This window comes from Elephas maximus, chromosome 11 (assembly GCF_024166365.1).
Source record: "Elephas maximus indicus isolate mEleMax1 chromosome 11, mEleMax1 primary haplotype, whole genome shotgun sequence".
Lineage (NCBI taxonomy): Eukaryota > Metazoa > Chordata > Mammalia > Proboscidea > Elephantidae > Elephas > Elephas maximus.
In genome coordinates this window covers 96571743-96639592 of record NC_064829.1, presented here as the reverse complement: position 1 = coordinate 96639592, position 67850 = coordinate 96571743, and the positions used below count along the sequence as shown (strand labels likewise).

General features: G+C 45.0%; 3 protein-coding genes across 6 annotated transcripts; all 3 read right to left on the bottom strand.

The window, feature by feature from the left end:
* Nucleotides 1–13581: 13581 nt before the first annotated feature.
* Nucleotides 13582–22454, bottom strand: LOC126086011 (sialic acid-binding Ig-like lectin 6). 3 transcript variants are annotated; one of them, XM_049901965.1, is made up of 8 exons: nucleotides 22356–22454; nucleotides 21908–22279; nucleotides 21474–21752; nucleotides 21230–21277; nucleotides 19854–20108; nucleotides 19103–19199; nucleotides 18696–18777; nucleotides 13582–14817 (listed from the first exon to the last, which is right to left on the bottom strand). In XM_049901965.1, the coding sequence occupies exons 1-8, from the start codon at nucleotides 22396–22398 to the stop codon at nucleotides 14638–14640; spliced, it is 1356 nt and encodes a 451-aa protein (XP_049757922.1). In that variant the 5' UTR covers nucleotides 22399–22454; the 3' UTR covers nucleotides 13582–14637. The 3 variants fall into 3 exon arrangements, 2 of the variants coding, with proteins under 2 accessions (XP_049757922.1, XP_049757923.1); XM_049901966.1 differs by lacking the exon at nucleotides 21230–21277; XR_007519385.1 differs by lacking the exons at nucleotides 13582–14817; nucleotides 18696–18777 and adding an exon at nucleotides 19301–19767 and having other exon boundaries at nucleotides 19116–19199.
* A 10878-nt stretch (nucleotides 22455–33332) lies between these two features.
* ZNF175 (zinc finger protein 175) lies at nucleotides 33333–46992 on the bottom strand. 2 transcript variants are annotated; one of them, XM_049901958.1, is made up of 5 exons: nucleotides 46815–46992; nucleotides 44247–44601; nucleotides 42699–42840; nucleotides 42358–42453; nucleotides 33333–39180 (listed from the first exon to the last, which is right to left on the bottom strand). In XM_049901958.1, the coding sequence occupies exons 2-5, from the start codon at nucleotides 44538–44540 to the stop codon at nucleotides 37574–37576; spliced, it is 2139 nt and encodes a 712-aa protein (XP_049757915.1). In that variant the 5' UTR covers nucleotides 44541–44601; nucleotides 46815–46992; the 3' UTR covers nucleotides 33333–37573. The 2 variants fall into 2 exon arrangements, with proteins under 2 accessions (XP_049757915.1, XP_049757916.1); XM_049901959.1 differs by having other exon boundaries at nucleotides 44247–44510.
* A 5307-nt stretch (nucleotides 46993–52299) lies between these two features.
* On the bottom strand, nucleotides 52300–57258 carry LOC126086016 (beta-1,4-galactosyltransferase 3-like). The gene is made up of 6 exons (XM_049901975.1): nucleotides 56948–57258; nucleotides 55549–55784; nucleotides 53620–53807; nucleotides 52964–53086; nucleotides 52696–52800; nucleotides 52300–52610 (listed from the first exon to the last, which is right to left on the bottom strand). Exons 1-6 carry the CDS (start codon nucleotides 57225–57227, stop codon nucleotides 52457–52459), a joined length of 1086 nt encoding a protein of 361 aa, XP_049757932.1. The 5' UTR covers nucleotides 57228–57258; the 3' UTR covers nucleotides 52300–52456.
* Between the last annotated feature and the right edge of the window lie 10592 nt (nucleotides 57259–67850).

Below are 67850 nucleotides of genomic sequence, written 5' to 3'. Positions count from 1 at the left end.
TTCTGCAAGAAACCAAGAGACCTGCATAAGTGGAAAAACATACCTTGCTCACGGATAGGAAGACTTAACATTGTAAAAATGTGTATTCTACCAAAAGTGATCTATAGATTTTATGCAATTCCAATCCAAAGTCCAACGACATTTTTTAATGAGTTGGAGAAACAAATCATCAACTTCACATGGAAGGGAAAGAGGCCCTGGATAAGTAAAGCACTACTGAAAAAGAAGAAGAAAGTGGGAGGCCTCACTATACCTGACTTTAGAACCTATTATCCTGCCACAGTAGTCAAAACAGCCTGGTACTGGTACAACAACAGATACATAGACCAATGGAACAGAATTGAGAATCCAGACATAAATTCATCCACATATGAGCAGTTGATATTTGACAAAGGCCCCAAATCAGTTAAGTGGGGAAAAGACAGTCTTTTTAACAAATGGCGCTGGCATAACTGGATATCCACCTGCATAAAAATGAAACAAGACCCATACCTCACACCATGCAAAAAATGAACTCGAAATGGATCAAAGATCTAAGTATAAAATCTAAAATGCAAAAGACTATGGAATAAAAAATAGTGACAATGTTAGGAGCCCTGATACATGGCATAAACAATATACAAAACATTACTAAAAATGTAGAACAAAAACTAGATAACCGGGAGCTCCTAAAAATCAAACACCTATGCTCATTCAAAGGCTTCACCAAAACAGTAGAAAGGTTACCTACAGATTGGGAAAAAGTTTTTAGCTACGACATTTCCGATCAGCATCTGATCTCTGAAATCTATATGACACTCCAAAAACTCAAATACAAAAAGACAAAAACCCAATTAAAAAATAGGCAAAAGATATGAACAGGCACTTCACTAAGGAAGACATTCAGGCTGCTAACACATGCATAAGAAAATGCCCATGATCATTAGCCATTAGACAAATGCAAATTAAAACTACAATGAGATTCCATCTCGCTCCAACAAGGCTGAAATTAATGCAAAAAACACAGAATAATAAATGCTGGAGAGGTTGTGGAGAGGCTGGAACACTTACACAATGCTGGTGGGAATATAAAATGGTACAATCACTTTGGAAATAGATTTGGCGCTTCCTTCAAAAGCTAGAAATAGAGCTACCATAGGATCCAGCAAACCCACTCCTTGGAATATATCCTAGAGAAATAAGAGCCATTACAGGAAGAGATATATGTACACCCATGTTCATTGCAGCACTGTTTAAAATAGCTAAAAGATGAAAGCAACCAATGCACCCAGCAACAGATGAATGGATAAATCAATTATAGCGTATTCACACAATGGAATACTATGCATCGATAAAGAACAGTGATGAATCTGTGAAACATTTCATAACATGGAGGAACCTGGAAGGTATTATGCTGAGTGAAATCAGTCAGCTGTATAGGACCACTATTATATCGAGATAGTTTAAACAGAGAAGAATATATTCTTTGATTGTTAGGAGAAAGGGGATGGAGGGAGGAAGGGACAGGGGTATTCACTAATTAGATAGTAGATAAGAAGTACTTCAGGTAAAGGGAAAGAAACACACAATACAAGAGAGGTCAGCACAACTGGACTAAACCAAAAGCAGAGAAGTTTCCTGAATAAACTGAGTGCTTCGAAGGCCAGCATAGCAGCGGTGGGGGTTTGGGGACCATGGTCTCAGGGGACATCTAACTTAATTGGCATAATAAAATCTATTAAGAAAACATTCTGCATCCCACTTTGGAGGGTGGCGTGTGTGGTCTTAAACACTAGCAAGTGGCCATCTAAGATACATAAATAGGTCTCAACCACCTGGACCAAAGGAGAAGGAAGAACACAAAAGACACAAGGTAATTATGAGCCCAAGAGACAGAAAGGGCCACATAAACCAGAGACTACATCGGCCTGAGACCAGAAGAACCAGATGGTACCTGGCTACAACCAATGACAGCCCTGACAGGGAACACAACAGAGAACCAGGAGGGAGCAGGAGAGCAGTGAGATAAAAAAATACAGACCCCAAATTCGCATAAAAAGACCAGGCTTAATGGTTTGACTGAGACTAGAAGGAACCTGGTGGTCATGGTCCCCAGACCTTCTGTTAGCCCAACACAGGAAACATTCCTAAAGCCATCTCTTCAGATGGGGGCTGGACTGGACAATGGAATAGAAAATGATGCTGGTGAAGAATGAGCTTCTTGGATCAAGTAGACACATGGAAGTATGTTGGCATCTCCTGTCTGGAGGGAGGCTGAGAGGGCAGAGGGGATCAGAAGCTGGTGGAATGGACACAAAAAGAGAGAGTGGAGGGAAGGAGTGTGCTGTCTCATTAGGAGTAGAACAACTAGGAGTATATAGCAAGATGTATACAAATTTTTGTATGAGAGGCTGACTTGATTTGTAAACTTTCACTTAAAGCAAAACAAAAATTTAAAAAAAAAATGTTCAGCTGCTAGCCAAAAGGTTGGCAGTTCAAATTCACCAGCCATCCTTGGAAACCCTATGGTGCAGTTCCACTCTGTCCTATAGGGTTCCTAGGAGTCAGAATCAACTCAATGGCAATGGGTGTTTCTTCACCTATGAGGAGCAACTCTAGTCGCAAAATGGTTAAGTACATAGCTGCTAACCAAAAGGCTGGAGATTCGAACCCATCCAGCAGCTCTGCAGGAGAAAGACCTGGCTCTCTGCTCCCATAAAGATTACACCATAGAAAACCCTATGGGGAAGTTCTACTCTGTCACATTGGATCTCTATGAGTTGAAATCGACTCAATGGCATCCTACAACAACACATATGAGAGGAGATGGAAACAGGGTGCATTGAGGGAGACCAACAGGAGCCTGTATCAGACCTGGCCCTTGCTCTTGGGGAGACTCTACGGTGGCAGGGGACAGACCTGTGTTTGCAAGTATGACATGGTGAGCCTCACAAAACAGGGATGTACCCTGGGATGTAGGGACGCAGAGGAGAGGGTAACAGCCTCTTGCTGGGAAGGGGTGGTCATGGTTTTCACAGGGAAAGCATAATATTTAATTTTCATGTGGAATAATGAGCATGATATTTGCCAAGAACTAGTGACCTAGTTAGTGACAAATCCAGAGGAGGGGACATTGTCACTGCAGAGCCAGGCCCATTTAGGAAAATGAAGAACAGTGAGGTGGAGCACAATGCAAAGGCATGGAGTGGAGGAAACAGATGGGAAAGGGCATGACACCATGCCAAAGCATTTGGTATCTTCTCCAAACATAAGAAGCTAGCAGAGACATCTAAACCATCCAAATGGTGAAAGGAATTAACAATAATTATTTCTGAAAGATTTTCCCAGTGGTCTGAGTTGAGAAGACATGGGGGCAAGAAAGTGAGGTGGGCTCAGGGATCCAGGAGAGAGTTGATGAAACTTCAGTGAGCAAATGAATAAGATAAGGTGAAGGAGAAAAGTCTGACTTCTATCCAGAAAGAATGATAGACAGAACTTGATAATTTATAGGCTCCAAGGAAGTACACTAAAATGAAAACAATTCCCTGGTCTCCAGATGTAGGACTCTTGGGTGGAGAACGCTAAGTGTTGAATGCTAGTAAGGAAGGGCTTAAGGGTGGTGACCCAAACGGGTAATGCTGAATGGGACGTGTCTCTGTCACTCACCTATGATTCTGAACCCAAGACCGGGTTCATTTCATTCATGCCTTCCACTGTCTTAGCTGCTTTCTTCCTCTGAGTCTTCACTCGGAGGGAAGATCCCAGGGTTTTTCAGCCTTGCTATTTGGGACCTGGAGTAGGTAGACCATCCCCCTACTCCTATGAAGAACATGGAAATGGTGACTGGGATAGATGGATGAGGGTCTAGTCTCCAGGTGCTCCTTCTAACCCAAGAGCTAGACTAGAACTTGGGAAGAGACCCCACATTGGTCCAACTGATTACAGGTGGAAGTTTCCTGGCCCTCCCAACCACTCCAGGGTCCTCCAGCACAGGTTGTCTGAGATTATACAACCGGTGTACCCTCTCCACCCCAGGTGTCTCCCTCCACCCCAGGAGCCCACTACCCTCACCTAAAGATGAGGAAAAGGCAGAGACAAAGCAGGGCCATGCCGCCAGCTCTTCCAGCAGCTCCCAGGACTTCTGAACCTGACCTGGGTTCTGGTTTCCCTACAGATAATTCGAGGTTCAATTAAATGCCAATCCCAATGCACATCATCCTCCCAACCACCCACTCCTCTTTGCCCTCAGTTAGTGTGCCTGATGCCCACCCAGGACTCAGTCACTTGGCATCCCTTTGCTCTGTAGACCCTGAGCAGCCTCCTCACAGCACACCACACATTCCCACCAGTCAAAGGACTGAGGGTCTTATCCCCAGCCACTCCTATCTTGGCCTTGGGTGCCTCTCCTCCATGCTCCATCTCTCTAGGGACGAGGCTCTTCTTCCCTTGAAGATCCTTGACCTGGCAGCAGCAGGACAGTGATGCTCTGGGCTCCATGGACATTCTGGGCCTCACAGCAGAGTCTGAGGCCAAGGCTTAGCCCAGCACTGAGGCTCAGGTGCTGTTGGCCCAGGGCCCAGAGGCGCTCGAGGTAACTGTGAAGGAGGTGTTGCTGCTATTTCCCTTCACCGTTCCGCCCCCAACCTTCCAGCACAAGGAGGGGGCCGCCTAGGCTCAGACAGAGCAGCTGCAGCACAGACCCTCAGCCTCCGAGGAGCAAAAAGGACTGAGAAGCTGTGGGGAATCTGTGGGGAGGAAGGAGAGGGCTCAGCAGGGGACTTCTTGCATCTCTAATACCACGGAGTCCTTCCCCAGGTACCCCCAAGCTCACAGTGAACAGAGACATTCAGAAGAAAATTCTGGGAGCCCAGCTGGTTTTGAACTCGGCAGGTGAACACTCCTTCTGCAGTCCATGCTTGAGGCAGCTCCGTGTATCCAGTGTTGGAGATAACAGGCATTCAGGCTTGGGGACTCCCAGAACCAGCTCAGCTCTGCAGTGGGATTGCTGTCGGCAACAGAGAGCAGATGCAGGAACTGGCCCTCCAGGATGGGAAGAGATGAGGCATTTCCCAGGATCTTGAGGGCTTTGGGAGAGACAGAAAAAAATGGAAAGGGAGAAATGAAATACGGAGAGAGAGGAATATGGAGAGAAAGATGAAGAAACAGAGAATTATGGAGAGAGAGAAGACAAAGAGTGATGATGAAAGAGAGGAATATGGAGAGAGAAAGGTAGAGAGAGATATGGGGAGAGAGAGAGAGAGAATTAGCACTATTGGACACTGACAGCCCTGTCCTCCTCTCTCTGCCAGGGTCAAGCCTAGTGTCCCTCTCTTTCTGTGGTATCCATACTAGCCTTGGGGAGGCGAGTAGAGTCCAGGCCTCAGGCCTTCAGAAGAGGCCCAGATCATTTTCCTAGAGTTTCCCTAGCTGTCTGACTGATGGAGCACAGAGGACCTCAAACAGGCGTACAGCAGACAAATGCGGTTAATGGGCCAAGGAAGAACTTAAGGAACATCAGGAGGAGGAAAACATCAGCGAAGAGGGTGACGTGAGACAGATAGGACTGCTTCCGTCGGAATTGGCAAAAGAGAATTGTGGGTGAGCAAAAGACTGACTTCCAGGAGTTGACAGGAATGGAGGCTTTCTCCCTCTGCTCTCCCTCATCAGCTGGTATTATGGATTGCATTGTGCCCCCAAAAAAGATGTCTTGTAAATCCTAACCTCTGCCTGTGTTTATAATCCCATTTGTGAGTGGCTATGTATGTTACATTAATGAAGCAGAATCAGATTATGTTAATGAGGATTAGGTTATTTTTTTACCTTAATGAGGCTAGATTAGCATGCATCTTGAGTCAATCTCTTTTAAGATATAAAACAAACTAAACAAGCAAGCTAAGCAGCTGAGATGGAGGAAGAGAGATGCCAAGTCACATGAAGATTGCCCAGGAGCAGAAGCTCAAAGATAAAGGGCATGAATAGAGCCAAGCCAAGAGAGACAGAAAGCCTTCCCCTACAGCCAAAGTCTGAATTTGGACTTCTAGCCTCCTAAACCATGACATACAAAGTTTTGTTTGTTAAACCCACCCACTTGTGCTATTTATAGAAGCACTAGATAACTAAGACAACTGGTTTCTCCTACTCCATGCAGTCCTTGGTTAGTTGGAGCTCTGAGACCTAAGGTCTGTCCTGAGCTGGCAGAGACTCTGCTTCTATCCCAGCCCTGCAGAGAAGTTCTTTCCTACCTGTGCTGTTTCCCTGGGAGGCTGTGATGACCATGTTCTGTGGAGCATCTGGGATAGAAGATGTGGCAGCCTCATCATCCATGGTGAGAAATGAGTGGGCATTGGGCCTTTCCCTCAGAAGCCATGGAAACAGGTAAGGAGGCTCCTTCCTGCTTGGCTACCAGGTCCCAATTGTCAAACCCTGACCGAGCCCAACCATGGCTCTACACTCTCAGCCACCCAGGTGACCCCACGCAGCACTCACAGGAGATATTGAGCTGGATGGTCCTCTTCACAGTCACACCAACTGCAGGGAAGGTCACCTGACAGGTGAGGCTGGTGCCATGGTCCTGGGGTCTTGGGGAGAGGGTGAGCACTGAGGAGAGGTGGGCCCGGGGACCCAAGGAGGTGAGGGCGGCTGAGTTCCAGGAGAAGATGGGGGGTATGCCCTGCTCACAGGCCCAGGGCACAGTGCAGGTCAGATTTCTGGGGTGGCCAGACTCCAGGATTCCTGGGATCTGGATGTTGGGTGATTGAGTCAGGGCTAGGGAAAAGAGAGAAATCAGAGCACCTCAGCATGTTGTCAGCCAGCCCCAGGGTCTTGTCATGACTGTCTCCACCCCCATAAGGAGCAGAACCATCTTTTTTCTACTTCTGGTGCACCACACCCTAGGGCCTTTTCCTGCGTCCCTACCATACCTGTCACCTTCAGAGAGAACATCTCATCTCCATATAACTATCCCTGAAAGGCCTTATCCATTTGGAAGAAGTACATCCCACTGTCTTCCATGTTGGCATCTCTGATGCTCAGGGAGCAGTTGTTGACCCAGGGATCCCCGAGCAAGAAGAATCGGCCCTGGGTCCTTTCCTGCACCTTCTGTTCTGGTTTGTTTGTGGCCACTGGAAGACACTGGTTTGTATTTGCCCCTCCCTGGAACCAAAACATGTGGCGGTATCCATAGGAACCCCTAAGGTAGGAAAATTTACAGGGCACAAGGACACACAGGCCCTCCTGCACTGTCACGGATTCCTTTAGTTCCAGCTTGATTCTCAAACTCTGAGTCCGGGACCCTGGGGAGGGAGAGACTCAGCTTCAAGCTCCAGAACCTCCCCTGAGCAGAACCCCTCACCCCCTCAGCCCACTCACCTCCCCACAGCAGGGGCAGAAGCACCAGCAGTGACAGCAGCATCTCTGGCCCATGCGTAAGACACCCTGCCTTCCAGAGCGCCTCTGAAAAGGAAGGGAAAGCTGCAGATGTAGGAGGGCAGAGGAAGCCTAGGCAGGAAGCCAGTGGTGATAAAGAAATGTAAAAAAAAAAAAAAAACCCTTAGAAGGGGAACTTTAGACTCAGCCAAGGATTGGTTGTTTGAGATTATCCAATTCCCTTTCTGCAGGTCACAGGTGACCTCTGAGGCTCAGAGGAGGCAAGAGGCTTGCTCTGTAAGGCAGCGAGGAAAGACAAGAGCCCTCAAGTCCTGCCTCCTGGTCTTGTGCACAGTGGTCTGTTCTGGGGAAGCAGGGACCACCTGGCCAGACCCCTGGGAGTCGTAGCCTCTGGAAGGTCAGCCTGCCAGGGGTGGGACTCAGGATGGCCTGTCTGAGTACCAGAGGTATATGAGAAAGATTTAGATGAGTTAAGGGAAGCAATGCTTCACTCATTTCATTAATTCATTCACAAACTATGGGCTTACTATCAACTGAATTATTTTCCCCAAAAAGATGTCCTGAACTCCTAACCCCTGTTCCCTGAGAATGTGAACTTGTTTGGAAATAGGGTCTTTGAAGTTGTTATCAGCTAAGTTCATGTGAGGTCATCCTGGAGTAGGGTGGGTCCTAATCCAGTTGGACTGGTGTCCATATAAAAAAGGAGAAGAGACACAGAGGGAAGACGACCATGTGAAGAAGGAGACAGAGATTGAAGTGATATATCTACGAGCCAAGAAACGCCAAAGATAGCCAGCCATCACCAGAATCCAGGAGACAGGCATGGAACAGATTCTCCCTCACAGCCTCAGAAGGAATCAAAATGGCTGACACCTTCATTTTGGACTCCCAGCATCCAGACCTGTGAGACAACACATTTTTGTTGTTTTAAGCCACTGTCTGTTAAGCTTTGATATGGCAGCCCTAGGAAATTAATACCTCCTCTCTCTAGGGCTTTTTCCTGGGGCACCACACTAATCATATTCAGCATATTCAGAGACATTGTCATATGTTTGAAACTATATTTCACATAATATCTTTCCATCCAAAAGGAGTATGCCTCACTTTCCCACATCATGGAATATCTGATGCTCAGAGAGGACAATTATGGGTCTTTGAGTTGCTAAGGAAACCCTGCTGGCATAGTGGTTAAGTGCTACGCCTGCTAACCAAAAGTTCGGCAGTTCAAATCTACCAGGCACTCCTTGGGAACTCTATGGGACGGGTCTACTCTGTCCTGTAGAGGCGCTATGAGTCGGAATCTACTCCATGGCAATAGGTTCTGTTTGAGTTTTGAGTTGCTAAGGGCACTGAACGGTCCCCAGGCTCTCTCTTCCAGGTCTGTTTAATTTTTAATCAAAAATGTGTTACAGTGACTTCATGAAGACAATAACTGAACACAATGGGTGGTGCTAGAGTCCTCACTGGTTTGGGCAAATGCTATAAAGGACTTTTGGAGGTCAACTGGAAAAATTTGAATATGTGGAATATGGACAGAGGACTAGATGAGAGGGACGTTTACTAGAATGGAAAGTTCAAGATCATTAACTAAAAAAAAGCAGGTTACAAAACCATATGTGCTAGATGATCACATTTTTTAAAAAATCTGCATGTTTCTGAAAAAATAAAAAGATCTAAATAGATATGCACTAGGGTACTAAGTAGTGATCTTTGAGTGGCGAGAATATGTTTTGTTGTTGCTGTCATACATTTTCTATTTTTATACAGTGCATGTCTCTGTAATAAAAATAACCCGTTACCATGACATCAGTTCTGACTCACAGTGGCCCCATGTGTTACAGAGTAGAACTACTGCTCCATAGTCTTTTCTTGGCTGTAATATTTTTGGAAGTAGATTGCCAGGCCTTTCCTCTGTGGTGCTGCTGGGGGGTTAATCCTCAAACCTCTAGGTTATTAGTCAAACGCAAACTGCTTGCACCACCCAGGGACTTTCTTAATAACTATTACCAATAAAATAACTGAAAGCCAATATGTACAATCAAGGACATTCCACTCTTCCAGGTTTTGACATAATCTGTTTGTGGTCACAGGGGATTATGGTGTCTCTTGGCCACGTCCAGGATCTGAAGGTATAGAGTGGATTAAAGTCAGTGTAGAAAATCCAGGGATCGGGCTGGAGAATGGGCAGGTTTAGGGCGCACAGACCCTCTTTTGCCATCACCGACTGAAGGAGGCACAGATTGTATCTGCACAGTCCTCCAGGGACCACTGAGGGAGACAGAAGTGCTTACTGCAGCACCACCAGTCCCCGCTTCCTTAGAACTCTGTCACCTTCACCGTGGGGCAACAGGCAGCAACAGCATCTCTGGGCTGAAATGAATAGTCTAGAGTCCCCTGGCACCATCTGATTACCCTATTCCTTCTTGGAAGTCGGGGACAACTCTGAAGTGCTAAGAGAGCTGGGGCCTTGTTCTAGATTATCATTTACGGCTTCTGTTGTGAATTTATCCTTCAACAGGAATGGTCACCTTAGTTTTCTAGAGCTGCCATAACAGAGTTCAACAAATGAGCCGCTAGGGGAAGAGATACAGAACCCCTGTGCATGCCCCTGGGAGCTACATCTTCTCCAGCTCTTGAAGTGGCTCCTCCCTTTGTTCTGAGGAGAATGCTTTATGTAATTCGAATATTACAGTATATACACTAGTATCTGGCTTCTGGTGATCAACATTTTATTTCTAAGATTCATCTACGCTCTTGTGTGTACCAGTAATTTGCTAATTCTTAATGCTGTGAAGTATTCCCAATAAGTATGTATGTATGTACATGATAAACAAGATAGATGATAAATGATAGGTAGATAGGTAGACAGACAGACAGATAGATGGATATGTTTGGGATCTTATAAAGAAATCTGGTATGAAGATTCTTGTACTTTATCTCTGACGCCCATATATATGCATTTCTGTTACGAAATATGTAGGAACAGAATCACTTAGTAAAGTTTTCAAAAAAACTTTCCAAAGTGCTTGTGAAAAGTTACATTCCTGTCATCAGGATGTGGTTGTTTTAGTCACCTATTGTTACATAACAAACCACTCCAAATTTAGAAGCTTAAGAGAAGAATATCCTGTCATCTTTCACAGTTCTTTGAATTGACTGGGCTTAGCTGGGTGGTTGTCACTCGGGGTCTTGAGATGGCTGGGTGAGACATTCAAGACCGCCTATTCAAGTAGCTAGCAGTTAATGCTCCTATCAGCTGGGAGCTCAGCTAGAATTGGACCAGAGAGACTACACATGGGCTCTTTGTGTATCTTGGACTCCTCTCAGCATGGTGGCTGGGCTGTGAGAGGGGGCATCAAGAGACTGAGCATTCCAAGACACCCTGGCAAAAGCTTCAAAGCTTCTTGTGACCTGTCCTTGGATGTTACAGTGTCACTGGTCCTCACTCTCTGGGTTTTTCTTCTCTGATGTCTAATTCGCATACAACATTCTTTTGTAGATTCTTCAGAATCTTCTACAACCGTAATCATGTCACCTGCAAAATAAAGGAAGTTTTAATTTTTTTTTCTAAACTGACTGCCTTTTATTTCTTTCTTTATGTATTTCACTGTAGATAAAACTGTTCAACGGAAGAAGTGAGAACTGATATTCTTGCCTTGATCCCATCCTTAAGGGGAGAGTTTTCAACATTTCACCAATAACTATGATGCTAGAAGCAGATTTTTCATAGATGCCCTTGATCAGATTGAAGAAGTTCTCCTCTGGTTCTAACTTGCTGAGTTTTTTTAAAAAATCATAAATGTCTACTAACTTTTTTTCAAATACTTTTTCTGCAGTAATTGACAGGCACATATGGCTTTTTTCTTTTATGATGTTAAGGTAGTGAATGATACTGATTTTCGAATGTTAAACCCCACTTGGTCATGATGTACCATATACATTATACATGTTAAATTAAATTTACTAATATTTAAGTAAGAATTTTTCTATGTTCATGAAGAGTATTGGTCTGCAATTTTCTTTTCTTGTAATGTCCTGGTCAGGTTTTGGTATCAGGCTTACACTTGGCTTCATGAAATGAAGCACCCTACTTCCTTTATTTACTAAGAAAGCTTGGGAAAGTTTGGCATTGTTTCTTCCTTAAGTGTTTCATACAATTCCACATGCAATGCCATCATGATTAATTCAATTATCACCTGTGGAGACTGTGATGAAGAGACTATGAAGCAAATACCTTGAAGGACGAAGTGACTACTGTTATTCATTGCTATGGTGGCAATAATGACTACAAAGACTAAGTGGTGGACTGTCTGATCCTAACTGTACTAGAAAAATAGACACAAAGCAAATTATAAGTTCACTTCTTATCTCTTACGTCACATCATAGTCCAAAAGTGCATAATTTGGATTTTTGAGGAAATATATTTCATCAGATGCTCTAAACTGTTTACCAAATACAATCTTAAGGCTTCAAGTTTTAAGTTAATTGCAGTGCAAGGAAAAGCTCTGAAACAGGTCACGGCTGTAGTATAAGAAACTTTACAGCCTAGGGTTTATATGTCAGAATATCAAACCATACTTGCAGTACCTGTGACAGTTAAGAATGCTATATGCAGTCTCTGGGATCTTTTTTAAAAGTTACGTTCTGTGTTGTTTGTTTTTAGAACACAGAGGTCCTTTTGATTGAAGCCCCTGACCCTGGTGGAGACTGAACTCCTGGCCATAGGATATCAAATGAATATATGATCTGAACTGCCCATCATAAACTAGGTGTTACATGACTCACTGAGCCAAAAGCTTGCGCATCTATAGCAGAAATCCATTACCAAGTGAAATGTGTGTATGACACTGGGCTTCAGCAGTTCCAAAAGCACAAATAAGTCACCCGAGTAGGTGGCACAGATTCCTACACCACCTGCTCCTGGTGTACTGTCCTATCTATGTGAAATAGCAACTCAAATCTCATGGGCAGTTCTTTATGACCACTGTCTGAGGAAGAAAACATTCCATCTTGGTTTGCAAATGGCTCCTCACAATATGCTGGCACAGCTGGAAGTGGACTGTTACAAACTCAAGCACAGTAAACCAGAAAGACAGTGCTGAAGGCAAGTTCTCCTAGTGGCAGAATTGCATTCGTACATTTGGTTGTTCTTTTCACCTGAACTCAAACTCAGAGATGGCCAGAAATACAGATCCACACTGAATTACGACTGAAGATTTGGGTAACATATTTTTCCATTTTGGAAAAACATCACATTTATGGAAGTGAATTGTAAAACTGGCGTGGCAGTAGCATCTGACTTCCTCTAACTTCACAAGGGGAAGGAGAATCAAGATTAACAACCCAAGGCCATTTCTATGAGGCAGAGGTCAGATATGCCTCCTCTCTCCATCTTTACCAATTCTGACACCAACCATCCCTCCCAGGGTGCTCTCTACTTCTCTACTGAATTCACTAGCTCATTGCAATGGCCACATAGAACTCACAGACAATACTAACGATTATGGGGTTTATTAGGGACAAGGATCCAGCTCTTCCATCAGGAGAGCCTCTTCTCAGCTGTGCCCACAGGCTTGCCTCTCTCTGGCCCCTTGAATTCTGCCCTCCTCAGACAAGTGTTACAAAGCTCTTTTAGCTCAGCTGATAGGTGCCCTGAGGTACGCCACTCCGCCAGTAAGCTTCGACCCAAAGGCACTCGCCTCAAGCTCCTTGGGTTAGCAAAACCTAGCTCCACAAATTGTCCAGAGGCACCCTACAACTTCAGCAAGCCTCTTCCCCAAAGGCACTCAGCTTTCTCGCCCTGTGGACCAGGAAGGCCTCCACGCCATCTCGTGCCAGTTTCCTGCCAGTCTCCTGGTTCTGCTGCCTCTGCTGCTGCCAGTTCTCTGCCATTGCTTTTCACCATCTTGCTGTCTTCAGTGTTACAGCTCTCTCTCTGTCTTCTGGTTCCACAAGCTTCACAGCACAGGGATCCAGGTCCAAAGGACACACTCCATTCCTGGCTGTTCTTCCTTGCTGGTGGTGAGATCCTATCTTTCCCACCTCTGAGATGGCTCATTTTAAGCCTAGCAAGATGGCAAAATGACCAACCTCTTTGTTAGGGTTCCATAGACCTTATTTGCATGATCCCTCCCAATCAGGTGGAAGTTACAAGACCATGGAGATAAAGGCCATACAAAAGCAACCATTGCACCACATGAATAGTTTTTGTTGTTTTAAAAATACCTTTATTTCACCTTGAGTCTTCAAACATTTTCATTGAGTACTACGTAAACTAACATTTATTTCTCTCAGGGTGTTGAAGACAATGTTCTATTGTATTCAGGCTTTCAATATTGCTACTGATAAACCAGCTGTCAGTCTAACTGTGGTCTTTTCAATATAATCAGTCCCTCCTCATCCCCTCCCACCCTCCAGCTAATCTTAATAATTTCACTTAGTCATTATTTTTCATTGGTGTTCTTCAGTTTTACTGAAGGAACAGAAGCTAGGAGATCTAAAAGGCAACTGCTGGAATTGACATGGAATATGGGTGACTGGTGAGAAATGAGGTTGGAGAAGTCTGCATGGACAAGGTCATGGAGTCTTGAATAGAAAGATGAAGGACAGGAACTTTATTTGGGTAAGTCATGGAAGAGCTTTGAGATGGGAGTGACACAGACAGCTAGTGCTATGGCCTCTGGGACTTACCCCTCCAAGACCTAGGAAAAATTGTCAGCATAAACTTTCTGTTCAGGGAAGAAATAACTAGCATTCACTGACCACATGCTTTGTGTCAAGACTATTCTGAGCTGTTTTATATGTACTCTTTCACAGTAACCTGGTTACCTGTTGCCATCAAGCCGATTCCAACTGATGCTGACACCATATGTGCAGAATAGAACTCCACTCCATAGGGTTTTCAAGGCTGTGAACTTTCGGAAGCGGATCACCAGGGCTCTCTTCAGAGCTGCCTCTGGGTGGGTTTGAATCACCAACCTTTTGGTTAGTACTCAAACACTTAATCATTTGTGTCATCCAGGGACTCCAAATAACCTTGTTACATAGAACTTATTTGCCTGCTTTACAGAGCTATAAAGAAGGCACAGGGATATAAAGTGACTTGCTCAATAAGTGACATAGGTGGATTTGAACTCAGGTCTTTTGGACAGAAATCCACATATGCCAGAACGTTCGTATAATCCATTACCAAAGTCCATTCAGTTTTAAAGAATCAAAACCTGAGAGAGATCATGTGCTTTCCACTCAAGGCTGTGACTTTGAGCACTTTCTCATTCGTGTGTCTTTATCTCTGTGTATTCAGTGTCAGTGTCCTCCTGTTCCTGCAGCCTCAGCTTCTTAAAGTTGAGGGATGCATAGTGGAGCTCTTGTTTCTCTCTTGAGATAGGGCCAGGCCCAGCAGGGCCTCGGTGGTCTGAAGGGATGCCTATCTGGAACTGGTGCTGCTGTCCCTGAGCGGAAGGAAGAAAATGGATTCAGATCAAGGCAGTGGGGTCTAGGATAAAGCAGCCAATGGTCAGAAAGAAATTGGGACTGATGAAATTTTTGTTATTTATCCATTCATTTATTCAAAAATACTTAATAATTCAGATTGGCCAGCCCTTAGCGAGTGCTTATACTAATCACATTGTTCTCAAAAAATACTGTGGAGAGGATAATCTTATCATAGACACCTTACAAATAAAAAAAACTGAGCTTAAGAGAGTTTATATACATTGCTTGAAGACACACACAAATATAAATGCACCCAGTCAAGAGTCAAAACCAGTTCTTTCCAACTACAGAGCCTGCCATCTTATTAATTGTCTGGTGGTGTGCTCAGTGTTGGATGTAGAGTGATGATGAAAGTAGACACAGTCCCTGATATTGTGCAGCTTATGGCTTTCTAGGAGAGGCGCTTATTAAATACGTAGAAAATCAGTGTGTTTCAAGTTGTAAGTTCATGATGGGAGATATTTTGAAACATAAATCAAGGGTAGGGGTGGCGTAACTGGTTCATGGACAGGTACTAGAAGACAGACAGAGACCAGACCCTGAAGTAAAGGCGATAACCAGACACTCTTTCCTATACTTGCCCATCCCTTGATACCTTATAGAAGAATGGATAGAAGCTCCAGAGAAAGAGCTTCAGAAAATCTGTATAGTGATTTCGTTAAGTCTTTGGCTGAATATTCAGCTGCATATGCATACTATGAGATGCCATAAATCTGATTAAAAAAACATGCTATTTGAGAAAGAACAATTATGGAGAAGATAGAGTAAAGGTTAATCTAAACTCACCCTAACAAAGCTTGTATTAAAAACTTTGAATGGGTCAAGATGATCCAGAAGTAAATTAACTGCCTGCCAGTAGAGAGCTCAACAATCGTTAAGGGAATTCTAGAATATCCAGATAATCACCTATATAACATAACGTCCAGCATAACTTCCCAAATTACTAAATATGAAAAGAAGCTACAAAATGTCAGCCATGACAAGGGGAAAAGCGGTCAATAGAAACAGGACCCAACATTTCAGCAATGATGCAATTTGAAGACAAAATTAAAAAAAAAACAGCTATTAATAAATACGTTCAAGGAATAAACAGAAGCAGAAGCTCCATATGGAAATCATGAAATCAGACACCCCCTTCATGCAATACAGACAACTCAACTCTAGAATAACTAAGACCTAAATTATCTGAACGTCAAAAGCAAGAAATTTTAGATTTCTATATAAAATATAGGTGAATATGTTTCTGATCTTACAGCAGGAAATTTTTTGTTTAAAAAGACACAAAAATCACTCAATATAAAAGGTTTAATATGACTATATCAAAATTAAAGCCTTAGGTGCAGCAAGTCGCCTTAGGAGAGCAAAATGACCAGATACACACTAGAAATAGTTGTTTATAATACACATAACTAACGTAAGCTGGTATTAAAGCTATATAATGACTTCCTACAGATTAGTAAGGAAAGGACAAACTACCAAGAGAAAAAATTGGCAACAGCGGTAAAGCGGCATTTCATAGAAGGGGTAGGCATTTATATATTCTTGACTCTGTAAAAGTACATAAATAAATACAAAGCATTTAGTAATCAGGAAAGTGTAAATGAAGACCACAATGTGCTATCCCAATTTTATTAGCAAAATTGAGAAGTCTAGGGAAATCAAGCATTGGAAAGGATGTGAATCAACGAAATTCCTTAAACGTAGATGGTGGGGATGTATATTGGTCTACCACTTTGGAAAATCATTGGTCATTACCTTGTTAAGATGGACATTTTTTATAGTGATCTAACAATTCAATTCTCACATATATGACCAAGAAACTCCTGCATATGAACACTGTGAGACATGAAATAAAAATGTTCAAAACACATACCTGGGAATAATCTAAATGATCATGAACATGAGACCAGATACATAAATTGTGCTATAAAAACATGACATATTTATTACATGGCAGTAAAAATTAATGAACTACATCTACATATTAACAATGTGGATGAATCTTAATAATGTAACCTGGTCCCAAAAGACTAGATCAAACATAATGCCCTTTTTACAAAGTCTGAAATAAGCAAATTTAACCAATACATTACAATACATGGAGTCGATTCTGACTCACAGCAAACCTATAGGACAGAGTAGAACTGCCCCATACAGTTTCCAAGGAGTGTCTGATGGATTCAAACTGCTGATCTTTTGGTTAGCAGCCGTAGCTCTTTACTACTACGCCACCAGGGTTTCCAATCAATATATTGCTTAGGTGTAACTCCATGAGTTGGGAGTGGCGGAGAGGGGAGGGTACGGGGGGAAATAACAGCAATGGAATCATAAACAGAATTCAGGATAGAGACTACTGAAGATGGGGGTAGCTAGAGGGTTGGGAAGAGAAGAAACACACAGGTAGATGTAATCTATTATCAGCATTCTCATTCTTGGATTGAGTAAGGGGTTAATGGCTTATATCATAAAGGAAAAAAGAGAGAAAAAAATAGAAGAGGTCCATGAGTAGATCAATCATAACAGAATATCATGAACCAAGCATCGCTGCTGATTTAATGACTGATGTAATTGACCTGAGATGAATTAAATATACACGTGTACCTATGAGAAGGGGCCCTAGCGGTGCAGTGGTTAAGAGTTTGGCTGCTAGCCAAAAGGTCAGCAGTTCAATATCACCAACCACTCATTGGAAACCCTAAGGGACTGTTCTACTGTGTTCTATATGGTTCTTATGAGTCAGAATCAACTCAATGGCAACTGGTGTTTTTTCAGCTATGAGGAGGAGCCCTGGTGGCAAAATGGTTAAGTACTCAGCTGCCAAAGGAAAGACTGGAGGTTCAAACCCACCCAGCAGCTCTGCAGGAGAAAGACCTGGCCCTCCGCTCCCATAAAGATTACGCCTAGAAAACCCTATGGAGAAGTTCTACTCTGAAACATTGGGTCGCTATGAGTTGAAATTAACTTGATGGCATCCTACAACAACAAAACATATGAGAGGTGATGGAAACAGGGTACATTGAGTGAGACCAACAGGACCCTGAATCAGACCAGGCCCTTGTTCTTGGAGAGACCCTACCATGGTGGGGGATGGGCCTGTGTTTGCAATTATAGCATGGTGAGCCTCACAAAACCGGGATGTACCCTGGGATGTAGGTACAGAGAGGAGAGGATAACAGCATCTTGCTCAGAAGGGGTTGGCCAAAGTTTCTACAGGGAAAGGATAATATTTCATTTGCATCTTGAATAATGAGCATGATTTTGCCAGTAGAACTAGTGGCCTAGGTAGTGGCAAATCTAGGGGAGGGGACATGGCCACTGCTGAGCCAGACCTGTTTAAGAAAATGAAGAACAGCTACATGGACCACAACACAATGGCATGGAGGGGAGGAAACTGATTGGAAATGGCGCAATACCACACCAAAGTGTTTGGCATCTTCTCCAACCATTAGGAAGCTAGCAGAGACATCTAAATCATCTAAACTATGGAGGAACTGGATGATAATTATTTCTGAAGGATTTTCCAGGTAGCCTGTGTTGAGAAGAGATGAGGGCAAGAACCTGAGGTGGACTCAGGGATCCAGGATAGACGAAAAAACCTCAGTGAGCATAGGAGTAAGATAAGGAGAAGGAGACCAGTCTTACTTCTATCCGGAAAGAAGGATAGAACTTGATAATTTGTAATCTCTAAGGAATGAGACAAAAATAAAAATAACTCCCTGATCTCCAGATGTGGGACTCTGGTGGAGAATGCTAAGTGTTGAATGTTAAAAGGTAAGTGCCTAAGGAGGGTGCCCAAAAGGGGTAATGCTGAATGGGAGGTGTCCTTATCACTCACCCATGATCCTGAACCCAAGACCGAGATTGTATCATTCACGCCTTCCATTGTACTAGCTGCTTTCTTCCTCTGAGTCTTCACTCTGAGGGAAGATCCCAGGGATTTTCAGACTTGTTATTTGGAACCTGGAGTAGGTAGCCCATCCCCCTACTCTCTATGAAGAACGTGGAAATGGTGAGTGGGATAGATGGATGAGGGTCTAGTCTCCAGGTGCTCCTCCTAACCCAAGAGCTGAACTAGAAGTTGGGAAGAGACCCCACGTTGGTCCAACTGATTACAGGTGGAAGTTTTCTGGCCTTCCCAAACACTCCAGGTTCTTCCAGCTCAGGTTTTCTGAGATTGTACAACCTGCATAACCTCTCCACCCCAGGTGTATCCCTCCACCCCAGGAACCCACTCACTCCCACCTGAAGATGAGGAAAAGGCAGAGACAAAGCAGGGCCATTCCGCTAGCTCCTCCAGCAGCTCCCAGGACTTCTGAACATGACCTGGGTTCTGGTTTCCCTACAGATAATTCAAGGTTCAATTAAATGCCAATCCCAACACATGGCATCCTCCCAACCATCCACTCCTCTCTGCCCTCAATTAATGTGTCTGATGCCCACCCAGGACTCAGTCACTTGGCATCCCTTTGCTCTGTAGATCCTGAGCCAGCCTCTGCACACCACATCACACATCCCCACCAGTCAAAGGACTGAGGGTCTTATCCCCAGCCACTCCTGTCTTGGCCTTGAGTGCCTCTCCTTCACGCTCCATCTCTCTAGGGATGAGGCTCTTCTTCCACTGAAGACCCTTGACCTGGCAGCAGCAGGACAGTGATGCTCCGGGCTCCACGGACATTCTGGGCCTTACAGCAGAGTCTGAGGCCAAGGCTTAGCCCAGCACTGAGGCTCAGGTGCTGTTGGCCCAGTGCCCAGTGGAGCTGAAGGTGAGGTGTTGCTACTATTCCCCTCCACCATCCCATCCCCAACCTTCCAGCACAGGGAGAAGGCCAGCTGGGCTTGGGCAGAGCAGTTGCAGCACAGACCCTCATCCTCCCAGGAGCAAAAGGGACTGAGAAGCTGTGGGGGATCTGTGGGGAGGAAGGAGATGGCTCAGCAGGGGATCTCTTGTGTCTCTAACACCATAGAGTCCGTCCCCAACTGCCTCCAAACTCACAGTGAACAAAGACATTCAGAAGAACATGCTGGGAACCCAGTTGGTTTTGAGCTTGGCAGGTGAACACTCCTTCTGCAGTCCCTGCTTGAGGCAGTTCCATGTATCCAGTGTTGGAGATGAGGGAGGTGTTCAGGCTTGGGGACTGCCAGAACCAGCTTAGCAATGCAGGGGGATTGCTGTCAGCAACACAGACCAGACGCAGGGATTGGCCCTCCAGGATGGGAAGGGATGAGGCATTTCCCAAGATCCTGAAGGCTTTGGGAGAGAGAGAAAAATATGGAAAGGGAGAAAAAGAAAAATGGAGGGAGAGGGAGGAATATGGAGAGAGAGATGAAGAAAGACAGAAATATGGACAGAGATAGAAGGAGATATGGGGGGAGAGAGAGAGAGAGTGAGCACTATGGGACACTGACAGCCCTGTTCTCCTCTCTCTGCCAGGGTCAAGCCTAGTGTCCCTCTCCTTCTGTGATAGCCACACTAGCCCTGGAGAGGCGGGTAGAGTCCAGGCCTCAGGCCTTCAGAAGAGGCCCAGATCATTTTCCTAGAGATTCCCTAGCTGTCTGACTGGTGGAGGACAGAGGACCTCAAACAGGCATGCAGTAAACAAATGCAGTTAATGGACCAAGGAAGAACTTAAGGAACATCAGGAGGAGGAAGCACATCAGAGAAAAGGGTGACGTGAGACGGATAGGACTGCTTCCGTCGGAATTGGCAAAAGAGAATTGTGGGTGAGCAAAAGACTGACTTCCAGGAGTTGACAGGAATGGAGGCTTTCTCCCTCTGCTCTCCCTCATCAGCTGGTGTTATGGATTGCATTGTGCCCCCAAAAAAGATGTCTTGTAAATCCTAACCTCTGCCTGTGTTTATAATCCCATTTGTGACTGGGCTATGCATGTTATATTAATGAAGCAGAATCAGATTATGTTAATGAGGATTAGGTTATTTTTTTACATTAATGAGGCTAGATTAGCATGCATCTTGAGACAATCTCTTTTAAGATATAAAAGAAACTAAACAAGCAAGCTAAGCAGCTGAGATGGAGGAAGAGATGCCAAATCACATGAAGATTGCCCAGGAGCAGAAGCTCAAAGATAAAGGGCATGAATAGAGCCAAGCCAAGAGAGACAGAAAGCCTTCCCCTACAGCCAAAGTCTGAATTTGGACTTCTAGCCTCCTAAGCCATGAGATATAAAGTTTTGTTTGTTAAACCCACCCACTTGTGGTATTTCTGTTATAGAAGCACTAGATAACTAAGACAACTGGTTTCTCCTACTCCATGCAGTCCTTGGTTAGTTGGAGCTCTGAGACCTAAGGTCTGTCCTGAGCTGGCAGAGACTCTGCTTCTATCCCAGCCCTGCAGAGAAGTTCTTTCCTACCTGTGCTGTTTCCCTGGGAGGCTGTGATGACCATGTTCTGTGGAGCATCTGGGATAGAAGATGTGGCAGCCTCATCATCCATGGTGAGAAATGAGTGGGCATTGGGCCTTTCCCTCAGAAACCGTGGAAACAGGTAAGGAGCCTCCTTCCTGCTTGGCTACCAGGTCCCAATTGTCAAACCCTGACCGAGCCCAACCATGGCCCTACACTCTCAGCCACCCAGCTGACCCCACTCAGCACTCACAGGAGATATTGAGCTGGATGGTCCTCTTCACAGTCACACCAACTGCAGGGAAGGTCACCTGACAGGTGAGGCTGGTGCCATGGTCCTGGGGTCTTGGGGAGAGGGTGAGCACTGAGGAGAGGTGGGCCCGGGGACCCAAGGAGGTGAGGGCGGCTGAGTTCCAGGAGAAGATGGGGGGTGTCCCCTGCTCACAGGCCCAGGGCACAGTGCAGGTCAGATTCCTGGGGTGGCCAGACTCCAGGATTCCTGGGATCTGGATGTTGGGTGATTGAGTCAGGGCTAAGAAGGAGAGAGAGATCAGAGCCCCTCAGCATGTTGTCAGCCAGCCCCAGGGTCTTGTCGTGACTGTCTCCACCCCCATAAGGAGCAGAACCATCTTTTTTCTACTTCTAGTGCACCACACCCTAGGGCCTTTTCCTGCGTCCCTACCATACCTGTCACCTTCAGAGAGAACATCTTATCTCCATATAAGTATCTCTTATAGGCACTATCCATTCCAAAGGAGTACATCCCATTGTCTTCCACGTTGGCATCTCTGATGCTCAGGGAGCAGTTGTTGACCCAGGGATCCCCGAGCAAGAAGAATCGGCCCTGGGTCCTTTCCTGCACCTTCTGTTCTGGTTTGTTTGTGGCCACTGGAAGACGCTGGTGTATATTCGCCCCTCCTCGGAACCAAAACATGTGGCGGTATCCATAGGAACCCCTAAGGTAGGAAAATTTACAGGGCACAAGGACACACAGGCCCTCCTGCACTGTCACGGATTCCTTTAGTTCCAGCTTGATTCTCAAACTCTGAGTCCGGGACCCTGGGGAGGGAGAGACTCAGCTTCAAGCTCCAGAACCTCCCCTGAGCAGAACCCCTCACCCCCTCAGCCCACTCACCTCCCCACAGCAGGGGCAGAAGCACCAGCAGTGACAGCAGCATCTCTGGCCCATGCCTAAGACACCCTGCCTTCCAGAGCGCCTCTGAAAAGGAAAGGAAAGCTGCAGATGTAGGAGGGCAGAGGAAGCCTAGGCAGGAAGCCAGTGGTGAAAACGAAATGTAAAAAAAAAAAAAAAAAAGAAACCGTAGAAGGGGAGCTTTAGACGTAGCCAAAGATTGGTTGTTTGAGATTATCCAATTCCCTTTCTGCATGTCACAGATGTCCCCTGAGGCTCAGAGGAGGCAAGAGGCTTGCTCTGTAAGGCAGCAAGGAAAGACAAGAGCCCTCAAGTCCTGCCTTCTGGTCTTGCGCACAATGGTCTGTTCTGGGGAAGCAGGGACCACCTGGCCAGACCCCTGGGAGTCACAGCCTCTGGACCCTGGTGAAGGTCAACCTGCCAGGGGTAGGACTTGGGATGGCCTGAGAATCAGAGGTATAGGAGAAAGATTTAGATGAGGTAAGGGAAGTAGTGCTTCACTCGTTTCATTCATTTATTCACAAACTAGGGGATTGTTATGGACTGAATTGTTTTCCCCAAAAAGGTATCTTGAACTCCTAACCCCGTTCCCTGTGAACGTGCCCTTGTTTGCAAGTAGGGTCTTTCAAGATGTTATCAGTTAAATTCCCATGAGGTCATACTGGAGTAGGGTGGGTTCTAATCCAGTAGGACTGGTGTCCATATAAAAAAGGAGAAGAGACACAGAAAGACACAGAAGGAAGATGACCAAGTGAAGGTGGAGGCAGAGATTGAAGTGATATATGTAGGAGTCCAGAGATGCCAAAGATAGCCGGCCATCACCAGAATGTAGGAGATAGGCATGGAACAGATTCTCTCTCAGGGCCTCAGAAGGAATCAGAATAGCTGACGCCCTGATTTTGGACTCCCAGCATCCAGAACTGTGAGACAACACATTTCTGTTGGCTTAAGCCACCTATTTGCTGAACTTTGTTATGGCAGCCCTAAGGAAACTAATACCTCTTCTCTCTCGTGCTTTTTCCTGCAGCCCCTCACTACTTATTATATTCAGAGACAGTGTCATATATTTGAAACTATATTTCATGTAACATCTCTCCATCCAAAAGGAGTATGCCCCACTTTCCCACATCGTGGAAAATCTGGTGCTCAGAGAGAACAATTATGGATCCTTGAGTTGCATAGTGGTTAAGTGCTATGCCTGCTAACCAAAAGTTCAGCAGTTCAAATACCAGGTGCTCTTTGGGAACTCTATGGGGCGGTTCTACTGTGTCCTGTAGGGGCGTTACGAGTTGGAATCAACTCCACGGCAATGGGTTCTGTTTGGGTTTTGAGTTGCTAAGGGTGCTGAATGGTCCCCACATTCTCTCTTCCAGGTTTGTTTGATTTTTAATGAAAAATGTGTTAAAGAGACTTAATGAAGACAGTAACTGAACGCAACGCGTGGTCCTGGATTCCTCATCGGTTTGGACAAAAGCCGTAAAGGACATTTGGAGGTCAACTGGAAAAATTTGAATAGGTGTGAACATGGACAGAGGATTAGATGAGAGGGACGTTTACTAGGATGGAAAGTTCAAGGTCATTAAGTAAAAAAAAGCAGGTTAGAAAACCGTATGTGCTAGATGATCACATTTTTAAAAAAGTTTGTATGTTTCTGGAAAAAAAAGATCTAAAGGGATATGCACTAGGGTATTAACAGTAGTGATTTTTAAGTGTCGAGAATATGTTTTATTATTGTTGCTGTCGTATGTTTTCTATTTTTATACACTGCATGTCTCTGTAATAAAAATAACTCGTTACCATAACGTCAGTTCTGACTCATGGTGATCCCACGTGTTACAGAGTAGAACTACTGCTCCATAGTCTTTTCTTGGCTGTAATATTTTTGGAAGTAGATTGCCAGGCCTTTCTTCTGCGGTGCTGCTGGGGGGGTTAATCACCCAACCCCTAGGTTATTAGTCAAGCACAAACTGCTTCCACCACCTAGGGATCTTCTTAATAAGCTATTACCAATAAAAATCTGATTGCCAATATTTACAATTCAGGAGATTCCCTCTTCCAGGTTTTGACATAATCTGTGGTCACAGGGGATTATGGTATCTCTTGGCCACGTCCAGGATCTGAAGGTGTAAAGTGGGTTAAAGTCAGTGTAGAAAACCCAAAGATGGGGATGGAGAATGGGCAGGTATAGGATGCACAGACCCTCTTTTGCCATCACTGACTGAAGGATGTGCAGACTGTATCTACCCAGTCCTCCAGGGACCACTGAGGGAGACAGAAGCTCTGACTCCAGCCCCACCAGCCCCCTCTTCCTTAGACCTCAGTCGCCTTCCTGGCAGAGCAACAGGCAGCAACAGCATCTCTAGGCTGAAAGGAATAGTCTAGATTCCCCTGACTTATCCCATCTTGGAAGTCGGGGACAATTGTGGAGTGCTAAGACAGCTGGGGGCCCGTCCTGGATTAAAATTTATGGCTTCTGTTCCAAATTTATCCTTCAACAGGAATGGTCACCTTAGTTTTCTAGGGCTGCTTTAACAAAGTACCACAAAGTCATTGACTTTAAACCACATAAATTTATTGTCTCACAGTTCTGGAGTCCAGAAGTCCATATCAGGGTGTCAGCCATGTTTATCATTTCTAAGGGCTTTGAGAGAGAAACTTTCATGCCTCCCTGACAGCTTCTAGGGATTGCTGACAATACCTGGTGTTCCTTTGTTGCTTGTAGATGTACCTTCTCATGGCATCTTCCCCTGTGTGACATTGTCTCTGTGTCCATTCTCTCCTTTTATAAAGACACTACTCAGAAGAGATCAGGACCCACCCTACTCTGGTATGACATCATTAACTGAAAACAAAACAAAAAACCGTATTTCCAAACAAGATCACATTCTTACGTACAGGTGTTAGGACTTTGACATACCTTTTTGGAGGACACAGTTCAATCCATAACAATAGCCCCTCTGCCCAGATCATCACAGAAGAAGTGAAAGATGATCTCTTCTCACCTCAGACCACAGCAGCCTGGGCCCCTCCTTCCTCCTCTACTCTCAGATACTGCTTCTCACTCGCTCCCTCAAGAAGGATGGGAGTTTGGGGGCCTATTTTCCCCAGATGGGTTTCATGGAGACCCTCTCATGGGGCCAGAGAAGTAGAAAACCAAGACTGTTCTGGAACTGAATCCTCTCTGTCTTGGACCCGGCCCAGGTTGGGGCACATAGGGGGCTTCAGGAAGCATTGGGATAACTCTTGAACTTGTCTGTGCAGAGAGATCCAATGGACAGTGGCTGGAACTGAGCCTGGAGCCCCAGCCTCAAACTTGGGTGAGCTGGTTGGGCTCAGGAAGAGGTGGAACTTGTGACTGGGTCTTTTCCCCTCCCCCTATTTCCTGTGAGTCCTGCAAATGCACTTGCAGAATCCCTCTCTATGACTTCTCCACATTTCCTTCACCTGCCACAATTCCTCTCTGTTGTGAGGTGATTGCCTGATTTCCCTCTGCTCGTCCTACTTTGCTTTTGTAGTTAATAGCCTGCTAGGTCTCCCCTTGACAACTATCCATGCCTGAGGTCACAGAACCCTTTTTCCAGTCTAAGTAAGGTCCCTCAGTGCCTAGACACTTGGAATATCTTCCATTATGTTCAAAGATGATGACTTAGCCAGCCTGCTGATATGTCAGGCCTTCATTTATTCAACAGACATTGAGACATATATTAAAAATCTTTTAGGCTTTGGCACACATCCAGGGACAAAAAAGGACCATGAGTCATGTTCTCTGTCTTCTAAAGCTCTATCTGGGTACCAGGCAGAGAGAAAGAGGAAAGGGGGCCTCATATACGTAGGAAGTGAAAGACAGGGGTGGAGTCTTTTCCAGACAAGGGAGGGTTTCCTGCAGCAACTGACGTCTAAGAACCAAGAGTGTGTGAGATGTCCCTCTCTGATGTAATATGAGGCCCTTCCTTCTGGGGTGACAAGGAGAGACAGAGAAGAGCAGACTAGGACGTTTTCCATACTCAGTCCCCAAAACCAAAAAACCTATCTCTGTTGAGTCGATTCCTACTCATAGTGACCCTGTAGTACAGGGTAGAACTGCCCTATAGGGTTTCCAAGGAGCACCTGGTGGATCCGAACTGCCAACCTTTTGATTAGCAGCCGTAGCTCTTAACCACTACACCACCAGGGTTTCCTTTCAGTCCCCAAACCTCCTCCAATTCTCTCATCAGCGTCTGCCCATAGTGGGTGCTGTTTCAGACCTAGGCACTTTCTAGCCCTTGGACAGCCCCAGACATCAGGGACAGCGCTGTCCATGGTTCTGCATGTGGATTGGGTCCTGGGTTTAGGAAAAATTCAACTGTTCAAAGGGGCCTGAGTAGACAGGAACTGGATCTGGGCCTCAGGCCAGGAGAGGGATGATCAGAGGGACTGGGCCCGCCTGGGAGGGAGAAAATCAGGGAGGGGTGGTCCTCTGGTGTATTCGTTTCCTAGGGCTGCCATAACCAAGTACCACAGATTGGGTGGCCTGTAAGAACAGAAGTTTATTCTTTCACAGTTCTGGAGGCTAGAAGTCCAAATTCAGGATGTTGCATGGCCATGTTCTCTCCAAAGCCTCTAGAGGAAGATCATGTCTTGTCTCTTCCAGCTTCTGCTGCTGCAAGCCTGGATTTTCTTGGCTTGCAGCTGCTGAATCACATGGTATTCTTCCCTCTGTGTTTCTTCTCTTTTATAGGACACCACTCATATTGGATTACCAGTTGCCCTCAAGTTGATTTGACTCATGGCCACCCCATCTGTTTCAGAGTAGAACTGTACTTCATAGGGTTTTCAATGGCTGTAATCTTTTAGACCCCCAAGTGTTTGTCAGTTTGTCATACTGTGGGGGCTTGCATGTTGCTGTGATGCTGGAAACTATGCCACCGATATTCAGATACCAGCAAGGTCACCCATGGAGGACAGGTTTCAGCTAAGCTTCCAGACTAAGACAGACTAGGAAGAGGGATCCGGCAGTCTACTTCTGAAAAGCATTAGCCAGTGAAAACCTTATGAACAGCAGCAGAACATTGTCTGATATAGTGCTGGAAGATGAGCCCCCTAGCGTGGAAGGCACTCAAAAGATAACTGGGGAAGAGCTGCCTCCTCAAAGCAGAGTCAACCTTAATGACGTAGATGGCGTAAAGCTTTCCGGACCTTCATTTGTTGATGTGGCACTACTCAAAATGAGAAGAATCAGCTGCAAACATCCATTAATATTCGGAACCTGGAATGTACAAAGTATGAATCTAGGAAAATTGGAAATCATTAAAAATGAAATGGAATACATAAACATCGATATCCTAGGCATTAGTGAGCTGAAATGGACTAGTACTGGCTGCTTTGAATTGGACAATCATCTAGTCTACTATGCTGGGAATGACAGCTTGAAGAGGAATGGTGTTGCATTCATCATCAAAAAAAAACGTTTCAAGAGCTATCCTGAAATACAACTCTGTCAGTGATAGGATATCCATACACCTACAAGGAAGACCAGTTAATACGACTATCATTCAAATTTACGCACCAACCACTAGGGCCAAAGATGAAGAAATAGAAGATTTTTATCAGCTGCTACAGTCTGAAATTGCAATCAAGATGCATTGATAATTACTGGTAATTGGGATGCAAAAGTTGGAAACAAAGAAGAAGGATCAGTAGTTGGAAAATACAGCCTTGGTGATAGAAACAATGCCGGAGATCAAATGACAGAATTTTGCAAGACCAACGACTTCTTCATTACAAATACGTTCTTTCACCAACATAAACGGCGACTGTACACATGGACCATCTCCAGATGGAACATGCAGAAATCATATTGACTACATCTGTGGAAAGAGACGATGGAAAAGCTCAATATCATCAGTCAGAACAAGGCCGGGGCCGACTGTGGAACAGACCATCAAATGCTCATATGCAAGTTCAAGCTGAAACTGAAGAAAATCAGAGCAAGTCCACGAGAGCCAAAATATGACCTTGAATACATCCCACCTGAATTTAGAGACCATCTCAAGAATAGATTTGATGCATTGAACACTAGTGACCAAAGACCAGACGAGTTGTGCAATGACATCAAGGACATCATCCATGAAGAAAGCAAGAGGTCACTGAAAAGACATGAAAGAAAGAAAAGACCGAGATGGATGTCAGAGGAGACTCTGAAACTTGCTCTTGAACGTCGAGCAGCTAAAGCAAAAGGACGAATTGATGAAGTAAAAGAACTGAACAGAAGATTTCAAAGGGTATCTCCAGAAGACAAAGTAAAGTATTATAATGACGTGTGCAAAGTGCTAGAAATGGAAAACCAAAAGGGAAGAACAGGCTCGGCATTTCTCAAGCTGAAAGAACTGAAGAAAAAATTCAAGCCTCAAGTTGCAATAGTGAAGGATTCTATGGGGAAAATATTAAACGACACAGGAAGCATCAAAAGAAGATGGAAGGAATACACAGAGTCATTGTACAAAAAAGAATTAGTCAATATTCAACCATTTCAAGAGGTGGCATATGTTGAGGAACCGATGGTACTGAAGGAAGAAGTCCAAACTGCTCTGAAGGCATTGGCAAAAAACAAGGCTCCAAGAATTGATGAAATATCAACTGAGATGTTTCAACAAACAGATGCAGCACTGGAGGTGCTCACTTGTCTATGCCAAGAAATACGGAAGACAGTTTCCTGGCCAACTAACTGGAACACATCCATATTTATGCCTATTCCCAAGAAAGGTGATCCAACCGAATGTGGAAATTATAAAACAATATCATTAATATCACACGAAAGCAAAATTTTGCTGAAGATCATTCAAAAATGGCTACAGCAGTATATCGACAGGGAACTGACAGAAACTCAGGCCGGTTTCAGAAGAGGACGTGGAACCAGGGATATCATTGCTGATGTCAGATGGATCCTGGCTGAAAGCAGAGAATACCAGAAGGATGTTTTATTGACTATGCAAAGGCATTCGACTGCGTGGATCATAACAAATTATGGATAACATTGGGAAGAATAGGAATTCCAGAACACTTAATTGTGTTCATGAGGAACCTTTACATAGATCAAGAGGCAGTTGTTCGGAGAGAACAAGGGGATGCTGATTGGTTTAAAGTCAGGAAAGGTGTGCATCAGGGTTGTATTCTTTCACCATACCTATTCAATCTGTATGCTGAGAAAATACAAGAAGCTGGACTATATGAAGAAGAACGGGGCATCAGGATTGGAGGAAGACTCATTAACAACCTGTGTTATGCAGATGACACAACCCTGCTTGCTGAAAGTGAAGAGGACTTGAGGCACTTACTAATGAAGATCAAAGACCACAGCCTTCAGTATGGATTGCACCTCACAACATAAAGAAAACAAAAATCCTCACAACTGGACCAATGAGCGACATCATGATAAACGGAGAAAAGATTGAAGTTGTCAAGGATTTCATTTGACTTGGATCCACAATCAACAGCCATGGAAATAGCAGTTAAGAAATCAAAAGATGCATTGCATTGGGTAAATCTGCAGCAAAGGACCTCTTCAAAGTGTTGAAGAGCAAAGATGTCACCTTGAAGACTAAGGTGCCCCTGACCCAAGCCGTGGTATTTTTAATCACATTATCTGCATGTGAAAGCTGGACAATGAATAAGGAAGACTGAAGAAGAATTGACGCCTTTGAATTGTGTTGGCAAAGAATATTGAATATACCACAGACTGCCAAAAGAATGAACAAATTTGTCTTAGAAGAAGTATGACCAGAATTCTCCTTAGAAGCAAGGATGGCAAGGCTGCATCTTGCAAACTTTGGACATGTTGTCAGGAGGGATCAGTCCCTGGAGAAGGACATCATGCTTGACAGAGTACAGGGTCAGCGGAAAAGAGGAAGACCCTCAACGAGGTGGATTGACACAGTGGCTGCAACAATGAGCTCAAGCATAACAACGATTGTAAGGATGGCGCAGGACCGGGCAGTGTTGTGTTCTGTTGTGCATAGGGTCACTGTGAGTTGGAACCAACTCGACAGCACCTATCAACAGCAACAATCTTTTAGAAGTAGATCACCAGGCCTTTCTTCTGAGGCGGCTCTGGGCAGATTCAAACTGCCAACCTTTTGGGTAGTTGCCAAGTACTTAACTGTTTGTGCCACCCAAGTAACCCTCATATTGGATTAGGACCTACATTATTCCTGTATAACCTCAAGTTAACTTCAGTGATAACATCTTCGAAGACCCTATTTTCAAATAAGGACATGCTCACAGGTATCAGGGATTAAAACTTTGATGAATCTGTCAGGGATTGAATTGTGCCCCCCAAAATGTCTGTGAACTTGGCTAGGTCATGATTCCCAGTGTTGTGTGATTGTCTGCCATTTTCTTTATTTATTTTGTACTTTAGATGAAGGTTTACACAACAAACTAGTTTCTCATCAAACGGTTAGTACACACATTGTTCTATGACATTGGTTAACAACCCCACGACATGTCAACACTATCCCTTCTCAACCCTGGGTTCCCTATTACCAACTTTCCTGTTCCCTCTGGCCTTCCAGTTCCTGCCCCAGGGCTGGTGTGCCCCTTCAGCCTTGTTTTGTTCCATGGGCTTGTTCAATCTTTGGTTAAAGGGTGAACCTCAGGAATGACCTCAATACTGAGCTGAAAGGGCGTCTGGGGGCCATACTCTCATGGTTTCTCCAGTCTCTGTCAGGCCAGCAAGTCTGGTCCTTCTTTTTGAGTTAGAATTTTGTTCTACATTTTTCTCCAGCTCTGTCTGGGACCCTCTGTTGTGACCCCTGTCAGAGCAGCCAGTGGTGGTAGCCGGACACCATCTAGTTTTACTGAATTCAATCTGGCGTCCACCATTTCATGTGATTTTCCTATGTGTTGTGAATCCTACCACTATGATATGATGGGATGTATTGGCGGCAGTTGTGTCAATGAGAGCTTTAGGAGTGGATAGTGTCTTGAGCTAATCTCTTTTGGGATATAGAAGAGAGAAGCAAGTGGAGAGACATGGCGACTCCATACCACTAAGAAAGAAGTACCAGGAGCACAGTGCATCCTTTGGACCTAAGACTTCTGTGCTGAGATTCTCCCAGACCAAGGGAAGGTTGCTGCATCAGAAGGACCTTCCTCCAGGGCCACAGAGAGAGAAAGCCTTCCCCTGGAGCCAGAGCCCTGAATTCGGACTTCTAACCTACTGGACTGTGAGAGAATAAACTATTCTTTGTTAAAGCCATCCACTTGTGGTATTTCTGTTACAGCAGCACTAGATAACCAAGACAGTATCTTTGGGGGAGGGGGGTATAATTCAATCCATAACAGGCCCATTCAATAAACAAAGTTTACTGAGCACTGCTGGAGGATCTAGATGATACCCAGCCCCCTACCCTCTTAGAGTTCACTAGAGGTGGGAATGAGGCTGCCATAGGCAAGGGCAGTGGGGAAAGATGTCAAGGTTGGTGAATGGTCAACAGCAAAAAATGTGTCAGAGAGGTGTGGGAGGCAAGGCAGAAAAGCAGCCTTGGATTTGGTAATGAGTTGTGCAATACAAGCAGGAATAGTGGGGAGAAGCCTGACTATCAGGACTGAGGATTAATGGGGCTTCTCATGGCTCACCTCAGCCCCCCAGGATTTGAGCTTTGAGACCCCACCTCACAACTGTACTGGTAGAGACTCTGAGTCTCACTAATGGCCAAAAACGTATGTGTGATTTTTCAGGCCCGGCCATAGGCAATAACAAAGGCTTTACCTGGCACGTCTTGTGGGGGGAGGCTCCCCTCCCCACACCAGACTTGGTAGATAGCCAGTGCATTGCAGTCTCTGAAGGTAGCTGTAGTCAATAACTCTGTCCCCTCTGGCCAGCTATACTCTTTCACTTATCTGCATTCTCAGCCCAACCAGCCACCCAGTTACCGTTGTAGATTCCAGCTCATGGCAAACCCAGGTGTGTTAGAGTAGAACTGTGCTCCATAGAGTTTTCAATGGCTGAGTTTTCAGAAGTAGATTGCCAGGACTTTCTTCCAAGGTGTCACTGATTGGACTAGAACTGCCAACCTTTCAATTAGCAACCGAGCACTTAACTGTTTCCACCACTCGGGGACTCACAGCCCAGGTACCTGTGATTGGAGGCCTCTTTATCAGGGGCCTTTGTCAGGCACCTCTATCAAGATCTCCTTATCAGGGGTGGCAGTGGAAACTTGAAGACAATTTTCTCCACTCTGACTCAGTACTTCTCCCTTTCCAGCCCTTCCCCCTCACCCTATCCCCAGTCCCTGGGTCCATAAAACCGCAGGAAACTTTTGTTGGGAGATCCCTTGGCAGTGAGACAATTTCCCACATCTGTGCTGACTCACCTGACCTTCACTTGGCACTGTTCCATGTGGAAAAAATGGAACTACGGGGGAGTGGGTGTTTTCTCTAGGTTAGTCTTATGCTTATATTACAACAGTAAGTGATTACAGCCTTGACTGTTACTTTCATTTTGGCTTGGTATCTTAAGCAACCAACACCTTTGACATGTGACAGCTCAGTTCTCAGCTCTGCTCTTGACAGATTCCGACCTCATCCCAGCCCCAGAGATGTTGTCTTCTACCTGGGCCTCTTCCTTCGATGGCAGATGGCCTGATTTTTTGGCATACCTGGGACAGGAAAATTTCCATTCTTAGGGGGTGCTCAGGGAGTGGCCTTTCATACCTCCCTCTGAGCCACAGAGGTAGGACTAAGCCTTTCCCAGCCAGGTCTCCAGGTCCCCAGCACAAATTACTTCTCCCTCAATGGCCCAGCCCTCAGGAGTCAAGGTTTCATGGCCCATCACTGTTTCTCTTGTGGTCACACCAACTCTAGGATGGAGTTGGTGCTGTGGTCCTGGAGCTACAGATAGAGGCTAAACATCAAGAAGCAAGATATCCAGGACCAAGGAAGAAAGGGATGGTCCATTTCTAGGAAAAGGTGAGGGGCTTTCCTACTCGCAGGCCCTGAACCTGGTGCTGGCCAGGTTCCCAGGGCAGCCAGACTCCAGGGTCTGCAGGATGTGGATGTCTGTGTCTAGGTCAGAACTGGGGGAGAGGGAGGCAGCACCCAGGCCTGGAGGAAGGGGGACCTCAGGTGTGATCTTGGGTGACTTCTGCAGCAGTTCTTCTCATCCCAAAAACTCTTGTTTGCTTCCCTCCTTCCACATCCCCTTAGATGGAGAACAGGGGTTGCTTTTAACTGGGGATCATCTCCTGGGAACCCTATTCAGAAACAATGTCTTCTTTTTCTGACTATGGCCCCCTTTGTCCTGGCCCATTCACCACCATCACCACCCACTGATCTAACTAGCTTTCTGCCCCCAAACTGTCCCTTCACGGGGAGCTCCCACTACTGTCAAGGGAAGTAAAGCAAGTTCTCTGTCCCCAGCCCAGTGACTCATAGCAGGGTGACCCTCTCCTCCCCTGTCATCAGGTCCCTGAAGCTTCTCTTCTAAAAAACTTGAGAGTTAGGAACTTTCTCTTGCCACGCAAGTTCCTTGGAGCTTCTCATGAAGGGCAGGAGGATTGGGTAACTGGGCCCAAGCTGAGACTGAATCCTGTTTGTCCCCAGCCCCAGCTCAGTCCTGGTAAACAGTAGGCATTGGAAACTGTTAGCTGAGCCCTTAAAATTGGAACAGAAGCTGGGATTCCAATCCCAAATTTGGATTTTCCTGTGCCTGCGTGGGGCTTGTGGACAGGACTCAGGCCCTCCCTGCATTTCCCACAAGCCTCACCAGCTCTAGTTAGTTGATGGGGAATACACCTTGGTGCCAGCATTCCTGACCCAGTCTTGTGTTGCTCTCACCATGCAGTCCTCCTGCCTGACCTTCCCTTCTTCTTCCTGAGGTAACCTAGCCCAGCAGTCAGTAGCACCCATGGAGTGTCTCTTCCAGAATTCTTCACCTTACTCCAACCCCTCCAAGCATTCTCTTGCTGGAAACACAATTAAAACTCTTGACCCCTTGTCCCTCTAGACTGTTACCCATCTTTTAGTTCTCCAAGGCCACAGAATATATTTTTACAAACCTGAGAACATAACCTCATATGACTGAAACCCAGATTTCCTAAAACTAATTACCCAACCAGCTTCCATGTTCTTCCATCTATTATTCAACAGGCATTGGGCATTTGTTGACTTGTCCCAAGGCTTGATAGTGACAGGAAAGAAAAATAATATGAGACCAAAAGGGAGATCAGAACACTGGAGAAGTTTTGACTGTAGGGGGTAAGGGAAAAAAGGAGTTGGGAAGAACCAGTCCGAGAAGAATTGTGAGTTCAGAGAGGTGGGATGGCAGTGAAAAGCACAGCTTTCTAGAAGTGAGGAGAAAGAACTTGCCTTTAAGTAGGGGGTTAGGGAGGCCCATGTGAGGAGTGACTACCTGGCTGGAGCTAAAATTCCCAGGAATGGTCCCCACGTGGTGGCAGAACAGAGTAAATCCAGGTCTGAGAAAGGAGCACACTCTGGGGGGTCTTGGAACTCCTGGCCAGTGTCTGTATTCTGTGGGTTCAAGATTTGCCCAGAACTGCCTCCAAGCTCCTTCCTGAAACTGGTTAGGGCACCACCTCCAGGTCTTAGGTGCATACTAACCTGTTGCCCTAGAGTCAGTTCAACCCACGGTGACCCTCTGTGTTACAGAGTAACTGCCCCATAGAGTTTTTTGGCTGTAATTTTTATGGAAGCAGATCATCGAGTTTCACAGCCCAGCACTGTTTCTCTTATGGTCATACCAACTCTGTGATAGCTGACCCATCTTCTGCGGCATTGCTGGGTGGGTTTGAACCACCAACCTTTAGGTTAGTTGCTGTTGTTGTTAGGTGCTGTTGAGTTCGTTCCTACTCATAGAGACCCTATGTACAACAGAACAAAACTCTCCCGTCCTACACCGTCCTAACATTCATTGCTATGCTTGCATACAATTCATGTTCTGGTTACTAAAGGATGTTTGCAGCTGTTTCTTCTCATTTTGAGTCATGCACATCAGCAAATGAAGGTCCCAAAAGCTTTCCTCCATCCATGTCATTGGAGCTGATTATACTTTGAGGAAGCAGCTCTTCCCTCTTTGTATTCTGAGTGCCTTCCAACCTGAGGCGCTCATCTTCCAGCACTGTATCAGACAGTGCTTCTCTGCTATTCATTAGGTTTTCACTGGCCAGTTTTTTTTTTTTTTTTCAGAAGTAGATCACCAGGTCTTTCTTCCAGTCTATCTTAGTCTGGAAGCTCCATTGAAACCTGTACACCATGGGTGACCCAGCTGGAATATGAAATACCAGTGACATATCTCCCAGCATCCCAGCAACACTCAAGTCACCACAGTACAACACATTGTCAGACAACTGGTTAGTAGTTGATCACAAACCACTTGTGCCACCTAGGGACTTATAGGTACATACTATTTTTCCCATATAACAGAAAAACCCCTCACTACCTTAGAGAGTCCTCTGAGCCTTCCCACCCCACATTAAGTGCTGTCTAAAGCTAGGCCTCATTCCTGGTCTCCCCAGGTGAGAATCACAGATATTACACCCCTAGTCAGGGAGCAATGACACGAAGAGACAGAACAGATGTGCTCTCCAAAGCCCAGCACGTTACCGACATGAGAAGCCTCCACTCCCAGAAGCATTCTCAGACCACGCTTCTAATCAGTTGTATTGGCCTCTCATCCGCCTTGACGGGATCCTGGGAGTCGGATGTTTGTGCACCTCCAAACACCCTCACCTATTTAGAAAAGACTTCCAATGGACTAAAATCTTACCCCTCACGTCCAGTCCCAGCACGGAGGAGCCCAGACAGTTTCAGAAATACAGAGTGCAACTAAATGTCATCAACACTTATTTTCTCACGCATGGTTCTAAGTGTTTAACACACACTGGCTCATTTACTTCTCACAATAAACTGGTAAGATAGGTAATATTATAATCTTACTTTTATAGATGAGAAAGTCAGGACAAATAAGTTAAGTTTGCAGAGAGTGGATTAGAACCAGGAATCAAATCCAAGAATGTGGCTCCTGAGCCTGACTACTCAAAGATTATGCTATTCTGTTTCTCAGATGTAGTTATAATGGCATTTTAAAAGAATTTTTTTTAACTTTTAATTCAGAAAAATTAAAAATACATACAAAGTAAAGATAGTAATATAATGAATACCCATGTACCCATCTCCCAGTTTCAGCAAGTATCAACACGCTGCCATTCTTGTTGCATCTCTACCTCTACCCACTTCCAACCCCCATTCTGTCTTATTTTCTTAGTTTTCTTCTTTTTTAGGTAAAATTCATACATATTAAAATGTGAAAATCTTATACAATTTTTACACTGTTTTTTCTTATGATAAAATATATATAACAAGATTTACCATTTCTAAATATACATTTCAGTGGCATTAATTACATTCATAATGTTGTGCAATCACCACTATATTTCCAAAATTTCTTATCACCTCAAACAGAAACTCCAAACCCATTAATCTATTTCTGTCTGGCTTACATCACTTAGCATAATGTTTTCAAGGTTCATCCATGTTGTAACATGTATCAGAACTCCATCTATTCATCTGTTGATGTACACGTGGGTTCTTCACCTTTTGGCACGTTTTAAAATCCATTCTGCCAATCTCTGCCTTTTTTAAGTAGAGCTTAATCTATTTACATTTAATTACTGATAAGGATAGTCTTCTGCCATTCAGCTATTTGTTTTCTGCATTATTATATGCTTTTTGTTCCTCAGTTCTCCCTTAGTGCCTACAACTCACCTATAGCTCCTGTTATGCAGTGAATTCTGAGCAAACTACAGAACTGAGAGTATATCATTCAGGTTGCTGGCACTTAAAATAAATTTAACATTCCACAATAAGGAGGATTATCATTAATATAATTGTCAACAAACTTTCCTGTAAATAATTTGGTAACAATCTTCCTTGTAATACTTTCTATAAAAAGGCTTTTCCCAATATATTAGCCAGGATTGAATTTTATAATCCTTAACAAGGCTAGTACAAATAAATGAACGATTTCCTTCTTTCAATGTATTCATAAGAGTTCTTTTCTGAACAACTTCCTTCACATAAAATATGAGACTTTGTGATGTGCTTATATATCCAATGCATTCCTAGAGTTTTCTTCTGAAGCATGAATTCTATAATGTCATTAGATCTGACACGAGAAGATTTTCTTCTATTCAACAGAGTTTATCTCATTTATGAATACCCTGATGCATACTGACAATTGATTTCTGGGCAAAGCGTTTCCCAGAATCACTGCATTTGTAAGATTTATCTCCTGAATGAGTTGTCTTGTGTCTATTGAAATTTGACCGCCCAGTGAAGGCCTTCCCACATTCAGCACATACATAGGGTTTCTCTCCCGTGTGAATTCTCTGATGCTCTCTGAGTTGTGCCCTGGAAACGAAGGCTTTCCCACAGTCACTACATTGGTGAGGCTTCTCTCCAGTGTGAATTCTCTGGTGCATGATGAGTATTGATTTCTGATTGAAGGCTTTCCCACATTCTCTGCATTCATGTTGTCTTTCTCCAGTATGAATTTTCTGGTGTATGTTGAGGTGTGTCTTTTGAGAGAAGGCTTTTCCACAGTTACTACATTCATAAGGTTTCTCACCTGTATGAATTCGGTCATGTGCATGGAGCCGGGACTTGGAGATGAAGGACTTCCCACAGCTGCTGCACTGATAAGGCTTCTCTCCAGTGTGAGTTCTCTGGTGTATAATCAAGTGTGCCCTCTGGATGAAGGCTTGCCCACATTCAATACACACATAGGACTTCTCTCCTGAATGGATTCTCTGGTGCATGCTAAGTGTTGACTTCTGGGAGAAGGCTTTCCCACATTCACTGCATGCATATTGCCTCTCTCCTGTATGAATATTCCTATGTATATTGAGGTCTGATTTCTGGGAGAAGCCTTTCCCACATTCACTACATTCATAGAGTTTTTCTCTAGTATGAATTCTCTGATGCCTGAAGAGAGATAACATCTGGCAAAAAGCTTTTCCACATTCATGGCATTTATAGGGTTTCTTTCTAGTGTGAGTTGTCTGGTGTGTAATGAATTCTGACCTCTGAATGAAGACCTTCCCACATTCAGTACATATATAAGTTATTTCACCTGTATGAACTGACAGATAAACACTGTGTTGTGGCTTAGGAGTGATGGCTTTTCCACATTTGCTGCACTCATGTAGGTTTTCTACACTATGAATTCTCTGTTGGGTAAGGAAGGATGACTTATGGGTGAAGAATTTCCCACACTCAGTACATTCATTGGATTTTTCTCCAGTATGAATTTGATGATGCATAAGTGCTTGTTTATGGCTGAGGACTTTTCTACGTTGATTATCTCTGCAGAAGTTCTCTTCTAAATGGATATTCTTACAGCTACTATTAGCACTATGACTATATCCAATAGTCTTATCAAGGTGTTTTGTGGCATTACTTTCATTTTGACTATTTACTTCTAGGTTATGTTTCAAAGTTTTTGCAAATGAGCAAGATCTAAGAGATCGTGTTTGTGAAGTAACAAGGTGGGGCCTCACATGAATGATTTTTCCAGTGCCGTTATAGTCACGATCTCTCTCTATATTCAGTCTTTGCTTGTTAAGGAAAGCATCATGATGCACAGGTTTATTTTTATTTTCCTGATCTCTCTTTCTCTGGTCAGCATCCTGCCACAGTTCTTCCCCAGTGGAACACCATAAGCTGTCTCTTATCACTTCACCCACCATCTCATTGTGAAATGCAGCCTTTTCAGAAATTTCCCATTGTGGGGTTTCAAGTCCAAACTTCTCAGCTAAAAAGAGAAAGAGAAGATGAAACAGACACAATAAACAGCAGAGAATAGAGGGGAAATCATATGGAGCTGATGGAGACCAAACACAGGGAAATTGCTGAATCATGTAATAGTGGTGATGATGATGGTGACAATGAGAATAAACACATAGCCCTTGTTATAAGCCAAGCACTTCCATAGGGCACTTAGGATGTGTCAGGCAATATTCTATGTGTTGCACATAGAAACTCTTTTAAACCTTACAACCTCATGAGGTAGTTACAATTATTACCACTGCTTTACACATGAGGAAAATAAAGCACAGAATGGGTAATTGGCCTGAATCACTGTGCAAATCCAGTGGGAATGATTAGATTTGAATAAAGCCAACATGGTAGTCTAGATAACTAGAAGCAGTAGGATGACTAGAAGATAAAACAGACAAAGATATTACAAGGAAATATCTGTGGATCGCCAAAGCCTAAAGGAGGTGGCTCAGAGTATAGATCTTCATTGGCTTCCAGATCTAAAGCCTCATTAATCTCCCTGCTTCCTCTCACTTGTTAGAAACAATGTTAAATTCATCAGCCCTACGTGTCTCTTCAGAAAACTATTAAATCTTCACCTTCCTGACATGGCCAAGTAGTGAAATAATGCCTATGCCCAAACTCTCCAACTCTCCATGAAGCTGCAATGGTTTTTCTTAAACTTATGAATATATATATATACACTGAGAATAGTATACTGCAAGACTGGCTGTTCCAAGAATGTTTTACCCTTCTTCCATAGAAGTAGACTTGTGGCCAGGCACATAACAGTTCCCAATGTCCTTTGCAATAAGATGTGACTATGAGACTCTGTTTTTGCTGATGGAATGTGCCTAAAAATGCTATGTACCAATTTTGGACCAGGATGGTAAGATGGCTGGCACAGTTTCTCAATGCCCTTCTCCCCTTTCCTGCATAGGAGAAGCTGGCTTTGGAGACCATCCAGATTCAAATCATGCAGATCAACAATATCGTAAGCGATGGTGAAGCAATGACTTGAGAAAAATTTAAGTACCTGAATGAGTACAAGAAGCAAGACTTCTTGTTAGCCTTTTTTGGAAGTGTTTTATAGGAGAAAAATAGTTCTAGGTTACTTGAGCTACTGAACCTTAGTCTCCATTAGAGCTTTCAGCTTTATGCTACCAAATATACCATTTTGGTCATGAATGCAAGTATTGATCATCCAATTTACTAGTGCAATGCCCAAGGTATAGCAGAGTCTCAATAAAAATAATAGAATGACTAAATGATACCATTATTTTAATCTACCAGAGATTTAAACACTGAGTATAATATAATTGTCATATCTAGTATCTTTTCTCTTTCAGTTTGATAAATTATATTCCAGACCCTTGCCCAATCCAAAAACCTCATTCATCTTTTAATTTTATATAGCAATATATATATATTTTATACCCTGGCTTTCATTTATCCTGGGGATTTTACACACTGGGTCCCTAGGCATAAACTTGGAACATTTTTAATGTTCCACTTCATTTAGCTTATAAATGCTGAGCCTAATACTATTTAAATTACTGCCAGTGTAAAACATATACTCCTGTGCTGAAAAGCTTATCTATAACTCTCCCATACAGCTTAACAACGTTGCCTCAAAAAGAGTCCAGTTTATTCCCAAATCTACACATATATACTCATATCCTCTACAGCCACTGAAGTTTGTTTTATCTTCTCCTTCGTTCCAATTAAAAATTGCTTCATGGAGCAGTTAAGAGACCTGTACACTTAAAATTAACGCCCACCTCACCCCACCTCTATGGGGACTTCAAAAGCAGTCACTCTCTGGGCCCTCATTCCAATGCTTATTTTTTGAATAGCCTTCCATTAAAATAGACGTGTTAACATACAAACGCTGATGTTTTTAACATCCCATGCCAGTGTCCTCTCCATCCAATGACAGTCTCTGTTCCTTGGAATTTACCCCAGCATATATTGAAAATATCCTTCTAAAATAGAGTAAAATATACTCTCCTGCTTGTTTTCATAAATTCAGTCTCTTTTTTTTTTTATATTCTAAGTGGTTAGCATTGACATACACTAAGCTGAAAATACAAATACAAAAATACTCGAGTCTTCACAAGAACACCAACTCAAACACAGCAAACTCATTAGAACAGCTGCCACGGTGGGGGAGGACAGACGGATGGGGCATGGAGATAAAAGGAATAAATCAAAAAAGTCTGCAGGTGGGAGGGGCCTCATCTGGAGTGCTGATGCTGGTCTGCCCTGCCCTGGGAACTGCAATGAATTCATCACAGGATGCGCAAACAATAGTAACAGAAATACTTCCACTAAGCAGACCCTCAGGGTGGGTCACTCAAAGCACATTGAAAGGAAAGGTCAAGAGGTTGTTAGTAATATCAAAAAGAGGGGGAAAAAGCACAACAAAAGGTAAGTCAGTGACTACAAAGTCAACTGTGGGGAGAGTGGCCTGGAGAGAAGGGGAGCTGGCAGTGAGTGAGAATTCTGATGGATCTGGTACAGACAGGATACCATGTGAGGCTGGCTGTCAATGATAGCTTGAGACATCTCACAGTGAGAAGGAGAGAAAAGGAAAAGGAACTCAAAGCAGCAAGAGTGTGCCACACAGTGATTTTGAAAGAAGGCAGGTCTATGCACACATATAAAGAAAGAATCAAAGACCACGGGACAGTAAGTAGAATAAAAATGTTACAGGGAAAGAGCTGAAAGTAATGAGGGGGAAGACTGGTATACTACCCAGAGTAGAGATGAGGGCTGTTCTCCTTCCAAAGAGCCAAGCAAGGAAGAGAGCCCCAGTGGCAAAGGGCCCCCAGTGGAGATGGCAATTCGATATCTGAGGGGCCAAAGTCAACTATCCTTAAGCAGTTCATAAGGTTTATTACCTTCTGTTGTTGTTGTTGTTAGTTACTGCTCCACTGGGTTTTCAATGGCTGTGACCTTTTGAAAGCAGATCGCCAGGCTTGTCTTCCAAGGAGCCTCTGGGGGGGTTTGAACTGCCAACCTTTAGGCTAGTAGTTAGCGCTTAATTGTTTGTGCCACCCAGGGACCTTATTACCTTCTGCTTTGCTTAACATAATTTCAAAGGCATCAGCTTCTCCCAGCACAGCTGAGTGTTGTTCCTGTATCTCCCATCCACCCAGGTAACACTCACCTTGACAGCTCCAACATGGGAGTTTAAGCTCCACCGTCCATGGCTCCTTCCCTTTTTCCAGCCTGAAGATCACCTCTGGTTTGGGAAGGTCATACCCTGTTAACGAAAAAAGATATCAGGTTCGGGTGTAACAGTTTGGGTTTTAGAGAGGTCTTTCAATGAAGCTTTCTATTTGCTCATCAGAAAAGTCAACACCTTTCAACGGGGACAATGAGGCCAAAAAGAAAGAACAATCTGGCACAAACCATTACATATTTAAGATGTCCCAACTGCATTCCACAAGAAGGAAGGAAATCCCTTCAATGAGGCCCATCTGATATTCCCAGGTCAGCTGTGCTCACCCATGGACAGGAAGTGGCTGTAGTTCTCCAGCATCACTTCCTTGTACAGGTGTCTCTGGACAGGGTCCAGCTGCTGCCACTCCTCCCTGCTGAAGTCCACAGTCACGTCCTCAAATGACACTGGTCCCTTAACACCACATTCCTGCTCAATATAAATTAGTCAGCATTGGTGGAAGGGGAAGTTACATACAGGGAGTTATTTTTAATAACTTTTTCCCATGATGCATCACATAGTTGTTGTTAGCTGCTGCTGAGTCAGCTGCTGACTCAGGACAGCCCCACGCACAATGGAACAAAACACTGCCTGGCCCTGTGCCATCTCCATGATCAGTTGGGGATCAGAGCATTGTGATCCACAGGGTTTTCAGGAGCTGATTTCTGAAAGTAGATCACCAGGCCCATCTTCCTAGTCCGTCTTGCTCCAGAAGCTCCACTGAAACCTGTTCAGTATCATAGCAACATGCAAGCCTCCACTGACAGATGGGTGGTGGCTGCACAGGAAGTGCACTGGCAGGGAATTGAACCCAGGTCTCCCACAGGGAAGGCGATAGTTCTATCACTGAACAACCACTGCCCTGTGCATCACACAGAGGTCCCACTAAATACTTGTTTCACATTATCCTTCTGAGGATTAAAAAAACAACTTATAGAGATATCTTGCCATTCATTGTAGACTACATTGATTCAGTCATTCTTTTGTCAAAAATGAGGACTGAAATAAGTTCTCTAGCTAACTTAGAAATAACCTGCATTAGGTTTATTAAGCAACTACAATGCCAGACATTATGCTGGGTCCTGGCGACTTGACATAGAATTAAATAAGCTCTAACCCTCCCAGCAACTTGGAGGTTTGGAAAGGAAGCAAATATACAAGTTCAGCTCCGGATAGAAATACATGCAGAGCAGACCACACTGGAGGTTCAAATTAAGGAACAGCAAATTCTACTTAAGAGTGGAAAGTTATGCTCCTGAGAGCTGGTAAAACTTAGACTGGAAGTGAGAAGTTTGAAATCCAAATGTTAGTATCTGTTGGCAATTTGGAAACACTATTCCAGGGTATTTTTATTCCTCTTTTAAACAGGAAAAATCACATGGCCCTTAAAAGCCTGTTCTTACTTACTCCCTGTGACTCTATAAACTATGGAGAAAGGGAATTTTCTGTACCTCAGCAGGATAAAAGAGAAATGAGCCAATCTCAAAGACCAAGTAGGAGTCTTGAGAGGACCGGCTAAGAATCTGAGGATCAAGCTGAGCCTATGCTGAGCAGAGGAGGGGCTACGATTTCCCTGCCTGTTGCTGGAGCTTCCCACCCAGACCAGGCACCTAGCTTCCTACAGAGAGCCAACCCTTCATCCCAATCCACCTTGCTTCATCAGCTGGTTCAGTTTCCTCTGTAACACATGTGGCCTCCAGGTGTGGGGACATCAGCCACATGTGGATCCCTCTCAGCAAGAAGATCAAGACGATCTCCGAGACACGGAGTCCATAATCTTCCTGTGTCTGCCCCCCCAGTTCTGGAGAACTGTCCCTAGGTCTGCTCCTGCTTACCTTACATGATCGGTCCTGTTCCTCTGGACTTAGGACCTGGGGCCTCCAGGGCAAATTCATATCAACAGGCATGGCCCCTCTGGGCTTCAACTTCTGGTCTCTCTTGCTGACCACTCCACTCTTCCCAGGGTCCTGAAGCTGGGTGGGCATATGGAGGATCCAACCAGAGCTGCTGGGGAGAGGCAGGCTGGGCTGAAAAAGGGAGATCCTGGAACCTCTGTGATATGGCCAGACCCAGGGGCTCTGCAGAGATGCCAAGATGCCCTGGAAAGGCAGTGACCAGTGGTCAGTCATTCAGCATTTATTCCACACATAGTTCCTGGAGGTCCTCAGGTCAAGGTCGTTGTGCTAGACACTATGGATAAGGAGCAGAAAAACGTCAGAAAAATCTAACTCTAGTTATCAGTCAGGATAAAAGAAAAAGACCATGAGATTTGAACTAAACTTAATGAAGGTTTAATCGCAGCTCTGTCACTTCTAGTTATGAGAATACTGAGATACTAGCTCCTGGGTAAGGAGCCCTGGTGGTGCAGTAGTTTAGCACTCAGTTGCTAACAGAAAGGTTAGCAGTTCAAACTCACCAGCCACTCTGTAGAAGAACGATGTGACAGTCTGCTTCCATAAAGAAACCCTATGAGGCAGCTCTACTCTGTCGTACAGGGTCACTATGAGTCAGAATCGACTGAACAGTAATGGGTAGTCCTCTGGGTGGTACAAACGGTTAAGCGTTTGACTACTACTGTCTGGAGGCTGGTGGTTCAACCCAGCCAGTTGTGCCTTGGAAGACAGGCCAGGTGATCTGCTTCAGAGAAGTAACAGCCTCGAAAACCCTACGGAGCACAGTTCTATTCTGCACACACACAGTCACCATGAGTCAGAATCTACTCCACTGCAATAAACAACAATGATCAATTAAGGTTCTAAACAAATGCCTTTGTCTCATCTTTCTTTTTGCACACCTCTCACCCTAGGAAGCGAATTGGAGACAGGGTAGAGATCACGGTGAAGGAGCTTAGACTTGGGATAAAACTTGATGATATAGAGCCATCCTTTTTATTTTTACATTTTCAGCACCGCTCTACTGACAGGAGGAGTCCCTATATAAAAATGGCATGGTTGTAGCAGACTTCCTCATCTAACTTCACAAGGCAGAGGACAGAGAATCAAGACCAACATCAGCCCAAGGCTGATCCCTATAAGGTGGAGGTCAGACATACCTCCACCTTCCAACTTTTTTCTTTTCTTTTTTTTTTTTTTATACCAATTCCTACACCAGTCATCCCTCCCATGGCACTCTCTACTGAGTTCGATAAATCATTGCAATGGCCACACAGAACTCACAGACCATACTCACACTTATGGGGTTTATTAGGGAAGTAATAGGTTACAGTTCAGGTTCAGGAACATCCAGAATACAGCTCTTTGATCAGGACAGCCTCTTCTCAGCTGTGCTCACAGGCACACCCTTCTCTGACCCTTGGCCCTTCAGCCTGGCTTCTGCCATGCTTGGGCAAGTGTTACAAAGCTCTTTTAGCTCTGCTGATAGCACCCCATTCCGCCAGTAAGCCTTGGCTCAAAGGCCAATCATTGGTCCCCCCGAATGCGTTACAATGTGACCCTCGGTGTCCTCCAATCCCTGAAGCTCCCTGCTCCCAATGAATCACTGACTCCCACAGTCCACCAAGCAGTTAATCTCTTCCCCAAATGTCCTCCACTGTCACCTACTAAGGCCGTCTTAAAATGCACATTCAGTGTCCTCAAGTGGACATGTTCCACAGGCCAACAATATAAAACCTGATGTTGAAGTACACTTGGAATTTAACAATTACAAAAATACTTATATATGTATATAATAAAACACACAAGGGGTTGAAGATTAATGAGCCAATCATCCAACTTAATTTTAAAAACACCACTCACCCTACAGCCCGGTCACTCAGACCTCCCATTACTCACCTCACAAACAATGCCATCACTTACTGTGCAGACTCCCATAATTCAACCCACAGATGCCCCAATCGCTCACCCCACAGAGACCCCCACTCACGGCACACTCTACTCATCTCAGAGACCCCATCATTCACCCCACAGACATGCCAAGATACCCTCATCACTCACCCCACAGACCCCCATCACTCACCCCTCAGATGCACCCATTTCCCCCACAGACCCCCCACAGATGGCCTCATTACTCACCCACAGACCCCCATCACTCACCCCCCAGACCTCCCATCATTCACCCCCCAGACACCCAACAGATGTCATCACTCACCTCAGGCCCCCATCACTCACCTCACAGACCCCCCACCACTCACCCCACATAGCCTCCGCTTAGCCCACAGACCCCTCCGCTCGCCCCACACACCCCCACCGCTCACCCTACAGACCCCCCACTTACCCCAAAGACGCTCCACTCACCCCAGACTTCCCATTACTGAACCAAAAGACCCCCATCAATCACTCCACAGACCTCGCATCACTTATCCCAAAGACCCACCTTCACTCACTCACCCTACAGATGTTCCCATCAGTCACCTCACAGATACCGCACGGAACCTCATCACTCACCTCAAGCCGACCTCCCATCACTGACCGCACAGAACCTCCATCACAACCACCCCAAATCACTTCATCATTCCTCACCAGTTTCTAATATGGGTTAGAAACTGGTGGCCACGTTAGTGAAATGGTCGCTATGGGCCACCCGGTTTGGGTCATTTCCTGTCAAGGATTCGTTACCTCTGTGGACATACGCGCATGCTCACTAGCTTTTTTGAAACTATTGGGGCCAACAGTTATCACGGCGCATTACGGGATTTCTCTATTCTCGTTCACTTTTTTTTTTTCTTTAGCGGCTTTGTCGGGAGAACGACATGGCCGCGCCCACAAAAAGCTAACCACTGGAGGCCGCCATCTTCAAATAACTTCCATTCCGTACAACTGAGAAAGGCCCATCCAATCTCAGTGGTGGGGTAGTCTCAGAGAACAAAGCCTGTGGACTGTCCCACATTGGCAGGGGACTTATTCAGCGCTCGTGTATATACCTTGCTAGGAGAAACTGACATTGCATATTCTGAAAAATATCCTTTTCCTATATTTTCATGCTTATTTAAGGGCTACCTTTTTTCTTCACACAAAAATTTTTTTATTTATTTTTTTACTAAAGAATACGCTGTATCTAAGCTAATAGTGTTACTGGAAAAGGTATGTTCTCTATTACCTGTGTTATTTCCATGAAAGACACAGGTGATCATGTTCTGTGGAGCATCTGAATTCACGAATACATCCCTCTTCAGTTTTGAGGGCTACATGGGGTTTAGCATACTTCTAGTCCCCTTCCCCTGCCCAGATTCCAGCACCCAGGTTCAAGTATCCCAGGACTCAACCGTCCCTCCCACAATGACTTCCACTGCCTGCGATGATGGCAGTATCCTGGCCCAGCATTCACAGGAGACATTGAGCTGAACAATCATCTCTGGGGTCACACCAGACCTCAGAAAAGTCACTGGGCAGGTGACATTGGTGCTATAGTCCCCAGGTCATAGGATGATGGTAACCCCTGAGAAGTGAGGACCAAGGGAAATGAGGGTGCCCCATATCCAAGAGAAGATGTGGGACTTCCTCCCTTTACAGGTGGCTGGCATGGAGAAGGTCAGTTTCCCAGGGTGGCCAGACTCCAGAGTTCCTGGGACTTGGATGTCAGGTGTTTCGGTGAGAGCTGGGAAAAAGAGAGGGAGAGAGACCCAGGCCCTGGGGAGGGGACACCATGGTGTGAATCCAGGAGTGGTCCCAGAGGTGGCTCTTCCCCTCTCAGCTCCAGCCTCCCTACACACCAACCCTCACACTGACTCCCACTCAAAGACTGGTGTCATGGATTGAATTGTGTCCCCCCAAAATATCTGTCAATTTGGCTGGGCCATGATTCCCAGTATTGTGTGATCATCCACCATTTTGTCATCTGATGTGATTTTCCTGTGTTGTAAATCTTATCTCTATGAAGTTGATGAGATGGGATTAGCGGCAGTCATGTTAATAAACCAGGACTCAATCCACAAGATTAGATTGTCTTAAACCAATCTCTTTTGAGATATAAAAGAGAGAAGCAAGCAGAGAGACAGGAGGAAGTCATACCACCAAAAAAAACAAGAGCCAGGAGAACTGCGCATCCTTTGGACCCCGGGTCGCTGCACTGAGAAGCTCCTGGCTCAGGGGTAAGACTGATGACAAGAACTTTCCTCCAGAGCTGACAGAGAGAGAAAGCCTTCCTTCCCCTGGAGCTGACACCCTGAATTTGGACTTCTGGACTGTGAAAGAATAACCTTCTGTTTGTTGAAGCCATCCACTTGTGGTATTTCTGTTATAGCAGCACTAGATGATTAAGACAACTGGGATGGGAGCAGTGACCCTTGCCTCACCTGTCACATTCAGAGACAGCGTCTTACACGTGAAATTGAATTTTATCACAGGCCCCCTCTTCAACTGAAATAAGTATGACCCGCTGTCCCTCTTCCTGGTGTCTCTGATGCTCAGGGACCAGTTGTTGGTCTGGGGGCCTCCAAGGAGGAGGAACTGGCCCTGAGTCCTCTCTTGCAGCTTCTGGTTGGGTTTGTTTGTGGCCACGGGAGGATCATAGTGTACGCTGGCCCCTTTCAGGAACCAGAAGACTTAGAGGGGGCCTGAGTGATTCCATCCATCCCTGGGGTAGGAGAAGGTGCAGGTCATTAGGACACACAGGCCCTCCTGCACAGTCACTGACTCTGGTATCTGCAGCACATACCCTGGGTGCTCCTCCAAGAACCCTAGGGCGAGACCAGCATTTAGCTCTGTAGCTGCAGTTGCTCCCAACTCCCCTTCTGTCCCAGACCACTCACCTCACCACAGAGGGGCAAAAGCAGCAGCGACAGCATCTCTGAGGCTGGTTCCTCTGGGGCCCCCAACACCATCTGATTAGGTCCTCCTAGCAGACATCTGGCATCTATTTCTGATTTTCTGCCTCAAGTCCCTGCCTCTATCAGGAATACCCAAACCACTGTAGGGCAAATGAGCCCAATCCACCCCAGAGTCAGAGACACCCCAGCAGGGGTCCTTCCTGCTCCCCCTACTCAGACCTCACCTCCCACCTCTGGAGACCACCCTCTTCAACTTCCCTCAGGAGAGCTTTGGAATTCAATTCAGGCTATTCTCCCACCATGCAGGGAAGGAGATGTTGGGAGCCAGGACCCACCTGGGACCCAATTCACCCACCCCATGTTCACCCTCAACCCAGGTATAATGGTTAATTTTAGGTGTCAACTTGGCTAAGCTATAGTACCCAGTTGTTTGGTCAAACACAAGTCTAGGCTCTGTTGTGAAGTAGTTAAAGCAAAACCTAACCTGTTACCGTCAAGTCGATTCCAACTCGTGGTGACCCTTTGCATACAGAGTAGAACTATTCCACAGGGTTTTCAAGGCTGTGACCTTTCAGAAGCAGATCACCAGGCCTGTCTTCCCAGGAGCCTCTGGATGGATTCATACTCCCAACCTTTCAGCTAGTAGCCCAGCGCTTATCCGTTTGCAACACCCAGGGACTCTATGAAGTCATCAGTTGCCAACGAGTCAATTCTGACTCAGGCCAACCCCATGTGTTGCAGAGTAGACTGCACTCCATAAGCTTTTCACGGCTGTGACCTTTCAGAAGCAGATCCTTGGTCCTTTCTGGGTGGTTTGGAACTGCTGACCTTTCAGTTAGCCTCTAAGCACTTAACTGTTTGTGCCACTCAGGAGCTCCTATGAAATGAAATACAGGTAGTCCAACTCATGATGCATTTGAGTTACACGAACCGCACTTACTTTTTTGTTGTTGTTGTCGTACGTCTCGTTAGTAACGTGTACTACATACAACGTTGCAGTGCTAATTTGCTGATGTTATTGTTCTCAGATGTAATGTTTCCTACCCCAAAAGACAAAGATCGGATTTATAAAGGTACAGATAATAAAAGGCAATAATAATGAAAACTTAAAAAAAAAAAAATGAAGTATTCGACTTACGTCAGAATCTACAATGAAACCCTGTCACAAGTCAGGAACTACCTGTAGTTACACGTGACTAAGTCAGTTGGACTTATGTAAAGCAGATGACGCCCCATGATGTGGGTGGGCCTCATTCAGTAAGTTAAAGGTCTTAAGAGCAAAAAGGGTATGTTCTGCCTCGAAACTGTACATAAACATTTTGCTAGGACTCCCTCACTCTTCCTGTCACCTGATCTATGGATTTTGGCACACAAGATTGCAGGCATCTCCAGCCTGTAGCCTGAATCACAGATTTTGGACTTGCCACCCCCAAAATCATGTGAGCCAATTCCTTAAAATAAATCAATCTCTCTATCTACCTATCTTATCTATCTACCTACTTACCTACCTACATCTCTCTATCTATCTACTCTCTATTTATTTAGCTATCTCTCTGAACCAATTGTCATCGAGTTGATTCTGACTCATGGCAACTCCATGTGTTTCAGAGTAGAACTGTGCATAAGGTTTTCAATGGCTGCGACCTTTTGGAAATAGATCTCCAGGCCTTTCTTCCCAGGTGCCTTGGGTGGATTCTAACTGCCAACCTTTTGGTTACCAGCTGAGTGTTTAACTGCTTGCACCACCATACACCTATCACTGTTACCGTTTCTCTAGAGAACCCTAAGACACTGGGCTGGCTCTGGAGTCAGACTGGCTGGATTCCTCGCCTCCTAGCTCTGCCCCTTGCTAGACGTTTGTGGCAAGGGATTTAACCTCTCTGTGCTATGAGTCAGAATTGGCTCAGTGGCACTGGGTTTGGTTTGGTGTTTTTGGTGCATTCATTTCCCCAGCTGCACAATGGGCATAATCATAGTCCTTACCTTGGGGACTCATTGGCAGATTCAACCGTGAATGTGTGCAAAGCATTAGAATGGTGACTAAATGAATAATTTCTTTTATAAGGATCAACATCAAGCTGGTTCCTATGAGACGGAGGTTAAAGATGTTCCAAATTGCCCAACTTTTCCAAACTGCTGTACCACTCCATCATCTCTAACATCAACTGCTCCCTCTCCCCTCAGTACTCTCCCTCCCATCTTTGGGTTCCCTAAATCGCTGCAACTTCTCACAGAACACACGACCCATATAAAGGAAATGGTTCACGTGATTGTGGAAGGTGGAAAGTCCCAAATTCTTGAGTCAGGAGTAGGCTTCTCCTGATCCACTTGGCTGCAGGGCCTGATGAACCTGAACCAGCAGTTCACACCACAGGCTGCTGGCTCACAGGGCTGAGAAAGCTGGCAATCAGGTCCACCTGTGTGGCTGTGGAGGCCAGCGAATCCCAGAATCAGCAGGTCAGGCTGCAGGCCTCTGGCTCAAGTCCCAAAAACTGGAGGTCAGTTGATCATGAACCAATGAACCAGACACGGGTCCAGATGTAGCGAGAGAGAACCCCACCAGGACAAATATACTTTAGATGCAGGCCACACCTCAGGGAAAGGTGTAACTTGAGTAAGGGTGGGACTTGAGTCATGCCCTCCTGTAAGGTTGGGACCCAAGACACGCCCTACACCAATCCTGACTCATCAACATGTAGAGGTTAGGATCCACAACACATAAAATGGAGGGCAACCACAGAATACTCAGAATCATGGCCTAACCAAGTTGACACATAACCCTAACCATCACAGGTTTCACATACCTTATTTGCATAGTCCCACTCAATCACTGTGTGTGTCACAAAGACCATGGCTAGAAGAGCTATATTAAATAATTCATTATACTGTAGTGACTAGTCACCACCAATACTACATAAATGCTCTTTACTGCTTACTAAAAATAAAATTTCATTAAATCTTAAAGTTATTTTCAGAATTTTAATTTTGTTATTCAGATGAAGTCTCAATCAGAAGTTCCCTCCCCCACACTACTTACCATGAAATGTTGGTACCCATTTTAAGAGCATTAGCTTGAAGGAATATTTTCCCTGCACTAATTTATGTCTGTTAAAAAAAAAAGGACCTCTTGAACAAGGTTGTTGAATAACTGAATGAGGGAATGAATGAATGAGTGGAAATCAATAGATGGGATTTAGGGATGGCAGTGAGGAGACGCAAGTTACATGAACTCTTCTTTAATAAGAAACCAGGTGGGAAGGATGGGGGGGGCTGCCCCGCAGCTTTGGTCTTAAGGTCTCCACTCTGGCCTCCAGAGACCCCTCAGCTTGACACAGGGGCTCCTGGGACTGAGAAGTTGATGTCCACGGTGAGGTTGGTGTAGAGGGGCCGCTGCTCCTTGGAGAGCAGCCTGTAGGCCAATGAGTTTATGCGATCACGCCGCCACCTGCGGCGGATCCATGACAGAAGGCCAGCCCTGGGGGTGTGGGGAGTAACAGCCATGTGAGCTTGATGATCAGGGATGGCCCAGGACTGGCCAACCCACTCCAACCCTGACTCACCTCCCGGGATTCTGCTCATGGCCAGATTCTGGTCCCCCCTCTAGCATGTGGTAGCGGCCAAAGAGCAGGTGGGGCCGTGAGAGTAGCATCCCACTTAGTTTCACCCTTCCGGAGAGAGGGAAGAGAGCAGGGAAGTTAGACACCTGTATCCTCAGACCGGACTCTCATCCAAGGCCCAGCCCCCCAAACTGAGTGGCCAGTGTTTCCTCTACATCAGAGTAGGACCTGCAGACCCTCATGCTAGGCTCCCCAGAGCAGGTCCCCTCACCTGGCAGCAAGGTCTTCATCCTCACCATTCCAGCCTTTGTAGGTGTTGGGGAATCCATTTATCCTCAGGTAGTGAATGGGGCGCAGGGCAAACACCCCTCCAAGGTACCCTCTGTAGGGCAGTCTAGGCAGGCAGAGTGGGGCAGAAGCAGAAGGAATTTCAGGTAACACAGGCCTTAGCCCTGTCTTGGATAGGGTCTCCAAGGTCCATTTCTGGGTTATTCCTTCCCACTTACCCTGTGATAGCTCCTCTCCTGACCCCTGAGATGTGCCCTCCTCTGAATCATCTGTCAGGCCATTGTGTGGCCCCATTAATAGCCTCTTCTCCCCCAACCCCTAATCCCTAGTTGCCCTTCCTCTCTTATGGTACCTTTTTCTGGCCTCCATAACGTACCCTTTTGCTCACCACTTTATTAAATGCTTCCTCTGACCCCCCCCATTAATAACCACCCCCACCTCACTTGACACCCACATCCAGAAGAAGGCTCTTCACTGTTCACAAGGGCTTTTCCCAGGCCCCATCATCCCCTCCTTGCCTCAACTCAGTGATCAGGGTCTGGGCTATTGACCCCATCACACAGGTGGGAAGGGCGAGGTCCAGGGAAGGACAGAACCTGGCCAACAGTCTCCCACAGGAGGTCCCCTCCCTCTGCCTACTTGTAGTTGAACTTGTCAATGGCCACGGACACATGGGCAGGGAAGATGTCACAGATGTAGAGGTTCCGGTCATCTTCCGGGAGCAGGTCCACATCGTGGAAGAAGATGCAGTCCCAGTCCTCCTCTTGCATGGCCTCCCAGAACCCCACGTTGCGCAGTTTGCCCCGACTGAAGGCAGCATTTTTCACCTGGAGTGGACACACTTCTCAGTGCTGCCCCACCATTGGTAGTAGTGTCCCCCTACCTGCCAGACCAGGCCGGTCCTCCCTCACCTATTTGAGTGCCATTTCCCTACCCAGAACGCTTTCTCATTCTTACTGTGGGGCTGGCAAACTCACCCAGGAAGATACAGTTCAAAGGTTACCTCCTCTGAAAAACATTTTTGCACCCCCACTCCCATCCCAGGCTATCTCCTCTGGACTCTCCTTCCTCTAGCAATCTTCAGGTTCTCAAGGATCATCACCTTCAAGGTGTCATCTGAGGTAGGCAGAGGTTAGGGATAATCAGGAGATGCCTGTGTCTCTACCTGTCTCTGCTCCTATGAGACTCTACTCACTGCAACTGAAACTGGGTCTGATGTCCAAGGATAAGCACAGGGTTTGGCTCTCCTCCTCCTCCTCTCCTCCCATCATCATTATCTTCTTCATCTTCGTCATCACCACCATCATTGTTACTATCATCATCATTACCATCATCACCATCGTTACCATCATCTTCATTATCAGCATCAATATCACTATCTTCATCTTCAACACCACCGGTACTACCACCTCATCACCATTATCAACATCATCACGGCCATCATCACTACGACCATCATCACCATCACCTTCAATATCATCATTTTTATCATTACAGTCCCACTGCCATCATCAACATCTTCATCATTACCATTATCATCTCATCTTAATCACCATTTTCACCATCACCATTATCACTATCTTCATCTTCAAAACCATTATCATCACTTCACCTCCATCATCACTATTACCAACATCATCACTGTCATCAAAATCATCTTCATCATCACTACCATCACCATCATTATCATCTTCATTACCACTACCATCATCACCATGATCAACACAACTATCATCAGTAGCAGCAGCATTTTCCTCATATGGTCATTATGAGCATCATCACCATTATCACGTTCATCATCACCATCAAAACCATCATCACAATCATCATCATCATTGATCTTGCTCATTGAGCACCTAGTATGTGACAGGCATCTAACTGTTTTACATTCATTAACTCAATGAAGTCTTCCCACAACTCAATGACAGAGGAACTGTGGCATATAGGATAAATTCTCCAAGTTCATACATAGTCATGTTGTTGTTGTGTGTCTTTGAGTCAGTTCTGACTCATAGTAACCCTATAGGACAGAATACAACTGCCCCATAGGGTTTCCTAGGCTGAAAACTTTATGGGAGCAGGTTGCCAGGCTTTTTCTCCTCCTGAGTAACTGGTGGGTTCAAACCACCAACCTTTCGGTTAGCAGCCCAGTGTTTAATCATTGGGCCAATTCATCTTTGCCCCTTACAGCTAGTAAGGGGCAAATCTAATTCAAACTGACATCTAGCTGACCCCAAACTCAGTGCTTTAATTTACACTGTAACCTTACTGCCCAATCTGGCCAGCCGCGGTCTCAGAGAGTTCCAGACCCAACCAGACTGTAATCTCTGTAGCCTGTGCCTCAGACAGTCACTCAAGCTGATCCAAGACTCAGCCAGGCCTGACTAAATCTATAACTCATGACTCTGAATTCCCCTAGTTCAAGATCTTCTTGACTAATAAATTCAGTATCCCAGATATTCCCTGACCCACACACTTTCACCTCATAGTCGCTGAAGTCCTAACTCTCAAAGGCGTTGCTCAGACCCCTCTGCTCTCCCACCTCTGGTCCTCCCCATTCCTTTGCACCTGGTTCACCACGTAGATGGCATAGTGCAGTTGCTGGCGCTGCAGGAAGGGATGCAGGTGGAAAAGCAAGTATTGAAGGTGCTGGGCTTGTCCATAGTAGGGTACCACTACTGCTGTGTGATGCCGTGTCCAGCAGTCAGGTGGCCGGTATTGGCCTCCCATCTCCACCAGCAGGTTCTTCTTCTCCACCTTCTCCATAGTCAAGTTCTCTGGGATTATCACCTTCAAGGGGCCATCTGAGAGAGGAAGAGGCCAGGGATGGTCAGGGACGTAAACCCTGGCAACTTCACAACCCAACACAGACAGCTTTGGGCCACCCATATTGATTCAAGTATATCCTACCTTCCTGGTTTTCCCTCTAAAAAAAAAAAAATCCCTCTACCTCTCAGTAATTCCTTCTCTGACTCTTACCACACCTGCCTCTCTGATTATATATGGTCCTGGAGGACTTGTCCTGGATCCCATGTTTCTCACTCTTCTCTCTCTCAGCAAGCTCATCACTCCTGTTGCTTTTCTATGTAAAATGGTCCTAGATCTATCTCCTGAGTTCTGGCCTTGTGCATCCACCTGCCTCCCCAAATGTCTCCGCCTGGGTGGTTCCCAGGCCACATGTTTTTGCTACATCTCAGACTACTCCTCTTGGCTCCCCATACTCTTGAGGGCTCCACCATCCACCCACTCCCTTCAGTCTTGCCTCTTTCCTTTCTTTAAGAGGCCATATTTTTTCCAAAGATGAATGCAACAATATCTCTTATCCAACATGCTCTCCTTACGATATGATCTTGACACTCCTCCTATTGACAGGCAGATCTATGTCCCCACCTCTTAAAATTGAGTGGGCTTTTGTGACTTTTCCAATGACTGGAGTATGGGAGAAGTTATACTATGGGACTTTGGAGGCTAGATCATAAAAATCCACACAGTATCTGCCTTCTTTACTAGAATACTTGCTCTTGCAGTCTTCAGCTGTCATGTAAGCATTCTAATTGCTCCGAGGCCACCATGCTGTGAGGAAGCCCAAACTACATGGAGAGGTCCTGAGATTTCATGAAGAGAAGGAGATGCCCAGCCAGCTCCTAGTTGCTTCATTCCCTTGTTGGTCCAGATCCAGCCATATCTCACTGCAACTGCATTAAAACCTTGAACTACAACCATCCAGCTGAGCCCTTCCTCAAATTCCCAACCCAAGGAAACTTTGTTAATAATTCTTGTTAAGCCACCAAGTTTGGGGGTGATTTGTTATGAAGCAGCAGCAGATCATCAGAACACTCCCTATCCTCCCCAGTCACTAGGTCTACTTAATTCCTTTTCTAGATTCTGCCCAACTCAGTAGTCTTTCCCAGCTCCTCAGAGCCTAAGGTGGAGTTAGAGACATAAAAGGCCCACCTCCCAGGCTTACTGACGTAAGGTGAGACGATGGGGCAATTGGGCAGATCCTCAGCACTGTTGTTCACAGGATATATCTGGCTGAGGTTGGAGTAGACATCCCGGTAGGGGATTCCTGGAGAGGAGACTTGGACCAAAAATGGCAGCTCTTCTCCCATCTCTGGCCTATCTTGTATTAGGAGGTGCGAGGAGAAGATGAAGCCATGGTGGTGCTGGCTTTGGTAGAGGAAGAGCCCCACTAGCAGTAGTTCCATGCCCAGGAATAATAACAGGAGCCCCCTCTTCTGTGCCATTCTGGGGAAGCAAACAGAGGGTCACTCCTTCCATTCTACGAACTCCACACTTTTGCCCACAGTCCCATGTGGTTGAGTTCCTGTACCCATCCTTCCCTAATTGGCTTTGCAGAACCAACAGAGGGGAGACCAGAGTGAGGGACTAGCCTGAGACCACTCAATACCATACCACCTGGGGAAAGAAGCTACCTTGTGCAGCCTCATCTCTTCTTCTAGCTTGCCCCTCCCCAAACCCTCTGACATCAGCTGTGTGGCTCCCCCGGATGACTGACTTAATCTCTCTAAGTCTCAATGTCCTTGTCTGTAGGACAGACAAGGATCAACCTTGTTGGGTTGTTGTGCTAAGGTATCCAATGTGCATAGTTCAGGGAGTGAACTATGCACAGCATTATTCCAGGGCTGGGCTAGGTTCTCCCTTCTAGAAGGGACCTTCCCCACTCTTGGTCATCATTCTCGATGACCAAGCATCAAGTAGCCCCTTGGGGGCTTCCACAGTCCCTGTATTTCCTTCTACCACAATCTGATCATCCTAGATTGTGATCGTCTGTGTCAGCCTCCCCCACCAGACTAGGAGCTTTCTGAGAGCAGGTGTTTGGGTGTCCAGCATTTTCCTGTACAGGGGCTGGTACAGAGAAAGCCCCAGGAAATGGATGATGAATGAGTGAATGAATGAATGAGTGGTAGACAGATATCCCAGACAGAATACAGAGACTAAAGGACTTGGAAAAGACTCCCTGGATGAAGAGCACTTGAAGGATGAACAGGAGTTTATCAGGAGGAGAAGAACATCTTGGAGAGAAGGGTGCTATCTTTACAATGGAAACTGGAAATCTTGTGAAAAGACAGTAGAGAATGAGGTGGATTCATAAACTCTGCTCTCCAGTTTCATCCCAGGGGAAGATTTTGGGCTGGAAGTAAATGGAGCCCATGAGCAGAAATGAGTAGGAATTGTGCTGGTCCATGCTGGTGTCAGCTACCATTCTGGAACCAAGCTGAAGCATACAAATATATGAATAATGAGCTTGTCAAAAGACAACTGAAAAGTTACAAGCTGGTGTCCTTTTAAGTAAATCAGTGACTCTATTTTTAGATAAACTAGAAAATCCTCTCATCAGAGTTCGCAGGTTTGGGATTAAATCACAAATTTGGGGCAATACGGTATGATCAAGGATAGAAAATCTTTAAATCTGGGGGCAGCTGAAGCACTGAAGAAGCAAGAATCCAGTTTCAGTAGCAAATTCTATTATGGTGCAGACATAAGGAAGAGCTACTTGCTAGTGGGATTCCTTCCAGTTCGTCAGCTGCAAAAGCACTAGATGTATTCTTTCATGGCATACTGTAAAAATGGAGTGGCAACGGCATATGACCTCCTTTAACTTCACCGGGGGAAGAAGAATAAAGATCGATAGCCCAAGGCTGATTCCTACGAGGCAGAAGTCAGACATGCATCTTCTCTGCACCATTTTTACCAATTCTGACACCAGCTGTCCCTTCAACAGCAGCTAAATTTTTTTTTCTTAACTTTTATTGAGCTTCAAGTGAACGTTTACAATTCAAGTCAGTCTGTCACATATAAGTTTACATACATCTTACTCCGTACTCCCACTTGCTCTCCCCCAATGAGTCAGCCCTTCCAGTCTCTCCTTTCGTGACAATTTTGCCAGCTTCCCACTCTCTCTATCCTCCCATCCCCCCTCCAGACAGGAGATGCCAACACAGTCTCAAGTGTCCACCTGATATTATTAGCTCACTCTTCATCAGCATCTCTCTCCCACCCACTGTCCAGTCCCTTTCATGTCTGATGAATTGTCTTCGGGGATGGTTCCCGTCCTGTGCCAACAGAAGGTTTGGGGACCATGGCCGCCGGGATTCCTCTAGTCTCAGTCAGACCATTAAGTATGGTCTTTTTGTGAGAATTTGGGGTCTGCATCCCACTGATCTCCTGCTCCCTCAGGGGTTCTCTGTTGTGCTCCCTGTCAGGGCAGTCATCGATTGTGGCTGGGCACCAACTAGTTCTTCGACAGCAGCTAAATTTGATGATTCATTGCAACGGCCACACAGAACTCACAGGCAATACTCATGATTAGGGGGTTTATTAGGAAAGTAACAGATTACAATTCAGGTTCAGGAACACTCAGGATACAGTTCTTCCATCAGGCCAGCCTCTTCTCAGCCATGCTCGCAGGCAGTCTTCTCTCTGCCCCTGGTCTCTGCCCCGCTCAGGCAAGTGTTACAAAGCTCTTTTAGCTCTGTCGATAAGTGCCTCAAGGCACCCTACTCCACCAGCAAGCCTCGGCCCAAAAGGGCTCAGGGATCGGCAAACCTAGCTCCACAATGTGCCTGGAGGCACCCTACTGTCCAAAGGCACACAGCTTTCTGGCTCCGTGGGCTGAGATGCCTATTTCGCTGACTCCTGCCAGTCTTTCCTGCTGCCATTTCTCTGCCACTGCTTCTCACCATCTGCAGTGTTACAGCTCTCTCTCTCTCTCTCTCCTCTGGTTCCAGGAGCTTCTCAACACAGGGATCCCTGGTTCAAAGGACACACTTCACTCTTGGTTCTTCTTCTTTGGTGGTAGTGAGATCCTCTCTTCCCACCCCTGGATGCTCCTTTTAAGCCTAGCAGGAGAGCAAAACTGACCAATCCCCTTGGTGGGCCACAATGACCTTATTTGCACAGTCCCACCCAATTACTTGGATGGGAGTTACAAGACAATGTCAAGAAACGCCATGTAAAACTGATCCTCCAGGCTTCTAAGTGACGTTTCTAGATTCAGACACCCCTCCTTTAAGTGAAACAAGAAGAAATTAGACCCCAGATGAAGTAGAAATGTATCTCATTCACACTAAGAAGACAATCAAGTATCAAAGAGAACTTCTCGGGAATTTTGGTTAGATTCAATCTTTGGCAACACCAATACAAGTCCTTAAAATATCCTGGTGGCTCAACAGCATTTTGTGGATGAGGTTGCTGGGCTGGAAACTGGGGGCTCATAATGATCCCCATTCCCAGATGTGAATGCTATAGGTTGTGGACAGAATCCGAGTCATGCTGTGCTAGCCAGGTGTTCAGCTGTCCTATAAGCAGGAATTGCCAACAAAGCCTCAATGGTGAGTCTACTTCTGTTTTCCACACAAGGGTGATGGAGTCTCTGGGTGTGCAAACAGTTAACGTGCTCAGCTGCTAACCAAAAGGTTGAAGGCTAGAATCCACCCAGAACACCTTGAAAGAAATGCCTGGCAATCTACTTCCAAAAAATAAGCCATTGAAAACCCTATGGGGCACAGTTCTATTTTGATACACATTGGGTTGTCATGAGTTAGAGCCGACTTGACAGCAATTGGTGGAGGCAAGAAGGAACAGTGAACTTGGAGGACTGACGATTTTTAGATTGTGTGTGTGCTCTTTGGAGCATGGCTCTTCACGCAGGAGTCAAATGCATCCAGTGGTTTCTGTGGAGCCACCAACTGAGAGCAAGTGTGTGGGCTACGTGTCATCCCACGTGACGACATCTAGACTCATACTTAACAGACTTCCTCCTGGTGCTAACACAGGAAAGGCTGGTGCTCTCAAAGTGTGGTTTGTCTTCCGGAAAGCCCAGTAAAAAGGACTCCTCTGGCTCCGCAGCAAGCATGTGAGAGGCATTTTAGACCCTGAGAGTTTTGTAGTTTCAGAAGAAATGATTGTTTTCTTATTCCTTGGTTTGTAATTCCCATTGTAATCATAGGCATTATGACTTAAGACACCAAACCCAACCAAACCCATTGCCGTTGAGTCGATTCCAACTCACAGCGACTTAAGACACAGGGCTACTGTATTTGGTACTCTTGATGGAGAAAATTTAACTATGAATAATGATCTTTAAAAAAACAACTTGTGACTATACGTGTGAAGGCATAAGGGTGTGTGCTTCTTACTTGAGCAAAAAAGAGACTCTCCATTTTACTGCTGTAGAAAAAGAAAACCATCATAAAATTGATAGGATAAAATTGCCTGCATGTTTTTTTTTTAAGTAACTTTTTCCCAAAGTTACTTAAAATACCAAGAAATAGCTTTGATATCTTAAACTAGCAGCAACCCTCATGCATATTACATGATTCCAATTAACAGAATGTGTTATCCTTGGAAACTCTATGGGGCAGTTCTACTCTGTCCTGTAGGGTCACTATGAGTCGGAATCGACTCAACGGCAGTGGGTTTGGTTTTTGGGTTTGGGTTGTTGGTGGGTGCCATGGAGTCGGCTCCCATTCATGGCAACTTTATGTATAACAGAATGTGACATTGTCCCCTCCTGTACCATCCTCACAATCTTTGGTATATTTGAGCACATTCTTGCAACCACCACGTCAATCCATCTCATGAAGGGGTTCCCTTGTTCTTTTGCTGACTCTTTTACCTTTTCTAGCAATTAGTCTTTCCTTTGATAATAGTAAATGATATTCCATTTGCATTCATAATTTCATAAATGATACTTCAGAAAAATCCCTCTGGCTCCTGCAGTGTGTTTCTTCCGTCCTTAGGAACCTACTGATTTGGGGCGATTCAGGAGGGTCTCCCCCAGAGATTTCCAAGTCTGGATCTCCCGGGTCCCTTTGGAACGGTGGCCCCTTCCTCCTCCACTTCAGCTCTGTTTTCTGAGTTAGCCCAAGGGAGGCAGTGGTTAGAGGGCAAGAATGCGTAAGGCTCTCACTGCCCCAACCCAGGCTTGTCAAATTCCCCTTTTTCTCCTAAAAACCCTGTGGAGTGCAGTTCTACTCTGACACACATGGAGTCACCATGGGTTAGAATTGACTCAACAGCAACTAGCTTTTTAGTTTGGTAGGGCTTCACAGAAATTAACGGACTATGACTTAACTATTCAATCTCTGAGTAAGAATTTGAGAAGTGTTTAGCTCTGGTTGGAAACGGCTATAATGAAAAGGCAGACAGGACCCCTGACAGACCTAAGTCACACACTGCACATATTCAAATGGCCACACTGTTCCAGAACACACACAGCGCATCAGAGAAAACGTGTGACATCAAAACATCCTCTTTCTAAAGAAAATACGCTAGAAATGCGAGTTTCTTCTTTAAGTGGAGTTCCCCCTGCCACTCAGGAAAATATCTTTCTGGCTGGATTTGTTAGGCTCTGAAATGTTGTTATTGTTAGTTGTCATCGAGTTGATTCCAATTCATGATGACCTCATGTGTGCAGAGTAGACTAACTGCTTCATAGGGTTTTCAAGGCTGTGTCCTTTCAGAAGCAGATTGACAGGCCTGTCTTCCGACGTGTCTCTGGGTGGTTTTGAACCACCAACCTTTCAGCTAGTAGTCAAGTGCTTAACCATTTGGGCTGCCTAGAGACTCTGGCTCAGAAATACATGCCCCAAATCATACTGTGCTATTGGTCTAAGGCAGCTGGTCCGTCTCACTCCCTAAACTTGCTCACTTGGTGAGAAGGTAAGAAGTGTCTTATCTCACAAAGCAGGGGTCTTCAAAGTAGGGTATGTGCACAAGGATCTGAAGACTTTCTGGGCAGCTCCCTGTATTTCTATTTCATACATTTCAATTAAGGGTTGTTAGGGATTGAATTGTGTTCCTCAGGAATATATTTTGTAAACCCTAATCCCTGTACCTGTGGATGAAATCCCATCTGGGAATAAGGTTTTCTTCATTATGTCAATGAGGCCCTATCAGTGTAAGGTGTTTCCTAAACCTAACCACTTTTGAGATATAAAAAGAGATTAGGCACCGAGAAGTAAGCACAAATGGAGAAGATAGATCCCACATGGAAATCACCGAGGAACCAAGAAAGGCTGGGGTTATAGAAGCTGGAAAAATAAAAAGGTTTTCCCTGAGAGCTGACAGAGAAAGAGCCTTCCTGTAGAACTGGTGCCCTGCATTCGGACTTCTAGCCTTCTAAACTGTGAGAAAATAAATTTCCGTTCGTTAAAGCCACCCCCTTGTGGTATGTCTGTTACAGCAGAACTAGGAAAGCAGGATAAGGGTGAAGCTTGGCTCATGCTGGGATGTTCTGTATTCAGACCAACCAAAGCAATATAGGGTAGTAAAGCTAATTTTTAAAAATAGAACTCAATTGTTTTCTAGAACAATCAAATTTTTCAAGTTACACTATATGAGCTACCCAAGTTAAAAAAAAACAAAATTAATGGTTTCTTTTAGAATTGGGGTGCATTACTCTCTAAGGTAATTAAAACTGATTTAATCGAGTCATGTCATGAAAGATTTATTCCATTAACAGCCAATTCTCATCTCACGCCACCTTATAAAATGGATAGTTTTCTACCTCCTAGGAACAACAACAAAACACACTTAAAACTTGTGTTGAAATTTTTCAGATTTCAACCTAAAATGAGGGAGTTGGTACAAAGTTTTTCAAAAGTGTTTTGGGGTTTCATAAGCAAAAATGTTTTAAGATGACTACAGTAATATATACTCCCCCCACACACACATTCAGACAAACCACAAACACCCTCCTACCACAGACACATATTCAAACCCCTTATATCTTAGCTACTTTTAAGATCCATGAAACACTGTTTTATATACTCTCCTAAATCATGAACCCAGTGGGAAAATTTGGGTTGGATCAAAAGTCAACTTATTAAGCTTCTTTGTTAAAAGTTCCTTGTCCTAGCAGGGCAGGGCAGCTTTGCTATTTGCTGAGGCTTGCTTGTGATCTACAGCAGTGTTGTCCAATAGAAATACAACATATGTAATCAAAAATCTTCTAGTTGTTGTTATTGTTTGTTGCTGCGAGCTGATTCCGAATCATGACAACCCCATGTGTACAGAGTAGAGCTGCTCCATATGGCTTTCAAAGCTGGGACCTCTTGGACGCGGATCATCACGTCTGTCTTCTGAAGAGCCTCTGGGTGGGTTCAAAGAGCCAACCTTTCAGCTAGTAGCCAAGCACTTACCCTGCTTAACTGTTTGCGCCACCCAGGGACCTAGGATCCATATTGATAAATTAAACCAGTGCAATTAATATTTCACTTAATCCAGTATATCAAAAATATTATCATTTCAACATGTAATCAGCATAAAAGCTAGTGAGATATTTCATATTTTTTTATACTAAGTCTTCAAATCCAGTGTGTATTTTATACTCACAGCGTGTATTTTATAGATCTCAGTTCAGACTCTCCACAGTTCAAGGGCTCAATAGCCACAGGCAGCTGCCGTAACAGACACCCACATCTAAAACGCCTGTAAACATTCCATGTGTGCCTGGAAAAAATGTATATTCTCTAATCTTTGGGTACAGGGTTCCATTTACATTCTTTAGTTCAAGCGTTTTAGTCATTTTGTTCAAATTTTCCAAAGCTTTACTATTTTTTTCTACTTGATTAACCACTGAGATGTGTTAAAATGTCACCCAGTGCTTGCAGAAGTGTCAATTTCTTCTTGCTATCGTGTTAAATGCAGCTTTATTTTGAGGCTATGTGGTTAGATGCATTCAAGATTAGAAGTGTTTTATCATTCTAGTTATTCCTTTTTTCATTTATGGTGTGGTAATAGTGTTTTTCAACTCAAACTTTGCCTTGTGGTTAATGTAGCTGTAAAAATGGCGTGGGGCGGCATCTGACCTCCTCTAACTTCACAAGGGGGAAGAAGAAACAAGATTAACAGCCTAAAGAAGCCCCGGATAAGCAAAGCATTACTGAAAAAGAAGAAAGTGGGAGGCCTCACTCTACCTGATTTCGGAACCTATTATACAGCCACAGTAGTCAAAACAGCCTGGTACTGGTACAACAACAGGCACATAGACCAATGAAACAGAATTGAGAACCCAGATATAAATCCATCCACGTACGAGCAGCTGATATTTGACAAAGGACCAGTGTCAGTAAATTGGGGAAAAGATAGTCTTTTTAACAAATGGTGCTGGCATAACTGGATATCCATCTGCAAAAGAATGAAACAGGACCCATACCTCACACCATGCACAAAAACTAACTCCAAGTGGATCAAAGACCTAAACATAAAGACTAAAATGATAAAGATCATGGAAGAAAAAACAACCCTAGGAGCCCTAATACAAGGCATAAACAGAATACAAAACATTACCAAAAATGATGAAGAGAAACCTGATAACTGGGAGCTCCTAAAAATCAAACACCTATGCTCATCTAAAGACTTCACCAAAAGAGTAGAAAGACCACCTACAGATTGGGAAAGAATTTTCAGCTATGACATCTCAGACCAGCGCCTGATCTCTAAAATCTATATGATTCTGTCAAAACTCAACCACAAAAAGACAAACAACCCAATCAAGAAGTGGGCAAAGGATATGAACACACATTTCACTAAAGAAGATATTCAGGCAGCCAACAGATACATGAGAAAATGCTCTCGATCATTAGCCATTAGAGAAATGCAAATTAAAACTACGATGAGATTCCATCTCACACCAACAAGGCTGGCATTAATCCAAAAAACACAAAATAATAAATGTTGGAGAGGCTGCGGAGAGATTGGAACTCTTATTCACTGCTGGTGGGAATGTAAAATGGTACAACCACTTTGGAAATCTATCTGGCGTTATCTTAAACAGTTAGAAATAGAACTACCATACAACCCAGAAATCCCACTCCTCGGAATATACCCTAGAGATACAAGAGCCTTCACACAAACAGATATATGCACACCCATGTTTATTGCAGCTCTGTTTACAATAGCGAAAAGCTGGAAGCAACCAAGGTGTCCATCTATGGATGAATGGGTAAATAAATTGTGGTATATTCACTCGATGGAATACTACGCATCAATAAAGAACAGTGACGAATCTCTGAAACATTTCATAACATGGAGGAACCTGGAAGGCATTATGCTGAGCGAAATTAGTCAGAGGCAAAAGGACAAATATTGTATAAGACCACTATTATAAGATCTTGAGAAATAGTAAAAACTGAGAAGAACACATACTTTTGTGGTTACAAAGGGGGGAGCGAGGGAGGGAGGGAGAGGGTTTTTTATTGATTAATCAGTAGATAAGAACTGCTTTGGGTGAAGGGAAAGACAATACTCAATACATGGAAGGTCAGCTCAATTGGACTGGACCAAAAGCAAAGAAGTTTCTGGAATAAAATGAATGCTTCAAAGGTCAGCGGAGCAGGGGCGGGGGTCTGGGGAACATGGTTTGAGGGGACTTCTATGTCAATTGGCAAAATAATTCTATTATGAAAACATTCTGCATCCCACTTTGAAATGTGGCGTCTGGGGTCTTAAAGGCTAACAAGTGGCCATCTAAGATGCATCAATTGGTCTCAACCCACCTGGAGCAAAGGAAAATGAAGAACACCAAGGTTACACGACAACTAGGAGCCCAAGAGACAGAAAGGGCCACATGAACCAGAGACCTACATCATCCTGAGACCAGAAGAACTAGTTGGTGCCCGGCCACAATCGATGACTGCCCTGACAGGGAGCACAGCAGAGAACCCCTGAGGGAGCAGGAGATCAGTGGGATGCAGACCCCAAATTCTCACAAAAAGACCATACTTAATGGTCTGACTGAGACTAGAGGAATCCCGGCGGCCATGCTCCCCAGACCTTCTGTCGGCACAGGACAGGAACCATCCCCGAAGACAAGTCATCAGACATGAAAGGGACTGGTCAGCGGGTGGGAGAGAGATGCTGATGAAGAGTGAGCTAATTATATCAGCTGGACACTTGAGACTGTGTTGGCAGCTCTTGTCTGGAGGGGGGATGGGAGGATAGAGAGAGAGAGAAGCTGGCAAAATTGTCACGGAAGGAGAGACTGAAAGGGCTGACTCAATAGGGGAAGAGCAAGGGGGAGTATGGAGTAAGATGTATGTAAACTTGCATGTGACAGACTGATTGGATTTGTAAACGTTCACTTGAAGCTTAATAAAAGTTAATAAAAAAAATTAAAAAAAAAAAAAAAAGATCAACAGCCTAAGGCTGATTCCTAAGAGGCAGAGGTCAAACACGCCTCCCCCTCCACCATCTTTACCAATTCTGACACCAACTGTCCCACCCACGGCACACTCTACTTCTCCGCTGGGTTCAATAATTCATTGCAACGGCCACACGGAACTCACAGACAATACTCACGATTGTGGAGTTCATTAGGAAAATAATAGGTTACAATTCAGGTTTAGGGAGGCTCAGGATACAGCTCTTCCATCAGGACAGGCTGTTCTCAGCTGTGCCTGCAGGCACGCCTCTCTCTGGCCCTTGGCCTCTGTCATCTTCGCTGTCACAGCTCTCTCTGTCTTCTGGTTCCGGGAGCTTCTCAGCGTAGGGATCCTGGGTCCAAAGACATGCTCCCGTCTTGGTTCTCCTTACTTGGTGCTGGTGGGTTCGTCTCTTTCCTGCCTCTGGAATGGCTCATTTCAAGCCCAGCAGGATGGCAAAACTGACCAATACCTTATTTGCACCGTCCCACCCAATCACCTGGGTGGAGTTACAAGATCATGGCCACAAAGGCCACACAAAAGCGATCTACCACACCACAGCAGCTAAACTCAGTTTTCTTTGGGTTATTTTCCCGGTATAGCTTTCCCCACCCTTTTACTTTCAAACTTTGTGTCCTTATGCGTTAGATGTGGGTCTCTTGTAGACGTTGTTCTTTTTAACTCTTCTGGTGATAAAGA

Excerpts from the sequence above, each read along its gene's own strand:
- ZNF175 (XM_049901958.1), bottom strand. The coding sequence starts at position 44,540 with ATGACTGACCACTGGTCACTGCCTTTCCAGGGCATCTTGGCATCTCTG. Across the intron at positions 42,454-42,698 it reads CAGCCACTTCCTGTCCATGG|GGTATGACCTTCCCAAACCA; the intron begins GTGAGCACAGCT and ends TTTCGTTAACAG. Across the intron at positions 39,181-42,357 it reads CCCATGTTGGAGCTGTCAAG|CTGAGAAGTTTGGACTTGAA; the intron begins GTGAGTGTTACC and ends TTCTCTTTTTAG.
- LOC126086011 (XM_049901965.1), bottom strand. The coding sequence starts at position 22,398 with ATGCTGCTGTCACTGCTGGTGCTTCTGCCCCTGCTGTGGGGAG. Across the intron at positions 22,280-22,355 it reads TCTGCCCCTGCTGTGGGGAG|GGTCCCGGACTCAGAGTTTG; the intron begins GTGAGTGGGCTG and ends CTCCCTCCCCAG. Across the intron at positions 18,778-19,102 it reads TGCCTTTTCCTCATCTTCAG|AGTGAAGACTCAGAGGAAGA; the intron begins GTGGGAGTGAGT and ends ATCTTCCCTCAG.
- LOC126086016 (XM_049901975.1), bottom strand. The coding sequence starts at position 57,227 with ATGGCACAGAAGAGGGGGCTCCTGTTATTATTCCTGGGCATGGAACTA. Across the intron at positions 55,785-56,947 it reads CATCGTCTCACCTTACGTCA|ATGGCCCCTTGAAGGTGATA; the intron begins GTAAGCCTGGGA and ends TTCCTCTCTCAG. Across the intron at positions 53,808-55,548 it reads CCATCTACGTGGTGAACCAG|GTGAAAAATGCTGCCTTCAG; the intron begins GTGCAAAGGAAT and ends TGTCCACTCCAG.